At 37.7% G+C, this 72089-nt stretch overlaps 2 protein-coding genes across 4 annotated transcripts; one reads left to right on the forward strand and one right to left on the reverse strand.

The window, feature by feature from the left end:
- The first annotated feature begins 4850 nt into the window (after positions 1-4850).
- LOC115413437 (programmed cell death protein 10) lies at positions 4851-30123 on the forward strand. 3 transcript variants are annotated; one of them, XM_030126286.1, is made up of 8 exons: positions 4851-4974; positions 8296-8515; positions 12620-12673; positions 15086-15203; positions 18213-18339; positions 18658-18736; positions 23498-23580; positions 29288-29369. In XM_030126286.1, the coding sequence occupies exons 2-8, from the start codon at positions 8426-8428 to the stop codon at positions 29367-29369; spliced, it is 633 nt and encodes a 210-aa protein (XP_029982146.1). In that variant the 5' UTR covers positions 4851-4974; positions 8296-8425. The 3 variants fall into 3 exon arrangements, with proteins under 3 accessions (XP_029982146.1, XP_029982147.1, XP_029982145.1); XM_030126287.1 differs by having other exon boundaries at positions 4855-4984; XM_030126285.1 differs by lacking the exon at positions 4851-4974 and having other exon boundaries at positions 8426-8515; positions 29288-30123.
- Positions 30124-40371: 10248 nt separating this feature from the next.
- Positions 40372-55531, reverse strand: LOC115413848 (glycosyltransferase family 92 protein F13G3.3-like). Its single transcript, XM_030126966.1, is given in 7 exon segments — positions 40372-40642; positions 43132-43307; positions 43409-43739; positions 45063-45689; positions 52763-52872; positions 52957-54363; positions 55196-55531. Coding segments are annotated over 4 exon segments (1380 nt in total). The 5' UTR covers positions 45665-45689; positions 52763-52872; positions 52957-54363; positions 55196-55531.
- Between the last annotated feature and the right edge of the window lie 16558 nt (positions 55532-72089).

Here is a 72089-nt window from a genome sequence, read left to right on the forward strand (position 1 = left end):
TGTAAATCAAGGTCAGCTCTAATCATACAGATCAAATGAAAGAAATAGTGCGTTTTAAGCACACTTGGGAGACAGATGCTAGTCCGTAATTTTCTTTTGTTTACAATGTGCAAATTTTAGTTGGTGGCCAGAATTTTAAAGATCATGCAAAAATGAACAACTTTTGAATTCTAGCCTTATTTAAATTGTGAAAAATAAATATGAAGTTTTTTTTAAGCAAAGTGTGCTAAAAGGCGCACCCAGATACCGGAGGGTTAAGACGGATTATAACTTTGTTTAAATAAAAAAGTAAAGTACCAATAAAAATAGTTAAAGTTTGCTGAGTAACGTAAAAAATAAATAAAAATAAAAATTTAAATATTACATGTACAAGTGGGTTGATTATACTTAGTAGTTAGACCAGGGTTAGCCACATTTTTCTGACTTGTGAGCTACTGTTAAATGACCAGTCAAAATGATCTACCTATGCTAAAAATTGCTAAAATATATATTTATTTGTATATATGCTGAGTATAATTTATATATACAGTGTAATGTATCTAGCATAACTGCATGAACCCTTATGGCTCAATACATTTCAATACATTTCTAGTCAGTAAGCTTACATTACTCTGATGAATGCATTAGTTTTTGTTTTTTGACAGAAACCTCTGCTAAATAGCAGCTAAATAGATTACATTAACAACACTGTAGATGACTTTGTTGTGCAATGCTTAATGGAGTTGCAAAGCTAATGCACTTAGCACTAGCTTACATTCTGACCCCTTGTGCTTTTTTATCTCATATGATGGAATGGTTTAGACCCTTTCGCTGAAATATGGCTCCTCACTCCCCTGTCATTGTTGTACACTTCATAGAATTTATATCCTTCAAATTGGTGCATCATGATTAAAGTTAAAGTAAACATCCCACTAGTTTTCATACTCATACATCTAAGCATGTGAATTTGTTCTCCTATCTATTCTTACCAAAAGTAAAGCAGGTTCTGCATTAACATATAAAGGTGTCTATTTATCTATTAATCATATCTCCAGGTTTACATGGTTGATTAATGTCAAACAAAACCTTATCCCTGGAGGGATAAAGATCAGAGTTCAAGTGTTTCTCTAGGAGTCCACCACAAACCATCAATTTAGAACAGGGATGGGTAACTCTGGTCTTCAAGGGCTGGTATCCTGCATGTTTTAGATAGTTCCCTGTTCAAACACACCTGGTTCATTTAATGATCAGCTCTCATCCAGCTCTGCAGAAGCCTGATAACGATGTAATGTCGTCCAGGTGTAATTGAAGAGGGAAAAATCTAAAACATGCTGGATACCGGCCCTCAAGGACCAGAGTGGCCCACCCCTGATTTAGAAAGTGTACATTTAGTGTTTAAAGTGTAAACTGGTGAACTAGGAAGTAGTTAATGCTACTGTAATAGTAGTAAAACCTCTTCCAAAATTTAACAAAAACTGTGTCCTTACATGACACTGTTGGTAAAATGTTCTGTGGTGTAAGCTCTCACAGGTTGGAATACATCATTAAGGTTTAGGTCATTTGGAGATACGTTAGACAGAAACAGATTGAAAAACTGTAATCTGAAAAGTAACTTTGAAAAGTACAATGTCTGACTAAGAAGTACAGTAACAGAGTAAGTAAAGTTATATACAATGGAATTACTCAACTCAAAACACCATGATATATGATATGTTAGTTATGTTAGTTTTGGATGATAATTCAGTTTGTTCTATTTCACTACTGATGGTTTTACACAGAAAACTTGACTAATTTGTGAAGGAACCAAACTGAAAAAACTTAACTGAGTTATTCCAAGAGATATTTGTTTTTAGTTGTGCTAAACTTTCAACAGAAGTTCACTGAAATTCAAAAAAATTGTGAACCAAAGAAAATAAATATCTGTGAAAAAGCCATGAATGACAAATAAGACAACTTCAAATGTCTTAATATATATGTCATAATGAAACTGAATATACTGACATATACTGTCATAATATTGTTACTAAATGTTTTGTACCTTTGTAGATCCACTGTGATCTGGAGTTGGAGTTGTCATTATGTCTAGGCAATTGTTTTAATTGTCTGGCCAGTTTGAGAGCAACTTGAGTTGAATTTGGCCCCCAAACTAAAATGAGTTTGACTCCCCTATAACTATAAACCATACAATAAACCCACCATGAGGAGAATGAGGTCATTTTCCTTCTAAAAAACAAGCTAGGCCTATTTCACTGTCATTGTCACATAATTATGCTCCTTCACAGAAGAACCCAAATTCCCTATGCACTCATTATCAGGAGTGATCATTGGTGGTGATGTGAGTCTTAGGACACATCTGTGTGATTCTGTTGCATGTACAAGGCCTATCCTGCTCATTAAGCTAAACTTTCAAGTTAAAAATGGATCAAAACAATGGGATTCACTTCATCTGACATTGGTTTTGCTCAGGCCAACCTTCTGCATGTGTCATGAACATTATGGAATGAAATCATGTTTTGGGAGCAGAAAAGGTCAGTATTTTCAGATCAGCTTGAATCATGTTGGCCACCTCTGTACACATGACTTTGATATTAGTTTTGTCAGCCACAACTGTTCTTGGTTTACAAAGCACCTTACATGACTTGATGGTGTTTATTATTAATTGTGTGATGGGATGTAGTTGGTGTTTTCAGTATATTTTGGTTTCATTCCTGGCTCTTTAATTTGTTTCCATGGTGATGTCATGCATATTCACTCTACTGTATTGCAGTTCACAATCCATAGGTCATGTCACAGAGCACTCAGAGCTCCAAAAACTCAGAAACCTCTGCATTACATAAGTACAGACATTTACACCTCAAAGAAAAAGGGGGAAAAAAAACTACACCTACTGCACCTCTCTGCAAAGGTACACAGAAGAAACTATTCTTCACTTGACTACTTCATTTTTATGATACATCACCTCCTTTGCACTTTATTTTCTGTTACATTTATTGGACAGCTTTAATCACAGCTAAGGACTGAGGAGTCAAGGAAGTAAAAAAAAAAATAGGGAGGAGCCTATACAATTATACAGTCTACTTTAATTCAGAACAATCTGAAACAAGGTTTTTATTCACCTGACCAACTGCTTGTCTCACATCCTCCGTATGAACCTTACTTCCTTAGCTAGGTTGTTCTTATACATACAAATAGAAAAAGTGGTTAAGTGTAAAACCATTCACTACTCATTATCACCTTCTATACAGTGAATTTGCCATATTATAGTGCTGTCTGAATGCACAGCAAAAATTATTATACCCTAGGGGTATTCAAATCCGGTCCTCGAGGGCTGGTATCCTGCATGTTTTAGGTATTTCCCTTTTCCATCACACCTGGAAGCCATTACATCATTATCAGGCTTCTGCAGAGCTTGACAATGAGCTGATCATTAATTGAACTGTGCGTGGTGAATGAGGGAAATGTCTAAAACATGCAGGATACCGGCCCTCGAGGACCAGATTTGAATACCCCTGCGTAGTCAACTCAAATTTAATGCAATGAAACAAAAAATGTGTACACTAGCGTCTGATATAATCCTTTGATGCACTGGATTGAAATTTTAGTTTAAAAATTTCAGTTATTGTGATCCCACAGTTGTCAGTTATGGCCAGTTATGATGCAAATTGGTGACTGAGAGATTTCCATTTATTGCTCACTGCTGAGTGAACTACTGTGCCTTTACTAGAAGTGGTGTAGTATTGAAGGAGTGAATAAAGGATTCATTTTGTACAACAACAATAAACAAATAACATCAGCATCCACAGTTTGACTTTTTTTTTTTTTTTTGCTAAAATCAAACAATAGTAATCAAAACTATTACTGATGTTTTACACACACCACAAGCAGCTCCTCGTGATTCACCATCGCAGGCTTGAACTATTGTACAGTTTGTTCAATGTGGAAAAAAGTAGGGAATGAATTTGATTTTGTAAGATTGCAATTGTTGGTTTTATTCCTGGATTCATAGATTCCTTGTCTAAAGGCTGCAGTGTTGTATCAGGTTTTACCTTCAAGTCCAGGAGGAGAGAGTATTCTGGACAGAGAGTGATGTCACATCTAAATGTATTCAAATTGTAATTTGAGATGTATCAAATCCTTATAACATGGTTAAGTGACTGTTGGAACTGTCACTCATTCATTTTTGGTAACTGTGTAATTTTACATATTAGTTACATCAGCCATATAAATTAGACTGAATTATTATTTTTTTTAATTAATCAAAAAAAAAAAAAAAAAAAAATGTTTTCAATTATCATGATCCCTCCCACAGCCGTCTATTAGGTCGTTCTTGTTATCAATATCATATTAACGTCATAAATGAAATGGAATTTTTTTTCTTATTATTAGGAATGATAAATTAAATAGGAAAATTGTGTTACTTCCCGCTCAGTATTCCCCAGGTAAATGAATATGATACATAAAGCCTAACATAGGCTCTATCAATAAAAAGATGTGTAAAATACAAACCATTATTTTTAGTGTATATCATCTCTGTTTAAGTGATGAAGACATCGTAGAAATATTTGGCTTTATTTATGGAAAACAGGAGCAAAAAGTCAGTATACAATAAACTGCATCATCCTTAAAGTGACTACGATGTCAGACTTGAAACATTTTCCAAAATACAAGCTACCGACATAGTACGAAAAAACTACGCAGGCCCTAAAAATAAGTTACAGTGTTCTTTCCCCCAGAGGACTGGTACATTTGGACAAAGTAGCAGACATGCTTCACAGAAACAAAGCTGAGCCAGTGAAGACTGGCTTTTCTTCTATGACGCCGCAGTAGCTCGGTCCATCTGCTTTCTGATTGGACGCCGTATGTTTACGTAGCATCAGTCCGGAAGATGTCGCTCAGGCCAGTCCTAAAAAACTTCCGCCTTAAGTTGTAAAGAAAACACCGAAGCTAAAAGGCAAACGACGGCATAACCAACTCGTTTAAGAAGTCAGACCAAAGGTAGATATAAGTACATATTTGACATGCTTATACTAGTTTATATGTGTGTCATAACGCTGTGTGTTGACTTGTTTTAGCTCATCAGTTAATCCAAGTCTATAATTTACTGGGACTAGCACGCGAGCTATCCTGTTAACTGCTAGCAGTTCGCCTCCATCGATTGGGTCGGCCATAGGCCTCAATTAAATATCTTTACCCATTGGTCGCGGTTAATTTTCCACTTAACAGAGCCAATGGTCGTTTTGGCAGTAGAGCTGTTTTTCCTTTGCCGTACATGGTAAAGAAACCCCAATTTCATGAGCTACTTTGTTAGCTATCCGCAGTTAGCCAAGTAGCTGTTACCTGGGGCTGTCTGTATTCAGTTTGCTAGTCCTTTTAGCCTGCCAGCTAGCCAACCATCGCGTCAGGCTCAAACGTAGTCAAACAGTCGTTTTACTGTAAGCCTCATACAATCTTCCGACAACTAAGCAGGTCATAGAGACCAGAGTTGGTGGCTAAAGCAAATCGTAATGTCTAAATTCTTCTCTTTTTATCGGTGTAACACTTGACCTGCACTGCACTAGCATGAGTTTCCTACCAGTGTCTTCTTGGTCATTATAAGCTGTTGCAATACTGTTGATAAAAGTAAGCAACCAGAACATGAGAAGGGAACTGATACGACTTATGTCATACTGCTTGTTTTTTGCATAAAACTATCACAGAAGCGTGGGATTTAGTTTAGTGATACATAGCTTGCTCATATTCAGTGTATGTATAACTGTGAAGCTTCTTTTATTTAAGTTTAATAAACCAAGCACTTATCTACAACAGCTTGATTAATACAGTAGCGCTAACATGCCTGTTATGGGTTGCAATAGAAAATACCGCAAGTAGAGCTATGTTGTAAAGAATTTGTGTCACGTTTTGTATTTCAAAAAGTCACTGATTTTATTTCTTAGAATCATCTGTTATTTCTCACGGGAAGGCACTGAACTTTAGACTAGGAAATGTATGTATAATCATATGAACTGTGTGTAGGTATGTGGGTGAGATTAGTATCAACACCAGAGATCCATGTAGCCATATTAAAAGCTAAATTACAAGTACTTGTAAATTGGGTTTTAATGTGTACTAGAGATGGATTAATTGACCAGCACCAATATGATATTTTACAAAGTGTCATATAGCTATTGGCCAATTGTAAATGTTAAACTTCAAAAAATACTGACTCAGCTTTGTTTGTGGGTCATTCAATTCCATGTTTTTCTTTTTTATTAATTACAATAGAGTTTAATGTCAGTGCTATTTTGGAATTTACTCCTTTGACTTATGCTCTGTGCAAGAACTATACAGTTTCTAATAGATGGAAAGCTTTTGTGGTACTGAATGAACTGTTTTGATATTACTGAGTAGAGCTGCACAGTCCATCAAATGTCAACATAATTGCAGTATCAGTCTGTGTAATTGCTATAAGCTGCATTTCAAAGGACCAAACTGAATATATTGTCACAATATTGGCAGCAAGAATTCTTCACCAAAGTGTGCAAGCCCTACTAAAAAGTACCTCAAAATACCTTGTGATTTGTGCCAAATTTCAGTAGTCAATAGATAGTTATTAGTAGTCAATATTCCAGCTTTTATTCATAAAAAACAAACAAAACAATATTAACAGCAACCCTCAAGTTCTGATAAATAGTTTTATTTTCCCTGACTGGAACAAAATACCAGAGTGTTAAAAGAAAATTGCTGAATCAACTATTTAGGTAAATTTTATGTTATGAAACTGGTCTGTCAATATATAAAATGTCAGGCAGCTGAAAAATAAAACAAAGTGTTTTTACCATAATGTGTCAGTTAGGTCTGGGTGATCTCACAATCTGAGATCGTGATCATCTTTATTTGTCATATAATTTATCTTAACGTGGGATTGTACACATCAGGTTAACAAAAAAACAATAACAGTGCTGTCAGAATTTTCCTGTTCAGTAAACATTTTTTTTTAAATGGCCCATTTATCAGTGTATCAGTAGACTATTTTACAGACGGTCTTTCACTAACCTATAGATTTGTAGTATTAATGTCACTAGTACAGTTCAGTAGGCTTGTGACCTTGTATTTTTGGGATGTACCTACATAAAACTATTTTTGTTTAGTCTCCATTACCTTGTTGAGTTTCTCCAACTTGGTATTTTGCTGCTGGAGAAACAATTGACAAAGAATTACAATTTGTCCATCAGTTGCTGGTAGGACAAAATATTCAACAATATTCCAGTCAGTCAACACTGCAGCTGTGTGCACAGGAAAATGTGAATAGTGTTTACTCTATCTAGATACTGTCTATATTGTATTAATTTTGGTCCAAAATACTTCTTGTCAGATGACTACAAAAAGCCATCACACACCCACACCAAGAAAGTAGAGGAAAGCGTACACTTTGATTACAGGGTTCCCGTGGGGTCTTAGAAAGTCTTAAAAGTCTTGAATTTAAAAATCTGCATTTAATACCTTAAAAAAGTATTTAAAAGGTATTAAATTTGATATGATAGGTCTTAAGTTATGTTGCCATAAACTTGTTCGCTGTATTGTGTTTAAATGTCAGAGCTGCAAAGTAAGTAACAGTCTACTTAGTTCCACCTTTTCCAACCCAACCATTTATATTGAAATTAGGAACCAATTATCGGTAACTTTGCAGCCCCCGGTGAGAAATGACTCATGGTGTTGGAGTAAATAAGTACATTTTCCTGAATTCTGTGAGTCTCAAATTTTTGCCAGTATGGCTGTGAAATAGGCTGTGAAATGGGCATTAAATTCTGTTGTAAGTAGTCTCAAAAAGGTCTTAAGAAGTCTTAAACTGAACTTGTAGCAACCTGTAGGAACCCTGGATTATAACTCACCTGTATTTCATAAGAGTTTAGAGAATTGTGATTCCAATCGTTGATTACAGCCAGATTAACCAGACTGAGTGTAATGTGAGTTAATTTTTTTTAAAGTGTCAAATTGGTAGAGGGCAACTGATATTGAATTTTTAAAGGCTGATATTATAATGACAGTCTGGAGTAGGACAAAGGCAATACCATATTTCTATTTAAGTTACATATCCCCCAGAACTTCATCATTGTAAATGTCTGATCTAAAAATTAGGAGGGGAGTGATTATAATTTGAGTTGTTCTATCTGGTTTTTACTGGTACTGAACATTTTTGCCCAGTCCTATTATTAGTCAAAAGACTTATTTAGAGGAAAACATTTACTACTATTACGTCTTTACTTGTCTAATTTACTAACCTAACTTTATCATAATATTGAAACTAATTTTCCATTTTTCCGTGGATATTTCTTTCAGACTCAGTCAGTGTGGAGCCCGTGTGGTTTCCAGAGAGTGTGTGAGTGTGAGTGGGGGAGTGTATGTGTGAGTGTGTGTGAGCTGCAGTGTCCTCCTCACCTTTTCCACAAGAGCTGCCCCTCTCTGGAGGATGACAATGGAGGAGATGAAGAATGAAGCGGAGACAAACTCCATGGTATCCATGACGCTGTACGCTGTGATGTATCCAGTTTTCAATGAGGTAAGACTTCTATTAATGCTAGCATTTGATTTGAAGGACACTAGGCAAGGCAGGTTTATTTATATAGCACATTTCATGTACAAGACAATTCAAAGTGCTTTACATAAAACATTAAAAGCATTACAGCAGAAGGCATGAGAAAAACAAACAAACAAAAATCAGATAAATAGATAAAACAGACAAGCAGATAAAACAGATAAAAACTTTTAGCTAAAAAGGAACAGTGCAGATCTGAACTGATGAATACAAACTATATTCAAATGCAGCTGAGAACAGGTGGGTCTTTAACCTGGATTTAAATAAATTGAGTGTTTCAGCTGATCTGAGGTTTTCTGGGAGTTTGTTCCAGACATGTGGAGCATAGAAGCTGAACACAGCTTCTCCGTGTCTGGTTCTGACTCTGGGAACTGACAACAGACTGGCTCCAGATGACCTGAGGGGTCTCGTAGGTTCATACTGAGTCAGGAGGTCACTGATGTATTTTGGTCCTAAACCATTCAAAGCTTTATAGACCAGCAACAGAACTTTAAAGTCTATCCTCTGACGGACAGGCAGCCAGTGTAAGGACCTCAGAGTTGAACTAATGTGGTCCAGTGTAAGGACCTCAGAGTTGGACTAATGTGGTCCACTTTTCTGGTCTTAGTGAGGACTCTAGCAGCAGAGTTCTGAATGAGCTGCAGTTATCTAATGGAATTTTTAGGTTGACCTGTAAAGACACTGTTACAATAATCAAGCCGACTGAAGATGAATGCATGGACTAGTTTTTCCAGGTCCTGCTGAGACATCAGATCTTTTATCCTTGAGATGTTCTTAAGGTGATAGTAGGCTGGTTTTGTGACTGCCTTGATGTGTTTTTCAAAATTTAGGTCTGAGTCCATCACTACACCCAGATTTCTGGCGTGGTTGGTGGTTTTTAGGTCTATAGACTGAAGCTCTGTGGTGACCTGCAGTCGTTTCTCTTTGGCTCCAAAGACAATTACCTCAGTTTTGTTTTTGTTCAGCTGAAGAAGGTTGTGGCACGTCCAGTCATTAATCTCTTCACTGCATTTACCCGGAGCCTGTACAGGGCCTTGGTCTCCAGGTGACATTGTGATATAGATCTGTGTGTCATCTGCATAGCTATGGTAGCTAATATTGTTGTTCTTTATAACCTGCGCTAGTGGGAGCATGTAGATGTTAAACAGAAGAGGCCCCGGGATGGAGCCTCGGGGAACCCCACATGTAATTCTTGTCTGCTCAGATGTAAAGTTACCTAATGACACAAAGTACTTCCTGTTCTCTAAGTATGTCTTGAACCAGTTTAGTACAGGTCCAGACAGACCCACCCAGTTCTCCAGTTGTTTCAGTAATATAATGTGGTCGACTGTATCGAACGCAGCACTGAGGTCCAGTAAAACTAACACTGACATATTTCCATTGTTTGTATTCAAACAGATGTCATTCATCACTTTGGTCAGAGCAGTCTCAGTGCTGTGGTGCTGTCTAAAACCTGACTGGAAGACATCATAGCAGTTGTGTTGTGTTAAAAAGTCATTTAGCTGGTGAAAGACAGCTTTTTCAATTATCTTACTTAAAAATGGGAGATTGGAGATCGGCCTGTAGTTGTTCATTCACTAGCTGTCTGTGTGTGTCGTTGAGTATTTTTTAATCATTATTAGGGCTGCAACTAATGACTATTTCAATAATCAACTAGTCATCGACCAATGTAATGACTAGTCAGATTATGAACTGCAAAAAAAAAACAATGGCTCTTTGGCTCTTATTTATATTGCAGCAATAAAATACAGTTTCTTTCCTTTAACAAGATCATTTGATGCATAACAATTAGAATGCATAACAAAGTTTTTAAACAAATATTCAATTCAATATTCAGTATTCAACAAATATTGCAGATGCTTTTTTTCCCTCAAACAAAAGTGCATGTTGTGCATAACAATTCCAATGTCTAACAAAGTTTGTTAAACAACTAAATACTCAAGAGCTGCAATAGAATAAAACATTTTCGTCAAACTAAAGTGCATGAAGTCCCTAACGACCTGTCGACAAATAAATAAGTCTTCGACTAATTTTGCCGTCGACTAGTCACTGTAGCCCTAATTGCTATTCTGTAAAAATCACACTGGAGGAGATTATCTTTCCAATTGCTGAAAGATAATTGCATTTTAGCTCATTAGGACTGAAGGCATCCCGAAAAACATTGTTCGAAACCAGTTTTAAAGTAGTGTGATAGCATTTCCAAAAAAGTTTGCAGAATTGTGGGTGTACTATTGTGCCATCATTCAGGTACGAGGATAACAACACACAAACATCACAGAAACTCCTAGTCTTAAAGGTAAAAGCACATAAAATGGTGCTCAGTTCTAAATGTGAAAATGCAAATGTTACATCTTAGAGGTGAAAACAGATGTGACAGCTGGCCTTTAAAGTGAAAGTATGCAGCAGCTGTTCTTAACATACAATTCTATTTGTTTCAGAAACATTTAAAGAATAATACGTATTCCTGGCATACGTTTGGTTCTTTGTATTAGAGAATGACTGAGAGCACATAATAAGTGACTGAAGACAGATATGTCCTCAGAAGTTCTAATTAATACTGTACATGTGGTTCAGTCTAAACTGTCGTTCATCTTTAGGAATCAACCGAATCCCAACAAATTTAACCAGCTTCACTGGGCTATTAAATATTAAATGCGTCATATACTGGACCTGCTTGTTGAGTGAGTGTAATTAGGACAAACAGTTGAACAAAACATTAAGCAAATGGTGATAATGAACATATAAAATTAAATCAACAGGTTTTTACTGTACAATCCCTAGTTTTTACAACTTGTTTTTTAAGGATGGAAGTTTATTTATGTATTTCACCTTTATGTTACCAGGTAGGTCAATGGAGAGCCAGTTTTCATTTACAATGATGACCTGGCCAAAAGGCAGCATAGTAGGCAGATAAAACTGGAAAAAAACAAAACACAGAAACTAGTTACAAAGTCACACAATAAGCCATAATAGCACTAAAAGAGAGTATTACTTACGGTATTTACAGTGTTTTTGCAGTTTTCTACAGGAAGTACAGGCAGCATTTATGGCGTGTAGTTGATAAACTAAAACATGCTCAAAACACTGCAGATTTTATAGAGAGAAGCTTAAAACAATCTATGAACTCCAACTGTCCAGACAGGACGGAGAAGACCCAGATATAAATTTACTGGTAGTTAAGTGAATGAATGTAATTAGTTAGATCAACATAACCCTCTCGTCAGCTGGATGTTGACACACATCTCTGCCTCTTGTGTGTATTATTTCACATTTAAAAAACCTTTCCACAGTTATATAATATGACCTCATGATACAGCATTTTCTTTTTGTATTGGGCAGTCGTTGTTACTTCAATGTATGTGGATGAAACCATGTAGTTTTTTCATCCTGTTTCGGCTGGGAGGTTTTCTGTGGTGTGAAAAACTAGATGTATTTGTTAGTGTATGGACTCTAATGCATGTTCTTCTAAAGCAGGTGTGTCAAACATATGGCCCACAGGCCAAAACTGGCCCACCAAAGGTTCCAGTCTGGCCCATGGGATGGATTTGCTAAATGCAAAAATTACACTGAAGACATTAAAAGTCAAGGGTGTCAAACTCATTTAACCCAATCTGATGTCAAGTGGGTCGGACCAGTAAAATTATAGCATATCCTATAAATAATGACAACTCCAAATTCCAAACTCTAAAATTTTAACAATATAATGCCTATCACTAAATGTTTAGTGCCTTTGTAGATCCACTGCAGTCTGCAATGCACATGTAGAAATGATAAACTGAAGCATAATATTGTTGAAATTGCGTTTGTTTTTCTGAAGAAATTTCAGATTGGTCATGGTTGTTCATGTTATTCACTTTTTTGTGAAATGATAGTTTGTAAATGTAATCATTTTCATTATTTAATTTCAGTTTTGTTTTTTTGTTGTTTTTTTTTAAATCAAGCTATTATTTTTTATGGGTCCAGCCCACTTGAGATCACATTGAGCTGTATGTGGCCCCTGAACTAAAATGAGTGTGACATCCCTGTTCTAAAGTGTTTGAAATGTGTTTTATTTATTTTAAATTTCAGCTGGAGAGGATCAACCTATCAGCAGCTCAGACGCTCAGAGCAGCCTTCATAAAGGTATGACAGCACATGACCCTGAAAAAGAAATGTGAAATGTCACTACATGATTGTCTTCACTTGTTTTTCTAATATATTTGGAAGGTTGTTTCCATAATTATTGAATCTGATTCACTGAAGACAGGTGTGCACACTGTCTGTAGCTGGGTTTCCATGACAATTTTCCAAAAAATAAAAGCGATATTTCGACTAAGTCCAATTTCTACTTGTAGGTGTTTCCATTGAAGAGTGTTTTGTTCTGATGTGTGATTCTAGTAAAGTCCCGTCTGTCCACATGTGTTAGTTCTGGTCCAGTCCTGTCTAGTTGTGTTTTGGTTCTGGTTTAAGGCAGATGTTTGCCTCAGTTGGATCCAAACCTCCTCGATGTTGCCACTGTAGTGTGGGTTCATCTCCAGGTATTGCACTGACTGTCTTCAACTACAGAAGAAGGGAACGGAGAATCGACCCAAGGAAAAGTCCGCATTTATGGACACACACTATGGATTTATGGGACACAATTGGACAGCAGGAATTCACAAACCAGTAGTGGATCCAGAATTTCCCAGTAACCCGGGTACCATTTACTGAACTGCGTGGTGTTCTTGAACCTCTGGTGTCCCCAGACTTGTCCTGCCCTGGGGAAGCAGTTCCTTTACTAAAGCCAGTGTCTATTGGACAGAACCAGCTAGAAGCACCTGTTCTGAGTACAGGGTCATAGGGGAGACGTTTGGACTGAGCAGAACCACCAGGACCACATGGGTCCAGATCAACTAAATGGGTTTACATAACACTTTTGCGCAATACTTCTATATTGAAACATCTCAAAAACCCCCTCATGAGAGCGTAAAAACTTTTTTGCGATCTTAGTTTTTGCTATATTTCGGTGTTTCCATTATCAGTTTTCTATCTTCGGAATTTTGTCGCAATGTGCATTGTGGGAAAGGGAGGTTCGCACAGCCACCTGACAGCAGCAGCTGCTACAGACACGACACAGAAACTGCAGTAGCTCCCTTTCCTCTATGCATATTCCTCCAGCCTTTTCTATGTTTCAGCGTCGTGTTTGTTTCATCCATATAATATCATATGGTTGTACTACCGTTGCTGCTGTCAGGTGGCTGTGCAAACCTCCCTTTCCCACAATGCACGTCACGACAAAATTCTGAATATTCCTGAGTTACCTCCCGGCTCTGTTTGTAAACACACAGTTTGTTTCTGGTGGATGGCACTAAGAAATTGTTGACCGTAATACAAGAGATTCAGGTGAGTAATCACAGAAAGACTTACAGATTCATGATGCTGAGGATATGACTAAGGTTTTACAGATTTGATGAAAAATTGGTCACGAAAGTCTCCCGCACCTTTAAGAGTTTAGTGCACACACAGCACAGCTGTAGCATGAAGAGGCATGAGAACCCAGAGAGTGCACCAAACATACTCCTTCCCAGTCAGGGGACGTGATATGGGCAAAAATTTGATCATGATAAATATGTTATCTCTTGGTGTTTGCAATTATTATAAGTAATGTTAAAGAATTCTTTAAAGTTTAAAGGCTGAGTTATCCTGAGTGAAAGTTGAAGAATCCAGGTGGTAATTGTGGCTTTAACCCTATGTAAGAGATGTAACAACAAAGACATAAACAACATAACAGACACAACAAGAAAAAACGAGATGAAAATGACTGAAAAGATGAAAATTGTCATAGTAATATATACATAAAAATGAAAATGCTCTGTGATATAACAGGGTTTCCTACTGTTCTCAGGCCTTGATGCAGCACCTAAGTCTAATGAATGTAAAACAGTTTGGAGACCACAAAAGTAAATTACCCAGATTTGAAGGCCTTGACCTCATCCATTGCCACTGAAGAGTATTCAGTATAAGCTTTTGGGGATAGAAACAGTCGGATCAGTGAATCCCTAAATCAGAGTAAAGAATAAAATGCAAATGAATCTACTATTGTCTCAGATATCAAATCCCTTTTAACTCCCTGTGGGCCCGCTTCTTGCTCTCCTCCTGTTTGTAGGTGAGACGCATTTGATCAGAGCAAGCCATATATATAAAGACTAGTATACATCAGTTCACATGTTCATTATGAACTTCCATTTCCATGATTGACATTCAAGTCAATGAGCTCAGGTAGGATAGTGAACCTTACAGGTGTCGTTGGATGTGATGTCTGACAGCAGTCATCACACAAACACTATTAACCCATAAAGACCCAAACAGGCACTGGCAACCAAAAGCATCTACTCAACTAAAATGTTTAATACCTGTTGATCCACTAATCCTACCCTGTCTGATCGAAATAATTGACAAATTTACCTCCTTTACCTCCTACCTGTCATTTTCAATTAATCTGCATTCAGGAGGAATGATAGTTGATAGGGCTTCTGAAGTAAAATATCCATTAATGCCATGTTCTCGTTCTACCAGGCTGAGAGAGAGAACCCTGGTCTGACTCAGGACATTATCATGAAGATCTTGGAGAAAAAGAACGTCCAAATCAACTTCACCGAATCCCTACTGCGCATGGCAGCCGATGACGTGGAAGGTGGGTTCTATGTACATGGAGGTTTCCAGTGGATTTGTAAGAAGTCTTCAAAAGTTTTAAATTAAGCATTGAATTGTTTTGAAAGGGTTAAACTGGGGTATAATGACTCAACACGTCCATGTTTTGGTAAGATTTGTTTTATTTTGTTCTATTCGGTGTAGGGCTGCACGATTAATCAATTTTAAATCGAAATCAGATTTTTAAATTAGGACGATTTTTAAAAAAGGGAAATCGTGAAATCGACTTCATCTTTCTCGTGCCTCCGGGCCACCCACCTGCGGGCTACCGTAGGCTCCTCCTCCTATCTGTGACAGCGGTCTTTCACAGAAGTCTGTGTAATGACCACGGATGTTAAATCTGTTAATGAGCCTGCAGTTGTGATACCAATGTAAGCCGTGGCTTCACGCACAGATCCCACAATTGAAATATAGCTGCATGGGGATCACTCATCTTACGTTGTCCCGGGTCCGTACCGGACTGTCTTCTTATGATCCGAGTCTGGGTCGCAGGGTCAGCAGCCTCAGCAGCCTCAGCAGAGGAGCCCAGAAAGCCCTCTGCCCAGACACATCCACCAGCTCCACAGATAGAATCCCTCCAGTGTGTCCTGGGTCGGTCTGTTCCACACACGGATCCCCCAGTTTAAATAGAACTGCATGGGAATCACTCATCTTATGTGGTCCACACATGCACGACTGATGCCTGTCACTGATTTACATTGGTATCACTTCTGGGCCCAGATACCCCAAAAAGGAAAAAAAAAAACTTTTTTTGTATAATTAATTTAGTTCTCTTACTTGCTAAATTTTTCAATCACAAATGTAAGTTCTGTAACACAAAACCAAATATTACTTATTTTTTGAAAGAACTTTTTTTAAAGCTGTTAGATAAATCTGGAAACAAAAAGGCTATAAAAACCAGTGTTTCCTCTGATTTGGACATTGTATTGTAGTGTATTCCCCCTGGCAAACTTATTATGTTATTTTCTTGTATGCATTGTTTGTATACTCTACTTCATTCAATAAAGATTTAATGAAGTAAAAAAAAACTTTTGCTGGTTCATCATGTGATACCATCACAGATTTGAGGTAGGGAGCAGTGGCTTGCATTGTGGGCTGCTCACGAAAACAACATGCTGACTTCTGTAGTCTTTTGTAGTTTTACCCAAAAATCGAAATCGAAAATCGAGTTTTTAGAGGAAAAGCTCTGGATTTTATTTTTTGCCAAAATCATGCAGCCCTAATTTGGTGCATTCAGGTGTACTTTGTAAACTCAGAAATGTGTGCTAGTTTACATATCTCTTATTTTTTTCTCTCTTTGGGTACATTCATTGAAGACAAAATGATTTCAAATATTCTCTTAAAGACTGTATGCTGTATATCAACCAACAATAATAAAAAAGGCACCATTTGGGTGTATTTGTATATTTCACTCTAGGATATGTTTAAATAATATGACTTGAAATAATCCACCACTCTTACACTTCTTCTTTTCCTTTGGGCTGTTCCCTTCAGCGGTCACCTCAGCCAGTCATCTTCCTCCATTTAACTCTATCCTCTGCATCCTCTTCTCTCACACCATCTACCTTCATGTCCTCTCACTCCATCCATAAACCTGGTGTTGGTCTTCCTCTACACCTCCTGCCTGGCAGTTCCAACCTCATCATCCTTCTACCAATATATCCACCATCCCTCCTCTGTACATGTCTAAACCATCTCAGTCTGAGCTCTCGGACTTTTTCTCCAAAACATCTACCATGTGCTGTTCCTCTGATGTCCTCATTCCTGATCTGATCCATCCTGGTCCCTCCCAAAGACAACCTGATCATCTGAACCTCTGCTCCCTCCAGCTCAGCTCAGATCTACAAATATATGAACTCAAAAGAGTATTTTTACAGTTGGCTCATGATTTTTTTTTTTTTTTTTTTGCCCATTCATTTTTCTTTATGTCTCCGTGGTTACAGCCAGCAGTAACCAATACTGTTCTTCCAATAAAGTGACCAGTGTGGAATAAACTCTCATCTATTCCTTCTGACATCCAGTCTGGCCCTACAGTATTTTATTGCTGCAAGGAAATGGAATAAGAGCCATTGTTTTTGGGGGGCTTTTGTTTCGATTTTTCAGTTTGTAATCCAACTAGTCGACTATTCAGATAGTCATTAGTTGCAGCCCTATTGAAGACTGCAGTGCACATATTGTTTGTAGATGTATTGGACTTGTTTGTTGTTTCTAGATACATATATATATATATATATATATATATATATATATATATATTTGTTTATTTATTTTATTTTATTTTATTTTTTTGCTGCTGTTATTGCTATATAGGTATTTTTATTTATCTTTTTACTTTTATACTTTTTGTGGTTTTTTTGTCATTTTCAGACATACATTTGTCACATTTTTGATTTTTTTTTTTACCTATTTAAATAATAGTTTTATTGAATCAAATAAAATAATCAATAGATTAATCAACTTTAAGAATAATTTATAGCTTCAGCTCTAGAGAAATCTGACCTTAAGTGGCCATGTAACCGCCACCACATCGGCCTGTAGGTTTTAGAATTAATTTTAATGCTTTATCTTTGACTTTTAAGGCCTTATGGTACGTTGTTTGGAGTTTTTCTAACCTTATACACCAGCCCGTTGTCAAAGGACCTCCAACCAGGCTATTTTTATCTTTTAACCATTCCACAAAACTCGTGAATCGTTTCTCAAAACATACTTTTATTATCCGGTGTTGTTCTTTTGGTCTTAGTCAAACAGCAATTTCACATTATTTCTTATTTAATGTGTTTCATTTATCTGTTGTTGTACCTTTCTTTTGCTGTTTTAATGTGTCTTTTATGTCATGGATAATGATGTGTTTCTTAAGCATAATGCCTTCCCCGATCTCTCTCTTTTACTATAAAACACCAGTGTTGCATTCTTAGTCGTTACCGTCAGTCGTGAAGCGTTCATCATCAGATTTCTGTGCGACTCTGCTGATCATCCTTTTCTTTCTCTGCAGAGTTCATGATTGACCGGCCTGAGCAGGAATTCCAGGACCTAAATGAGAAGGCCAGAGCTCTGAAACACATCCTCAGCAAAATCCCAGATGAGATCAATGACAGAGTACGCTTCCTACAGACTATCAAGTGAGTACCAACGTACACCGAGGCGTCACAAAACACTAAATGTGCACTAATTTACCAATCAACAAACGGTAGTAAGCTTCACATTAAAACAAACGGTGCAGAGTGTACTTTGTTCAGTTCCTCTAACTTCTTTAATAATGTACCTTCTCCTCAGTGATTTCTCGTGTGTATAATCGATATTATTCTACTGTCACTGTGATATGATACATTTTAAAGTCGATACAAAGCCAACATTAACAAGTCAGTGTGATCAACACGATGCTGTTGTCTAATCTGTGTTCTCTTCTCATTTTTTTGTTCCTTGCTTGTTTCCTTCAGAGACATAGCCAGTGCCATAAAAGAGCTACTGGACACAGTCAACAACGTCATTAAAAAATATCAGTACCAGAATCGCAGAGTGAGTAACACACATCCACACTCTTATTTTAGAGGCATGATATGACTGACTATGAATACGATGGCATTAGACTTACCTTTACTTTGACATAAATATCAACACTTTCACTATTGACATTTTCAAGTCTTGTTACTTTTGTTTGAATGTATCAGAGGAGAATTATCCATTACTTATATTTTGTATCATTGTGCACATTAGCAAAATCAAGTCTGATTTCAACTTAAATTAATGTAACAATCAGGCCCAATCCCAATTCACTCCTTGGCCCCTCCCCCTTACCCCTCCTCCTTGGCCCTTGCACTTGACACTACCCCTTGAAATGGAGCTGCAAGGGGTAGGGGTTGAAACATTCTGCTATGAAATGGTCCAACCCTTCCAGACCTGTTACGCCAGGGGTGTCAAACTCAGATCCTCAAGGGCCGGTATCCTGCATGTTTTAGATGTTTCCCTCTTCCAACACACCTGATTCAAATGATAAGCCTATCATCCAACTCTGCAGAAGCCTGATAACAACCGTCAGGTGTGCTGGAAGAGGGCAACATCTAAAACATGCTGGATACCGGCCCTCGAGGACCGGAGTTTGACATCTGTGTGTTACACCATCAGCAGTCATGGATGCCGCTATAAACAGATATGACAACTTTGTTTCCGACAGAATTCCCCCATGCCGTCAGTAACTGTAACCGTCTCTGTTCCATGGGCTTTGGTCGTCTTTTTGCGGCTATCAACCACAAAAATGCAGTCTATAACATATTGAAATGGCATTAAACGGATGATCAAATGATTAAGCTGAAAATCTATACATTTGTGTGTTTCTTTCATCACTGCTGCACTTTTTTTCTTCTCCATCTAATTGAGAATTGGGAAAACACTACCCCTTCATGTGTACATGCAAAATGGAGGGGGAGGGGTAAGGGGGAGGGGTCAAGGTGTGAATTGGGATTCAGTCTTACACATTGATTGATCATCTTTCCAATGGATGGAACAAGACAAACATGATTTAAAACACAACATAAAAGATGTAGCAATGAAAGCTATGTGAAAGACATAAGGAGACAACAATTATGATGGTTTAGACCAGGGGTAGGTAGCCTGTGGCTCTGGGGCCACATTCGGCTCTTGGGCCCTTTTACAGTGGCTCAATGTGGCTATGTCAAAAACCATAAGGAAATGAATAGCACTTTTATTTATACATAAATATATATATATATATATATATATATATATATATATATATATATATATATATATATATATATACAGTTGAGGACAAAATTATTCGCCCCCTACAAAAATGTCATTGTTTTAAAGGTATTTCCCGAGTGCTTTTACACAGAGCAACACATTTTTAACACAGCTTTTTTAGATATCCTAGTTTTATTTTGGATGCTTACATGATTTTAGTTTGCACACAGAAATTAAAATATTCCACAAAAAACAAAAAGTACCAGGGTCAAAATTATTAGCCCCCCTGATCCTAATAGTCAATTGTGTATCCTTTTTGCTGGATAACAGCCTGCAGTCATAGTATTTTTTTTTATTACAAGTCTCTGACACTTTTTTTGAGGAATCCCAGCCCATTCTTCTTTGGCATATCTTTCTAGCTCCTCCAGATTTGGTGGCCTTCTGGCATGGATGTTCTTTTTTAGGTCACCCCGAATATTTTCAGTGGGATTTAAGTCGGGGCTCTGTGCAGGCCACTCAGTTACATTCACTTTGGTCTTCTGAAGATAGCTCTTCACCAAGAGAGATGTATGTTTTGGATTGTTGTCATATTGGAAGATGAAGCAATGACCCAGACCCAGTGTTACTGCTGACTGCTTAAGGTTTTCTTTCAAAATCTCCACATCTTTCTTTGTTCATGATTCCTTCCACCTTGACCAGATTTCTAGTTCCAGATGCACTATAGCATCCCCACAACACAATACTCCGACCACCATGTTTCACTGTAGGGACGGTGTTCTTTGGGTTCTATGCCTCTCCCTTTTTTCTCCAAACATAAACGCTGCCTCTATGGCCAAAGAGCTCTAGTTTAGTCTCATCAGACCATAGGACACACTTCCAGTATGCAGAATGTTTCTCCAGGTTGTCCTGAGCATGTTTAAGTCTGGCTTAAAGGTGTCTCTTCTTCAAAAGTGGAGTTTTTCTTGGTCTGCATCCTCTCAGTCCATTCCAGTTCAGAGCTATAGTGACTGTCTTCTTAGAGACTATGATTCCTGATGTGGCCAAGTCATTCACCAGTGTCTTGGCAGTTGTTCTGGGGTCTTTAGACCCATCTCTCACTAGTTTTCTTTCCAGGGTCTTTGAAATCTTTCACTTCCTATCTCTGCAAGGCTTGTTCTGTACTGTGTGGCTGTTTTTGAATTTCTGGATTCTACTTCTCACTCCAGTTCTTGACACTTGGAAATGCTTGGATTGCTTTGTGCATCCCTCTCCTGCTTTGTCTACATCAATAATCATTTTTCTCGGGTCCAAACAGATTTCTCTAGTTTTGGGCATGGTGCTTTCTCAACTGACAGCTCAATGAGCCATACTGAGGCTTTTGTACCATGTTAACTTAAATGTTAAGTGAAATCACTTGATTCACCTGATCACTTTTAAACACATCACCTGTGAAGTTACAGCACATCATTGCACAAAAGTGGTTTGTGCCATGACTTAATAAATGGTCATTTCTTAAAGGGGGCTAATAATAATGTCCCTGGTTATTTTAGTTTTTTTCTAAATAATGCTGTTTTGGTGTGCAAATATAAATAATTTGTGCCTTCTAAAGAAAACTAGTATGTTCAGAAATTCTATGTTGAAAATTCATTGCTCTGGTAAAAAAGTACTTAGGAAAATCTTGAAGAAACTTAAAATTTCATAGGGGGGCTAATAATTTTGTCCTCAACTGTGTGTGTGTGTGTGTGTGTGTGTGTGTGTGTGTATATATATATATATATATATATATATATATATATATATATATTTTTTTTTTTTTTTTAAACACATTTTTCTATTATAGTGATTTCATGATGTGATATTATAGTAAAGTGATTCTGATGTTATGTAGTTATAAAAATGTAGACTATACTCCAAATGAATTGTTTAAAAAAGTAGTAGTAGTAGTAGTAGTAGTAGAAGATTACTTTTTAATTTTATGATGACACTGAAGGTATTCATCTGTATTCTTCATTGCAAAGAAAGCCTTCACATACCAGTTGATTTGTGAATGAAAGTAATGACAAAAATATCACAGTTTTCTTTAGTTCTGTAATTTCTTTGTAATTTCTTCTGTAAATGCACTCAAACTTTGATTTGTTCTCCACATATTCTGTCCAAACTATTTCTAACGAGTTTCTTGAACAGTTACCAATTTGAGGAAAGATATTAGGGTATCTTTTGGCTCCAGACAGTTTTGTTTTTCTATTTCTGTCCTAAAATGGCTCTTTAGATTGCAAAGGTTGCCGACCCATGGTTTAGACTTTTACACTCTGAATATTTCAGAGGCTGCACTTTTAATGCAATAAAGAGGCTGAACTGATTTTTATAGTATCTGTACTTCTGTTGAATGTGCACTTTTGTCACACCTGTATTTTTTAGTTTTAAAAGTTTATTCCATAAAGACCCACTGCTACTTTTGCGGCAGTTCCCAAATACATTTTTCCCCTGATTTATCACCATTTCTAATATGCTTTTTTGTGTGAAAATCAGGTATTTTCTTACATTAAATTCACTGATCATGTAGATGTTCATTAAAGCTCAGTGTAAATTCAGAGGTTATTATATCAAAACAGAGAAAAGGGAAGAAAAAGTGACTTTTTCAGTCGAATCTCTCACTAACTGAACATAAACCCAGTGTGTCCATCCACTGTCAGTGATCCAACTCCATGGGTTTTACTGGGGAATAGATGTGTAGACCAGGGGTTCCCAAATTTTTAAACTCACGACCCCCTAAATAACGGTGCCAGAGACTGACGACCCCGCTATTCCCGAAGTGACTAAAAACATAAAAAAAAAAAAAAAAAAAAAAAAAAAAAAAAGAAAGAAAGAAAACGTGCCCACAGGACTCACAAAGATACTGTGGCATATTTGCAGCATTGCATTGTGGGTCCTGGACATTTCACTCATTGTTTTCTGTTTTATGTGCAGAGGTTAAAGGGGGGTTTATGTTAATGTTTATTTAGGTTAATGTGTCTGTTTTTTACAATGTTTATCGGCCTTTTTATGTTTATTTTTATTAATGTGACACCTGTAGGCAGAACAATGCCTTACCTGTTTGTCACTGACAAGGTAATGTTCATGTGCCATTGTTCTGAGTTTGGTTCTTCTAAAATAAAAGCACTTCCCATGCTTCTGATGATTTGTAGAGCAAACTTCCTACTTTCAGTGGAAATATGTCACAATGCTGTTGATAATCCATTACATTCACCTTAGGTGGCACATTAAGAGAATTTAGAAAATCATCTCACGACCCCCCCTGTTGGCGTCCCTCGACCCCCACTTTGGGAACCCCTATTATAGAAGATGATGGCGTTTCCATGATAACTATGGAGCCTCTGAATGTCCAAATGGGTCTTATCTGATGACCATGACAAGATGAAGAACTGTATTTTACACCAATTATTGACATGTATTGAAAGGATTAATGGATCAGCAGGTAATAAACAGTTTAGATCAGTAGATGCTTTAGGTCGGTGGGGGATGTTTGGGTCTTTGAGGGTTATAAAAAAGATTAAATCAATCACATGTAAATAATGTTCCTGTGTTTATGTTTTTAAGGCTCTGGAGCACCAGAAAAAGGAGTTCGTGAAATACTCCAAAAGTTTCAGCGACACCCTCAAAACATACTTCAAAGATGGAAAGTAAGTATCAACTTGACACTAAAAGTGTTGAATGTGTCAGCTTACTGCTTTTTGAGCTGGTCTGGGTTTTCCAAACAAAAGCACTGTTTGTCTTAATCAACATGAGGCTTGTTTTAATCCTAAACTGAACATGTGAGGTCTAACAGGTAGAAATAGCAACTGGTCACAGTTCGTGAGGATTCATTATTGTCATCGTAGATGCATTTCTTTTGCCTCAGCATAACTGCCTAAGTCATATTTTTGGCCATATTGTGAAATCTGCATAACTTTACTCTCCTCACACTGCTGCTTCAATTTTGCAATATTTGCTATATCCTTAAAAAAATGTGACTTAGGCAGGTATGTTACGAGGCTAACGATTTATTTGGCTGTTGTTGGCGATGTGAGGACATGACTTTGGACTCTGTTGACTGTCTTCAAGTATGTGTGAGGTACATTCACTAACTTTGTTTCTAAACATGTTATTCATGATGGCAAATAGTCACTGACAATGTGAACAAGCTGCTCTGTTTAACAGTGAAATGTGGAGATATAGTGTTGTTTTATGTCCCCTAGGGCTGCACGATTTTGGCAAAAAATAAAATCTTGATTTTTTTTTTTTTTTCCTTGAAAAACTCGATTTTTGATTTCGATTTTTGAGTAAAACTACAAAAGACAACAGAAGTCAGCATGTCGTTTTCGTGAGCAGCCCATAATGCAAGCCACTGGTCCCTACGTCAAATCTGTGATGGTATCATGTGATGAACACACAGAAGTTTTTTTTTCTTCATTAAATCTTTTTTGAACTAAGTAGAGTACAATGTATACAACAAGAAAATAAAATAAGTTTGCCAGAGGGAATACACTACAATACAATTTCCAAATCAGAGTAAATACTGATGGTTTTAGAGCCTTTTTGTTTCCAGATTTATCTTAACAGCTTTAAATAAAGTTCAACATCTTTCAAAAAATAAATAATATTTGGTTTTATGTTACAGAACTTACATTTGGGAATGAAAAATTTAGCAAGTAAGAGAACTAAATTAATTATTTAAAAAAAAAAATTATATATATATATATATATATATATATATATATATATATATATATATATATATGTATATGTGTTATTATTATTATTATTTTTTTCTTTTTGGGATATCTGGACCCAGAAGGGATACCAATGTAAGTCGGTGACAGGTATCCGTCGCGCGTGGACCACGTAATATGAGTGATCCCCATGTGGTTCTATTTAAATTGGGGGATCCTTGCGTGGAAGAGACCAACCCAGGACACGCTGGAGGGATTATATCTGTGGAGCTGGTGGATGTGTGTGGGCACAGGGCTGTCTGGGCTCCTCTGCTGAGGCTGATGACCCACGACCCGGACCCAGATCGAAAGAAGACAGTACGGTACAGATCCGGGACAACGGGAGATGAATGATCCCCATGCAGCTATATTTCACTTGCGGGATCCATGCGTGAAGCCACGTCTTACATTGGTATCACAACTGTGGGTTCATTCACAGATTTAACATCTGTGGTCATTACACAGACTTCTGTGAAAGACCGCTGTCACAGATAGGAGGAAAAGCCTACGGTATCCTGGAGGCGTGAGAAAGATGAAATCGATTTGACGATTTGTCTTTTTTAAAAATTGTCCTAATTTAAAAATCCGATTTCGATTTAAAATCGATTAATCGTGCAGCCCTAATGTCCCCCCCAAAGGGGAGGCAAGGGGTACTGTTTTTGGGTCGGTTTGTTTAACACTTTACCAGCAAAACTATTGGTTGAATTCATACCAGATTGGGTTTATAGATTACCAGTGACCCAGAATAGATGTGATTACATTTTGGTAAAAGTAGGTCAAAGTTAAAATTTTTCATGATTCTTTTAAAATCTTTTTTTTTCTTCCAATTTATTTACAATGGACGAAATGTGTCTATGCTGTGTGTTTATGCTGACATCAGCACACGCATAGACATGATGACATCAGCTGGATCAATGCCAAAATAAACTACAATACTTTCGAGGGGTGGGGTTTGTTGTGCTTGGAACCACTTGTTTTCATAGTTTTCGGTTGGTGTTGGTTTTGGATATTTTAGACAGAGAACTGAAACAGAAATACACCAGCAAGCACCATATTCTGTCTTTAAACAGTCATTCAGTTTTCACTCATAGCACACGACAATAGTTTTTAATGAAACACTTTGATTGCAGAAATAATTTTATGTTCAGTTAAACAGATGAATGAAATGTGTTCTTTATTGCTCTCTCTTTTGCGACTATTTAACACTTTCAGTGCCATGGGCCGATTAAATCGGCTTTACGAAAACAACCTGTAAAGTGCCACGGGCCGATCAGATCGGCTTTGGAGAACACGCCACATTTGTGTACAAACAAACCATCCACCCCCATTTCTTGCTCACATTTCGATGACGTTCTTTCTGTGTCCCCCTTTTGAGACCAAGCAGACGGGAATTTGAGGTCACGCGACCGAATAATATTTTTATATCTTTTTAATGTTTCTTATTCTCCGGTGTTTCATCAGAGGGAGCCCTCCATGCCGGGGGGCGGCTGTGGACTCCGGGGGCTGTGGCGCCTTCTCTCACTGGGGTCCGCTCCTTTCTGGTGGGTGGGGGTCCCAGTTGGCCCTCTCCCACTAGTTGGGATGTGGGGCTGTGTTGCTGGTGCCTGGTCACCGGGGTCGGCGGCTGCCTCCTGGTGCAGATGGCTCCCTGAGACAGCGCCTCCTAAACTGATGTTTTACTTTTACTTGTACATTTTTGTTCTGGTCTACCCGTGCTCAGTCAGTCTTCTTAAGTATGCGTGAGCTTGTGGGTTTGCATGTATATGTGTGTGTGAGTGGGTGGATGTGGGTGGGTGTGGGTGGGGGGCGGTACTGATTTTTAAACTGATATGTAAAGCACTTTGTGCTACAGTTTTTAATGTATGAAAAGTGCTATATAAATATAGGTTATTATTATTATTATTATTATTATAATAAATTATGCAAATTACGATCAATAATGAATCGGCTGCGTCCGGTGCGTTTTGGATCTAATCAGCAATCGGTCGGATGTTACCGAGCGGTTTCCTGCAGGATTCTTCAAATATTATAAAAACGACGCGAAATACTGAAAAACGGCCGAATTCTGTGGCACTTTTAAGGCTTATTAGCCCCTTAACTGTCTGGCACTTAGAGTTAAAAACATTCTGAATTCAGTTCATCTGTTACTAAAGAAAAAGTGAAATTAGAGAATACTTAAACCAAACCACAAACAACCAGTAAATAATGCACATATTTAATAACAGGAATAAGCTTTTACTGCACAATCTATAGTTTTGTCATATGTACTCTTATTTTGAAGGACAGGATAAAGGGACAGCATCTGTCAACAACTAAAATATGAGAAAACAAGCTAAAAATGTGCACATTTTACAGCGAGAAGTGAAAAATAATAAAAAGACAAGGCTGAAGAGATCTAATGCACTCATAAAACATCAGCAATAGTTTTTTTTCCCCAACAAGTTGTTGTATCCAGGTGTTCTAATTCAAACCCTCTGCAGAGTCATGCAATGAGACCATTTCATGAAATTCCGAATCAACAACCACAATCTGTGCACAGGGTTTCTGCAACATCTTAAAAAGTCTTTAAAGTCTTGAATTTAAAAAGTAGCATTTAGTACCTTTAAAAAATCTCTAAAAGGTTTTAAATTTGATGTTGGGTCTTAAGTTATGTTACCATAAACTTGTTGTGTTTAAATGTGTCCAAGCTGCAAAGTAAGTAATGTTAGTTTATTCTGTTCCAAACTGAAAATGTATATTGAAATTAGGAACAGATTATAGCTAACTTTGCAGCGCCCTGTGAGACATTACTCAGGGCGAATCAAGGCAATGGAGTAAATAAATAATGTTCCAAATCTAGGAGTCATACATTTTTGCCACTATGGTCGAGAAATAGGAATTAAATTCTGTCTTAGTCTTAAAAAGGTCTTAAAAAGTCTTAAATGTAACTTGCAGAAGCTTGTAGAAACTCTGTGAAAAATGTAAAAGGAAAACCTGTATTTGTTTGAAGGGCGTCAGGTGGGTTTGACCATTTGTTCAACTAAACACCAGCTTCTATGCTCCACTCTTATTCTACCAGTCATTTCCTTTAACAAAGCTGAAGTTCATGTGTTAAAGGGGACAGAGACAGTACTGAGGGTGATATATAACTCATGGTTTTTAAAATAAATAAATAAATAAATAAATAAGTGTGTGTGTGTCTATATATATATATATATATATATATATATATATGTGTGTATTTAAATATATATATATATATATATATATATATATATATATATATATATATATGTGTGTATTTAAATGAAACGATTTTACACCATTAAGTTACCATTTTTCAATACTAATAATTATATTTTATCTACAGCCGGTGTGCTGGGGGGGGGGGGGGGGGGGGTATGTATGTGGGTTTGTTCTTTGTAAATGTCGAAAAATTCAATAAGAACAATTTAATATGTTGCGGACACGCCCCAACATCACTACCTATTGGACTGAAACTTTAGACAATTTGTCTAATATTTTCACAGACAGATCCCTCCAGACCCAATAACAATAATGTTGGGTGTGGAACCAACAGGAGTGGCCCTTAGTATGAAACCGAGGAGTGTTCTGAGTTTGTGACTACACCAGATGCCTTATTCTGTTAAACTGGAATAACAAAACTCCAACTCATCAGGTTCCGTTCAAACACATTATGCAACACTTACTTTTGGAGAAAATTGAATTTTCACTAAAAGATAATGTAAAGTTGTTTTACTCAATTTGGCAGCCCTTTATAGATTATTTCAGTGGTTTCCAACCTTTTTTGCCTCGTGACCCCATTTTAACATCACAAATTTCTGGCAACCCCAGACATTCAAAATGGAGACTTTTTGTTTTTTGCTAAAATTTGTTTGTGATCATGTAATAGTTTGCTATACTATGTTGCAAATAAACATTAATTTTAGGTGACATTTAGTCTATATAATGTATATTATTGTGGACAGAGACAGTAAATCCAGGTGTAGATTACTGCACAAAGGGAGAATTTTATTTTCCTTGGTCAGGATCTGTCCAGTCAGTCCAGCTGTGATTCACAAGGAGGACAATTAATACTGAACAAACAAGAACTGAAACTATGAATTGTGAAAGAGCTGCAGCATCTGAAACTGACCACAATGAACATTTGACACAGATCAGAACCACAGTGCTGCAGTTTCACACTCACATTTTGTCATGTCTTTTATGGATTGGGATTGTCTGTCAACTCACCATATAAGTTTTATTAGTAAGTTTTTTTTTTATCCATTACTAGAAATTTCAGGTGACCCCATTTGAATTCCAGGTGACCCCATGTGGGGTCCCGACCCCAAGGTTGAGAGAAACTGGATTACTTTAATACTAAGTAAATAGGAGCAGACCCCCCCCCCCCCCTTTTTTTATTTATTTATTTTTATTTTATTTTATTTTTTTTTATTGTTGGGTTTTTTGTTGTTTTTTGTGTGTACATGTGGGTGTAGGTGTAGTGTTCTTTTTCTGACATCACATATTGGATACTGTCTATGACTTTTATGTTGTCATCATTGTTCTAATTTCAATAAAGAAAGTTGAAAAAAACAAACAATATTATAGTATTTTACCAGCCGTTCAATTTTCAATGTGTGTGCTTTATTCGCAGGGCGATAAATGTGTTCATCAGCGCAAACCGACTCATCCACCAAACCAACCTCATACTGCAGACCTTCAAAACTGTTGCCTAGCCCTCAGAGACCACCAACGTGTCCACAGTCCTCGAAACGGTGGAAGCTTGAAGAGACGCCTGACCCATATATGTAAATTAGAAAGAGTTGATTTTTAGGGTTGGGATCGATTCCATTGGAGTCGAGATTCTAGATTCCAGTTCAAGAGACTGAAAAGTGCCATTTGTTATTTCAATGAGGATTTTCCAGTCTTGAAATGGAACTGAACGGGCTCAAAGGTTGATTTTATTTGGACAGTTTTAATTTATAATCCTGGTCTTGTTGGGAGTAGGTGAGGCGAGGTGTTTATTAACGACAAATTGCCATTTTTCTAATATATTCATGTTTATCATTTTACTTTTAGCTTTTGAATCATGGTTTTACACCTGATGTTGCGTTCATTAGAGGTGTGTTTCAGTCGTCTACAGGTTTTCTCTTCTCGCCTCTTATTTGTGTTATTTTGCCATGGTCTGTACAGGAAAACATGGGGGGGGGGGTTGAACACTTGACCGCAGGTGAAATAGCTGCGAGGGGAGGAGAGGAAGCAGAGTTGGACTTTTGACAAAGATTGCATTTCTCTTTATTATCAGAAGACAGAAAGCCAAATGACTTCCAGCACAGTGTGCGCCTTACCAAGTCCTGTAACATTCCCTCCTTTCAGAGTGTAATGAAGTGAAGCCAGTCCCCGCTGCCGGGGAATGTAGAGAGACTCATGAAAGTTCTGTATTTAACTGATATCTGGTTGCAAATGTTCAATAAATAGTTTCCAAATGATCCTGCTTTCTTAAATGTGTCCAAATGTAATGCATGGAATAGAGCAAGGTTCTAATAGTTTTAGATTTTTCATTATAGTTTAGTTTTATTTAGTTTTGACTTTTTTTCTCTAATTCACTTAGTTTTAATTAGTTTTTACAGCAGGTTTGCTGGTTTTTATTAGTTTTCATTATTTTCTAAATGCTTAGTTTTAGTTTAGTTTTAGTTTCTTTATATCTTTTCTTCTCCGTCGTATTCACATAAATCCCAGACAGGACTCTGCTGCTTTCTCCCAACTTTAGTCTCCATGTTTCCAGGTAGAGTGGGGACCAGAAGACGGCTGGAAACCACAAGTGAGGAGAAGTGACAGACTGTTAAATATCATATGGTGCCAGCAGCTAAAATTGCTTGAGGGAAATAAATCTATTTTGTATCAATCCGACATTGACGATGAAAACTAAGGGAATTTTATCCGTAATTTTTATTCGTTTTAGTTAGTTTTGTAAGCACACAATACAGTTTCAGTTGTTTTTGTTTTTTTTTATAGTTTTTATGTATTTCAGTTAATGAAAATGTTTTTACAATTCTAGTTTTTGTCATTTCGTTAGTTTTCGTAAATGATAACCTTGGAATAGAGCTGGAAGTATTGGTTATTTTCTTCAGTTTGATTAAATGATTCCGTTGGTCTGCACAGTTTTGGAAATTGTCTGCTTCAGAGATGAAATTGTCTAAATCTTACATACTTTGATGAGATGAACTGGAAAATATGATAAAACTGATGATCAGCTAATGTTTCCAAGATACACTATATTACCAACAGTATTCTCTCACCTGCTTTGACTCATGTGAATGTCAGGTCCATCCCATTCCTAGTCTATGGGTTCAGTCTGACGTGGCTCCACCCTTTGCAGCTCTAACAGCTTCAACTCTTCTGGGAAGGCTGTCCACAAGGTTTAGGAGTGTGTTCATGGGAATTTTGGACCATTCTTCCAGAAGCGCATTTGTGAGGTCCCACACTGATGTTGGACAGAAGGCCTGGCTCTCAGTCTGCGCTCTAATTCATCCAAAGGTGTTCTATGGGGTTGAGGTCAGGACTGTGTGCAGGCCAGTCCAGTTCATCCACACCAGACTCTGTCCTCCATGTCCAAATGGACCTTGCTTTGTGCACTGGTGCACAGTCATGTTGGAAGAGGAAGGGGCCGGCTCCAAACTGTTCCCACAAAGTTGGGAGCATGGAATTGTCCCAAATGTCTTGGTGTGCTGAAGCATTCCCAGTTCCTTTCACTGGAACTAAGGGGCCCAGCCCAGCTCCTGAAAAACAACCCCACACCATAACCCCCCCTCCACCAAACTTTACACTCGGCACAATGCGCTCCCACAAGTATCGTTCTCCTGGCGACCGCCAAACCCAGACCCGTCCATCAGATTGTCAGATGGAGAAGTGCGATTGGTCACTCCAGAGAAGGCTCCTCCCCTGCTCTACAGTCCAGTGGTGGCGTGCTTTACACCACTGCATCCACCGCTTTGCATTGCACTTGCTGATGTATGGCTCGGATGCAGCTGCTCGGCCACGGAAACCCATTCCATGAAGCTCTGTGCGCACTGTTCTGGAGCTAATCTGAAGGACACATGAAGTTTGGAGGTCTGTACCAGTGACTCTGCAGACAGTCGTCCACCTCTTCGCAATATGAGCCTCAGCATCAGCTGACCCCGCTCCGTCAGTTTCCGTGGCCTACCACTGCGTGGCTGAGTTGCTGTCGTTCCCAAACACTTCCACTTCCTTATAATCCAGCTGACAGTTGACTGTGGAATATTTAGGAGCCAGGAAATGTCACCACTGGATTTGTGTCACAGGTGGCATCCTATCACAGTTCCACACTGGAATTCACTGAGCTCCTGAGAGAGACCCATTCTGTCCCAAATGTTTGTAAAAGCAGTCTGCATGCCTAGGGCTGGATTTAATCCACCTGTGGACATGGAAGGGACTGGAACAGCTGAGTCTGAGGATTGGGATGGGGAGACAAGACTTTTGGCAATATAGTGTATTTAATGACACAGTTTTTTTCTTTATGTACATGAACATAGATCTTGTGTTTGACAGAATCCTTCTATCTGAAGTGTCCAGTTCTAAACTAAAGAAATGTCATGACTGATTGGAACTAAATACATTAGATAATTACAAACCAAGGTTATTATCGTTAACAAAAACTAACAAAATGATGAAAACTAGAAATGTAAAAAATATTTTCGTTAACTGAAATGAATAAAATTTATAATTAAAAGAAAAAAAAAACATGACTAACTGAAACTGTGTTCTGTGTTTTCAAAACTAACTTAAATGTATAAAAATTCTGGATAAAATTCCCTTCGTTTTCATCTTTGTCAATGTCGGATTGATACAAAATCAATTTATTTCCCTCAAGCAATTTTAGCTGCTGGCACCATATGATATTTAACGGTCTGTCACTTCGTCACTTGTTGTTTAGGCGTCTTCTCATCCCCACTCTACCTGGAAACATGGAGACTAAAGTTGGGAGAAAGCAGCAGAGTCCTGTCTGGGATTTGTGTGAATACAACGGAAAAAAGAGAAAAGATATAAAGAAACTCAAACTAAACTAAAACTAAGCATTTAGAAAGTAATGAAAACTAATAAAAACCAGCAAACCTGCTGTAAAAACTAATTAAAACTAAGTGAATTAGAGAAAAAAAGTCAAAATTAAATAAAACTATAATGAAAAATCCAAAACTATTATAACCTTGATACAAACTGAAACATGAGTTCAAACCACAGTTGTTCACTGACATGGGGCTGTTTGGTTTGTCTCTGGTGTCTTATCTGTTGTTTCCACTGTTTGGTTCCATCTCTGGTTCCTTGGGTCAAAAATATGAGACAGTTTGATCAAAGTATCACACACTGACAATTCTAAAAGCTGCTCCATATGACTTAGACCAGGGGTTCCTAAAGTTCCCCCAATTTTTTTTTTTTTTTTTGAAAAATACATTAGTCATCATGTACTGAATACAAAATAAGTAATATGAATTAAAAATGAAATATGAAACACAATAAATACATTCATATAATAGTTTTATTGTTAATTATCTTCTTGAAGCTTTGGTAACATTTGAAGAACATTTATATTTTATGACTCAAAATGAGTTTATTTGAGTAGACAAGGAATTATTTTTTTGTTGGTGAAAGATTCATTTATTAATTAATGACCAATTTATTTATTTTTCTTATCAATGAAAAGGGGCACTTTTCAGTTTATATTTTCACACAAAATTTGCTTTAAAAATTTACATTTTTTATATATTACAGCTAAACATGTGGTTTGTTTCTATAGTTTTGTAAATATAAACAGATACCTTTGACACAAGAACTAATTTTGCCGAATGTTTTTCTATCAAAAATGCTGGAGCGACAGTTGGGGGTACTTAGATTAAAAAAACAAAAAAGTCTATTTCAGGGGGTGCTCCACTGTAAAAAGTGCTGGTCATGGTTTACGAAATGGAACAGAGAGTATAATATGTCACAGGGCATATTCTATCCAAACATTAGGACAGATGAATCTGTTCTACGGTACACAAATGTTTGGAGTCAGAACTTGTTGCTCAGACACATTCATATCCTTTCAGGTCCTAATCACTCTGTCATTACTTCATATAGAATTTCAATATTTAACTTATTACGGTATCTTGATAACTAGACCAACCATCACTTTGGACTTATTTGGTCTTTTTTAGTAAGTGAAAGTAGGAAAAGTTGATCTACTTTTATTCTGGAAGCATTTTGCTCATAGACCAGTGTTATTTGAATGGGTGAAAACAAATAGTAAAAATGTGAAACAACTCCTTTATTCCAGAAACAGCTGAAACAACTACCACAGTTGGTTGGGATTGGGCCATTTTCTGTCTTTCGGTCCTCGTCTCTTCTGTTGTTTGTGTTCATCCTGGCATCATGTGCATCACAATAAGTGTCCGTGTGAAACACAACAGTGGAACCAGTGTTTAACAGCAGAGAACTTAACCCTTTAAATCTGAAACCTAAAATGATCCGCCTGGACTTTTTTTTTTCTTATTTTGACATAAAAAGGTTAGAAAATATGCTGAGTGAGTCCGTTTGCCCGTTTTTCCCCAGATCTTTCCAAATCTAGCAATTATTTACAATTTAGTACACGTTATAATTCTGCTACAACAGCTTCTTCTTTAGCTTCTAGTACAGGTGTGATTGACATGACCATAATGACTCAGTAAAGCCAATAAAGCACAACATCTCAGTTTACAGAAACCATTGGAACTGTTCCAATTACACAAACAGTGAAAGTTTCCCATCCATCCAGACTGCATATGCACAGGGTGTGTCAGCGATGACACGTCAAGTTTTAAAGGGTTAAAGAAATAAAGCTTTGTTTCAGAAAAATTGTAATTGAATAATTGTTTTTAATCAATTGGAGGCAATTAATCATCTTAGCTCTACACTGTAAAAAAAAACAAAAAACGGAAATATTCCGGCAGCAGGGGTGCTGAAAAAGTACTGTTAAATAACAGAAAATAACATCTCATAAAAATACAGTAATTTTCCATAAGTAAATTACACTTTTTTGCCCTAACTTTACATGAGATTTTGCATATTTTTTAAATGTTTAATTAAGAATATTTACATGTATTAAAACAATGAAATTACATATATATGTATATATATATATATATATATATATATATATATATATATATATATATATATATATATATATATATATATATACACACACACACAGGGTGGGGAAGCAAAATTTACAATGAGCATTTAGTTGTTTTTTCTCAGCAGACACTACGTCAATTGTTTTGAAACCAAACATATACTGATGTCATAATCATACCTAACACTATTATCCATACCTTTTCACAAACTTTTGCCCATATGAGTAATCAGGAAAGCAAACGTCAAAGAGTGTGTGATTTGCTGAATGCACTCGTCACACCAAAGGAGATTTCCAAAATAGTTGGAGTGTCCATAAAGACTGTTTATAATGGAAAGAAGAGAATGACTATGAGCAAAACTATTACCAGAAAGTCTGGAAGATACTATTAAAGAAGAATGGGAGAAGCTGTCACCCCAATATTTGAGGAACACTTGCACAAGTTTCAGGAAGTGTGTGAAGACAGTTATTGAGAAAGAAGGAGGACACATAGGATAAAAACATTTTCTATTATGGACATTTTCTTGTGGCAAATAAATTCTCATGACTTTCAATAAACTAATTGGTCATACACTGTCTTTCAATCCCTGCCTCAAAATATTGTACATTTTGCTTCCCCACCCTGTATATACATATATATATATATATATATAATTTTCAATGACAGTAAGTTGTCCAATCCACTGATAAAAACTGTATTTGGACAGTTTATCAGTGCTTATACATGTTATACATTCACGAAAATACATTTATTCAACATTTTTGTTGTGAAACCTCCTGTAATTACATTAGAATCATTAATTATTATTAATTACTTTCTGCTAAATCTGGTGCAGGCATCTTGTTCTTTGAAACCAATGCCAATACTAACTGTTCTGTAAATAAATAAATAAATAAAATAAAATACTTGTATTTGTACCCTGTGAAAGGATAGGGAAGTTGTCTCCAAAAAGAGAAACCATTTTAGCCCATCTGCTGTGGAACAATTAATCTTGAATAAAAACACCTGAGTTACACAAGCGCACATTTTCAGTAGACCAAGCACAAGCCCGAAGAAAATATAAATGACAAACCAAAACCACTCCAAAACAACATTTTTACCTCCGCCAGGAGGTATTGTGATCACTTTGCTTTGTGTGTTTGTTTGTTTGCATGTTTGTTTGTTAGCAAGTTTACGGGAACACTATTCCAACCATCTTTCCCAAATCTTCGTCACAGATAGGCCTAGGCCCTGGGACCAACCCATTAAATTTTGGTCCCAGTAGGCCAAAGTTGAAGGTCACAGCAAGGTCACAACATGTACAATTTTCTTATCTGTCATCACTGAGCAATTTTTGAAAATTCATAAAAAATTCAAAATGACTCCCATTAGCCTCCAATTTGATCCACCCATAGCTTATAACAATCTGGCAGAAAACTGTCCACATCCACTGTGGAATGTGGACTCTGTGGACATTTCAGTTTAACATTGAAAATCCCATTTATGACATATTTTTCATTATAACTCAACAAATATTGTTTGGAATTTAATATAATCTGACAGACACATGACTGGTACCAAGCTTCAACTTTTTCTGCTGTATGGAACAACCTGGAAACTGTTGAATTTAAAAAGAAATAGTCGCTCCACACACGCACACCGTTTGGGGTGCTTGGCGGAGGTTTGCGTTCTCTGAACACTTGTTATTATTGTTGTTTCATGGGTGGAATTACTCAGAATTTTTTATTATGGAATACCAACCACAAATTCATAAAACACAGTTGCTTTGCCAAATCATTTGAGAAATTGTCTCGTTATATGTATTCTTTCGGCACACGAGGTGCATCACATTTGCAGGGCTTCATTTGGCTGCAACCATCACCACTGCCAGTAGATGTCACCCAAGGGAACTGAATGAAGCTTCAGGTGGTGGACCACTTCATGACACATGAATGGTTCAAAAAGCCTCGTTTGCATCTCCACATGTTGACACTGTTGATGTGTCGCTTAGTGGTAACATTTGGTGGATTTGAAATCATTCCAGGCTGCCTGGGTTCAGACAGTACAGTGGGTTGCTTCAGAGGACAGACTGGACAAATGATGAAAGTGCTTACTGAACGAAAGAGAGGTGGATGTATTCCATTTAATCTGAATATAATCTAAATAATATGACTAATACAGTGTGTCAAATGCAGAATTAGCAAAAAATATTTTATGGCAAGGAAGTATAAGTGAAAATGTGAAATTAAAGTGAGAGTTTTGTATAAATCATTGAGAACATTGGACTGCTTGTGGACTTGTTCATGAGGAGACAAGGCAAGGGTTTCACATTTTTATTGAGGAGGAGAAGTTTGCAGTAAGTTGGATGGAAGGTTATTTTTGTCTCTTTGATACCAGTTCTCCTGCTTTGGAGAACACGTTTTCACATGGAACAGAAGAGGAGGAGTGCATACAAATTTCACTGCAAGTTTGTAGAGGTGCCAAGAGGTATGGTTCTGATTCTTCCAATATTCCAGTGCACAGGATAATTAGCCCACACACAAAGGGAAAAAAACTAAAATAGAATTCTTCAGATTACATATGAACACAAAAGGGGATTGAGGACCGGCATGGAGGAGAAGAACTTCACTGATGCTAGTGTGACCGGTGGTATCGTCTCTGCGTTGTGTTTCTTTGTGGTCCGATGCAGAATGGACCTGCAGGACACAACGTTGCAATTGGAGGAGGAAACAGCACTCGCACTCTGTTTATTCTGGCTGGCAACATGCAAATCAAAACACAACCAGTCCTGACTACGGTCCAGCCCCAAACTAGAATGAAAAAGACAGCGGTTAGCACGCACCTCGTCCACCCATCAAACACATGCACAATCAGTTACTGTCGACACCCAATCCACTGGACCACCATGCAGACAACAATACAGATAAAATTAGATGTCAAAAAGAAACATAAAATCACTTAATAATACACAATGACAATGGATAACAATGGATAATCTACTTCTTCCCATTACAAAACATTTGAAAAGGGAAGAGGAAGGGGAGGAACCCGACTTTATTTTGGGGTAGCCCTGGAAATACACGAAGAAGAACGGACATAAACCAACGAGGAAGAGGGCAGAGGACCAAACAAAACACAGGACTACAACTAAAACAATGCCAGGTAAGAATAATGACAAAAATAACATTATTATTTGAATCAATGAACTTATAGTTTGCAAACATCCTGCACCACAAGGGGGCACTACTTCCAAATTTATCAGGATTTAAAACTACTATAATAATTATGTTACACTCGCAACAGTTCAACTCTCACCTGAAAGGTAGGCACGAATGAATGAATGAATGAATGAATGAATGGATGAATGAATAGATGAATGAATAGATGGGGAGAAAGTGAGGGGGGTTCAGAGGATAAAGAGGAGGGAGGACAGGAGCTGAGAAAGTGTATAGGGTACATGGGAGTATTATAGGGACATTATATACTCATAGATAGATTAAAAAGTCTAAATCATACTAAATACAATTAACTATTGACAGCAGTACTACGTTGATATACTAGTGGAAAATCTTTAGTAAGTTTTACATTATTGTCTGATCCAAAAACAAAACAAAAAAATTCAAAAACATGCTCTTCTTGTTCCATGAATCATAAAATGGAAACCTGTCATTGTTTAGTTGGTCTTTATTTTATTTGACTGACTCATACACTGATCACCATTTGCTCCTGTCACTTCTCATCCTGCTCTCTGAACATTTGCATTTGAAAAAGTGTGGTCGGTCACAGTGTCAAAAGAACTAAATCCCTCAAATCAAAACCCTTTAAAAGACTTTCATAAAACTTGTCATTTTCAAGACCTTTGTTCTTTTACATAGAAAACTATGTTCAAAACAGTAACGCACAGATAGGGATAGAGCACAAGTGTCAAACATGCGGCCCGGGGGTCAGATCTGGCCCTCCAAAGGTTCCATTCAGGCCTGTGGGATGAAAGAGCAAAAATGAACCTGAACAGTCCAGGCTGTCCAAATCATTTTGGTTCAGGTTCCACATACAGACCAATGTGATCTACAGTAAAAATAACAACACAATAACCCATAAATAATGACAACTATAAATTTTCTTTGTGAAAAATTATGTGGAAAAAATTTAAGTGAAAAAAATAACATTACACTGTGAAAATATTTACATTTACAAAACTATTTTTTCACAATAAAATGCAAATAAATACATAAATACAAACAAAGATGAACAACCTGAAATGTGTAATCTGAACAATATTCTGCCTGTTATTAATGTTTTGTGTATTTACGGATCCACTGTGATCTGTAGTTGTGTTAATAATAAGAGATGGAATATTGTAGAAATTGTTCAAATTTTAGTTCCAAACTCCAAAATTTTAACAATATTCTGCCTGTTACCAAATGTTTCTGGAACATGCTGTGTAATGTACTTGTATAAATAATAAGTCGAGGCATAATATTGTTAAAATTGCACTAATTTTTCAAATTAAGTTTCTGTTTTTTGAGGTTATTCACATCTTTTTTTGTAAAATGTCAATATTTTCATAATTCAATTGGGTTTTTTTGTACTAAAACAAAAAGAAAAACTTGGATTTGTCACTATTTATAGGTTATTAAGTCATTATTTTACTGGTCTGCCCACTTGAGATCAAACTGGGCTAAATATGGAACTGAACCAAAATGAGTTTGACACCTTTGGGACAGATGATAGAGTACATCCTGGGAGCCACACTAACATTTATCCCATAAAGACCCAGAGCTACCATTGTGGCAATTACAAAAATGAATATTTATCTCCATTTAAACTTAAGTGTTTTTCACCGTTTATTATAATATTATACTCTGCATTTTTAAGTGAAAATCAGGTATTTTCCAAATATGTAATTTAGTGATGTAGATGTTCCTAAAAATTCAGATTAAAGTTTAGGGTTATTATATCAGAAACAGAAAACTGATGAAAAAGTGACTTTTTCAGCAACTGTATCATGAACTGAACATAAACCCAGTGTGTCCATCCACTGTCGTTGATCCAACTCCATGGGTTTTACTGGGGAATCGATGTTGTAGAAGATGATGGTGTTTCCACGGTAATCGCGGAGCCTCTGAATGTCCAAATGGGTCATATCTGATGATAAACTGCATTTTACACCAATTATTTCAATGTATTAATAGGATTAGTGGATCAACAGGTATTAAACAGTTACATCAGTAGATGGTTTTGGTTGATGGTGGATATTTGGGTCTTTATGTGTTAAAGGAAATTTTAACATTTCATTCACATAAAGTAAAAATAGAACTAAAGCCAACAAAGCATGTCTGTTGAACAGTCAGTATGTTTGAAAGTATATACACATAAAATAGTACATGATGTGGGAATACAACTGTAAAGTGTAAATTTGTTATTTTTGTATTCTTGATTTCAGTAGTAACTTTGGTCATGTTTTGGACAGTATTGTTATGTTGTCAGTACAGTTATCCAGGTCTAAATGGTCTGTACCAGTGGCATATAATCAACTACTCACAATATACACAGTGCAAATGTGGTTGAAACACCAGATATATTGGTGACTTTAAAGGTTTAATGTACAAGTGTTCATCTGCTCCTTCATCTGTCAGCTGTGCTCCTCCAACCTCAACATCCCCACATTCTTCAGGACTCGGTCAACATTGGGAATGAGCTGTTCGTGGAAGTCCCACAGTCGTTTGTCCTCGTGGAGCTGCTCCAGCGGTAACCCCCGCTTAGAAAAACGAACGTGAATAATATGACAGAAATCTGGTGGAACGTTGTAACGTTGTCCAGAAAAGCTGAGCACATCATGCACTGAAGTTTGCACCACCATCCTGTAATGCACAGAGTCATTTACAGATTTGTATTAGTACTTAAATCTGTGCAGATGTGTGCAGATCAGGTCGTCTGATTCACAGGAAGTATGTGAATGAGGCCTGGCATTGAAAAGCAGTTTCATTACATGGCAGAAAACAACTTCCACGAACCTTAAAACAGTTAAAAACATTCATTTTAAGTCACAAGAACAAGAACCTCCATCATTTTTGACCAGGAAACAGGCAGAAAAAAATGTGTGGATGCATCTAAAATGTAAATTACACAGATGTCAACTGGAACAGGACTAAAACTATCATAGATCAGGGCTGGATTAGGACAAAAATTGGGCCTGGATTTTTTGGTCCAGACCGGCCCACCACAACCTGCACGCAGCAGCTGTACTGACTCACCTTATTAATGAACATACACACAAGCAGCTAATACCACCACTTTTACTGAACAATATCCCTTTGTACTCTGAAGCCTTCAATAAAACAACTCCACAGTTAGTGTGTTGTTCCTGCTCTTAATGATACAAAAGTGTTATTACTCACTAATTATAGTCTATACCTGGGCTGTTTGGGGTCTCTAGTGAGAAAATCTCCACTAGAGGTGTTGTCCTGGGCCTATCCCACATGTGGACATGATAAGTAGAGAAATATTATGGAATGGGTTAATGCTGCGGGAGACTTTGTCACCAATGTTTCATCAAATCTGTCAAACCTCAGTCATATCCTCAGTATCATGAATCTGTAAGTCTGTCTGTCATTACTCACCTGAATCTCTTCCCTCACGGTGAACGGTTTCTTAGTTGCATCCACCATAAACAAACCATATGTTTACAAACAGAGTCGGGAGGGAATTTTATTGTGACGTGCATTGTGGGAAACGGAGGCTTGCATTACTAACTGGCGGTGGCAGTGGCAGCGCATCCATATGATATTGTATGGATGAAACAAACACGACGCGGAAACGGCTGAAACGCAGGAATGGCTGGAGGGAAGCGGAGCAAGCAGAGCAAGCGGAGCTCCGCCTGGCAGCAGCAGCTGCAAGAAACACAACGGCTGGAGCTCCACTTCCTTTCAGCCGTTTCCACGTCATGTTTGTTTCATCCATATAATATCATATGAATACACTGCCGCTGCCAGGTGGCTGCACGAGCCTCCGCTTCCCACAATGCACATTGCAACAAAATTCCGATGATGCCCGAGTTACCTACTGGCTCTGTTAGTAAACACATGGATTGTTTACGGTGGATGACACTAAGAAATTGTTCACCGTGGGGGAAGAGATTGAGTAATCACAGAAAGATTAACTTATTCCTGATACTGAGGATATGACTGGGGTTTTAAAGATTTGATGAAAAATTGGTGACGAAAGTCTCCCGCACCTTTAAGTATCAACAAGATAACATGCAAAGAATTAGTCTGTATGCAATTACAACTTTGGCTAGTTGGATAAAGTATGGACAGAAATAGTATAAGGAAGAATCTTCTTCTCTGAAACCGTCAGTCAGAATTACTTGATATTTGTTGTGGAACATCTTTGGGGTGAGGTCTACCAAGTTTGTTCAAAGAATTAGGAAATACTGATTTTTACATTTTTGATGAATTTTTGAAATAAAAAAAAATCCCATTGGTTTATAATGGGACACATTTCAAAGTGCTATAACCTGAAAACAGTTGATGATATTGATATAATTACTATCTGCAAAAGATATGAAGTCACATATGGGCTTTCATTTGGTGACATGACCTGTGACCTTGAAAAGTCTAACCCAAGTTCATCTATGTCCAGATTTCTACAAACTTCCTCTCCTCCAGAATCAGCCAGAAGCAACTGAAATTCACTGCAGAGGTTCTTTAGGGCAAGCTCTACCAAGTTTGTTCAAAGAATTGAGAAATATAGATTTTTGAATTTTTGACAAAAGATAGGACATCACATATGGGCTTTCATTTGGTGCCATGACCTTTAACCTTAAGTGATCTTGAAAGGTCAAAATGAATGTCAGTTAATGTCTTTAAATATGCCGTTGGACTACAGGACCCTTGCTCCCATTTTTAACAGTTCTCGTTCAGTTTGCTGTGCACCCATATGTCTCTCCCTAGTCCCCCCCCCCCCTTCCCTTATCCCTCTCTTTAACCCTTTAACTGGTCATGTCAGTGGTCAATCCTCCAGAGTCGGGGTCTTCTCCAGGTTTCTAACTGTTAAAGGTAGTTTTTCCTTCCACTGTCACCAAGTGTTTACTCCTGGAGGATTCTGTTGGTGTCTGTGAACTGGTTTAAGAGTCTGGTTTAGACCAGCTCTAAATGGAAAGTGTCATGACACAACTTTTGTTACGACGTGGCATTATATGAATAAAATTTGATTGATTGATTGATAAATTGGAACACAGTAAGTTTTGAAGCATGTTAAAGCCTCCAGAAACAAAGGTCTGACCTAATTCTAATTCATCTGTGCATGTATGTGTGTTATTCCTCATATTTAGTATATAGAGGGGTCTTACTTTGGCTGAAGTATCATTTTGCCGGGGTGGTAAATGTTTTTATCAGGCTCTTCTTTGTAGATGTACTCCAAAATATTCATTCCTGGCACCCCGTTCCAGTGAGGCAGGTCAAACTTCTTGCTTGGCTCAGAGTAGATCTTGGGAAAGACATGACTCTCAATGCGGAACACAGCAGTCTGCAGGGAGTGGATATAAGACAAAACAGAAAGAGAGTGTACATTTAAAAAGCTCACAACCAAAGAGCAGTTTGAATCTTGTCTTTGACCATAGACTCTACATTTGGATGTTGATGCTGAAGCGTTTTCATCATAGACATCAGGTCAGGGTGTTGGTATGGGATGATGATCTCATCTATGTCATTCAGCAGGACATAGCGTGAGCGCGCCATGGATCTGTAAATGCAGTCATTGAGCGTGGTCATCTGGCCGTAGTAGTGCACGTCTCCTCCATGTTTGGAGAAGAGCCAGCCGGTAGAGGGCTTCAGATACCGATGGATTGGCCACGGAACAATCTCCACAAAACCCTCCTTCTAGTAGCTCTGCAGCAAACGGCCAAGGTCTCGACCACAGCTGGTGTTATAGATCACCACCCTGTCCACACCCAGCAGTCTGTGAAAAGATGAGGCCGAGGTTTAAAAAGGTCTAGAACATCAGAATAACTGTAATCAGCAGGAGAAAAGGGAGACGGAGGAGATATACGCAGTATTTCTACTTTAACCCTTAAAGATCCACAACTACTTTTTTTTTACAACATCCAAATTGTTTTGTTTGTCTTTCCCAAGTGATTTATCACCATTTATTAGAATATTATCCTTTAAATTTATATTTATCAGTGAAAATCAAGTATTTTACTGTATTTAGTTCACTGATTATGTAGATATTCATTAAAGCTGAGAGTAAATTCATAGTTTATTATATCAGAAACAGAGAAAACTGAAGATAGTGACTTCTTCAGTCAAATCTATCATTAACTGAACATAAACTCAGTGTGTCCATCCACTGTCATTGATCCAACTCCATGGGTTTTACTGGGGAATTGATGTTGTAGAAGATGACTGTTTCCGTGGTAACTACGGAGCCTTTGAACGTCCAAATGGGTCATATCTGATGACCATGAAATAATGACAGACTGCATTTTACACCAATTATTTACATGTATTGATAGGATTAGTGGATCAACTGTCATATCTCTGTCTGTTTTCTCTGCTTTTTTCTCTCTCTCTGACCCTTTAACCCTGACACACCTCCTAATTATCCTGATTCCACTCACCTGATGAGCGCACCTGCGTCTCATTAGGGGTGGGCTATATATTCACTGCTCTGATGTCTGTCGTTGCCAGATTGTTTTCTACCCCGTGTGAAACACTCCAGTGTTGTTCTTGCCTGATTCTCCGTGTCTGCTCCTGTTCGTCCCTGACCTGCCCTGCCAACCCGCCGCCTGATCCCCTGCCTGACTCGTCTGCCCGGTTCTGCCTTCTTCGTCCGTGCCCTGGTACTCGACCCGCCCTTTGCCCCTGACCACGTCTCTTCGTCCGCTGCCTGGTATCGACCTGTTTCTGCCTTAGACCCTGTCTTCTGTCACTGCCCCTCTGGATTCTACGGTCTCTCTGGTTACTGGATTATCTGCCTGTCCCCGACGTCCCCCTTCGCCTTACCACTTGTCAGCTTTCTGAGACTGTGTTTGAGACTGTGAGCTGTAACATTGAACACCTGTTACTTCTGCTAAGCTTCAGTAAAGGCTTTTCAAACTCATACCTCTGTGTTGGTCTGCGTCTGGGTTCCGGTTGTACCCGTTACATCAACAGGTTTTAAACATTTTAGATCAGTAGATGGTTTTGGTCTATGGTCGATGTTTGGGTCTTTAAGGGTCATGTGTTTTTAATCAGGGTTAGTTTTAAGGTAAAAAATGCCTTGCATGTGTTGTGTCCTGACCTGTACATCTCCAGGGTTTGAGTAAACTGAAGCACATTGTTGTAGTCTTCAAACAAGTTGGAGATGCAGACGGTGAAGTTAAACTGCAGTTTCATGTCTTCCTTCCCATCAGTCCGCTGGTTTCTTATTGGAAGCCACATAAATTTTGATTCATCCACATTAGAAGTTTGAGGAATTAGAGAAACATGTGTAGTGCTGCAGTTTGTAGGGATTTGACACATGACATCTGTGGTGACAAATGGAAAACCAAAATATTCTGGGTGCTGCAAAATCTTTGCTGGAGTGGCAGAAGTGAACAGTCTTCCACAGCAGAAAAGACAGCGAAGGGGCTGGATGGAGTCTACTCTGAATATACCAATGATGCGAACATCGTAACCTCTCTCTCTCTGGTCTTTGTAGGCTGAAACCATCAAGTGTTTGGTGTCACTGAGGGGGGTGATGGTCTGGGTAGTGACAGGTATGGAGCAAATGTCCAAAGTCTTGGAACGGACCAGGTTTGGGATGGACTGCTTCCATTTGTCAAGAAACATCAGGGTCAAGATAAAAATAGGAATGAAGATGATGATGATGAATCTTCGTCTGAAGATTTTCCCTTTGCCCATTCTGCTTCAGAGGGTGGACTCCAACCTGAGGCAGAGTTACAGACGTAGGATAATTCATTAACATCTGAAATCATTACAATAACTTTCATAAAAGTACCTCAGTGTATTGGTAGCATTTTCGCAAATCTGTCCAACTGTTTCTGAGATCAAAGATAATGAGGACCAGACAGAAGTGGAGACGTGAGGTTCACCTCATCTCTTCAATGTACAATTCTGAGCCAGATATCAATCTCATTGTGACATCTGTAGGGATGTCACAATGAGAAGAGTACACACCGTTTGAAAAAAAAAAAAAAGCTACACTGGAAAAAAAAAAAAAAAAGTTTGACCTGATTATTCCTGATTATTTGTTTTTGAGAAGCAGAAAGGCTAGAAGCTTAGGAGCGGGGTTCAAGTTGTTCTACCATGGTGTAGATGGGAAGAGAAATAGAGTAGGAATTATCTTGAGGGAGGATTTTGTGAGGAATGTTCTGAAGATGAAAAGAATGTCAGAGTAATGAACCTGAAGCTGGAAATCGAAGGCGTGATGTTCAGTGCTGATGATATAGAAAGGGTGAATCAAAACAAGTTTTTTGGAGTGATAATTGATGATAAAATTTGCTGGAAACCTCACATAAAAAATGTAGAAAACAAACTATCCAGAAGCATCTCAGTCCTGGCCAGAGCAAAGGGGATATTAGATTAAAAATCACTTCAGATTCTGTGTAATTCATTGATCTTACCTCATTTAAGTTTCTGTTTAGAGGTATGGGGAAATACATATGTGGTGGCGCTCTAGTTGTACTCTGTACTAGGAGCAGCGGCCTGATGTCCCTAATCATCGAACTTAATTTCGTTTGATATACTTTGTACTGTCAAATGACAATAAAGGCAATCAATCAAATCAATCAATCAATCAATCAATATAGAAGTTCATTACAAAGACTTTTTATATCGCAAAAAAGAGCAGTAAGAATTGTTCACAATGTTGGTTTTCCTGAACACACAAATCCACTATTTTTTCCAATCTAAAACTTTAAAACTCATTGACCTTGTGGAGTTCAAAACTATTCAAATAAAGCAAAGAATAACTGACTGCCTGGCAATATTCAACAAATGTTTTGTGAAAGAGGGGGAGTCTATGATTTATGAGGAAATTTCATTTAAAGATTCATAAAGTACACACTATATTAAAAAGTTTCTGTATTACTATCTGTGGAGTAAAATTGTGGAACAAATTGTTGTGTGGAGATAAAACAAATATCAAACAAAATTCAATTTAAAAAAGATAAAAAGAATTGATTCTTGAGACGTACAGTATTTAATAATGATGATGAGGCCTGTTTGTTTATGGATGATGTTGTACTGATAAATCTGCCGTAATTATTGAAGAAAATGGTTGAATTGTTGAGTCTGTTTATATGACTGAACTACCATGATCATTTTGTTGTGTATAATTCAGTTACTGCATTATGTATTTGTTGTGGTTTGATGCTAAAATTAGGAAAATAGTATTGTTTGATTCTTGTATTAAGTTAGGGATAAAGGTGTAAAAGCACTGAGGGGTAGGATTAAATAAATTCATACTTCTTCCTACTCCTTTTTGACCATGCAGTATTCAGACTTGTATGTTCTGAAGATAGATTCTGTCCATTTAAATGTTTTATTTTGTTTTATTTTGTTTCTTTGCATGTTCTAAATAAATAAATAAATAAATAAATAAATAAAACCAAAAATCGAATCAATGTTGTTAGTGGTTACACCCCGAAGGTAGGATGTGAGTTAGAGGAGAAGAAATTTCGGGGTGAGTTGGATGAAGTGATGCAGAACATCCTCAGAACTGAGAGCAGTGATTGGCGCAGACTTAAATGGACACGTTGGGGCAGAAAACAGAGGTGATGAGGAAGTGATGGGCAGGTTTGGTATCCAGGATAGAAAGCAGAAGGACAGATGGGAGTCGACTTTGCAAAAAGGATGGAAATGGCTGTAGTGAACACTTTCTTCCAGAAGAGGTGGGAACATAGGGTGACTTATAAGAGTGGAGGTAGGAGCACACAGGTGGACCAAATCTGGTGTAGACCATATGACCTGAAGGAGATCAGTGACTGTAAAGTCGTGGCAGGTGAGAGTGTAGCTAGACAGCACAGTGCAGTGGTGTGGAGGATGACTGGTGGTGAGGAAGATGAAGAGGACAAAGACAGAAGCAGAAGACAAAATGGTGGAAGCTCAAAAAGGAAGGATGTGGTGAGTTCTTCAGGGAGGAGTTGAGACAGGTTCTGGGTGGTCAGGAGGTGTTCCCACATGACTGGACAACTACAGATGACGTGTTCAGGGAGACAGGTAGGAGAGCACTTGGTGTGTCATTTGGAAGGAAACTAGATATGGACACTTGGTGGTGGAATGAGGAAGTGCAAGAGTGCAAACAGAGAAAGAGGTTAGCAAAGAAGAAGTGGGACAGTGAGAGGACTGAAGAGATTAGATGGGAGTACAGGGAGATGCAGCGTAATGCTGCGTTTCCACTAAATGGAACCGGCTCGGCTCAGCTCGGCTCAGCTTGGCTCGACTCGGGTACCAGATCCTATTCCTGGAGACCGTTTCCATTACAGGATACTACCAACTTTTCAGTACCTGGATGTCATAGTGATGCGGCACGTTACTTCTGTGTCGTCTGCTCTGAGAGTTGCTGATAAACTCGCTCGTTGCGTGTTGTCTCGTCAAATCCATGCTGAATTTTTACATCGGCCACCAAAGACTGAATGGTGTAGCTTTACAGGCTGTCATCATGTGGATTAACCTACAGCTACATTTACTGTAAACCTCCGCATCTGTTTTTTGTAAAACGGCGGGTCACAGAGACAACTCTCTGACCAATCAGTGGTCTGCAGTGTTTATACAGTGTTATAGTATCTGGTCCCCAGTCCTGGAACCTCGGCGGAGGTGATACCAAAACACTAGTACCGGGTACCAGATTCCAGGTCCTTTTTCGCAATGGAAATGCAAAAGGGCTGAGTCGAGTCGAGTAGAGCCAAGCAGGTACCATGCAGTGGAAACGCAGTGTAAGATGAAGGCAGAGGTGGCAAAGGCTGAGCAAAGGGTGTATGATGATTTGTATGCTAGGTTGTACGCTAAGGAGGGAGAGAATGATCTGTTAAGGATGGAGAGGCAGAGAGATAGAGATGGAAGGGATGTACAGTAGGTTAAGGTCATTAAAGATAGAGACGGAAATGTGTTGACACATGCCAGAAGAGTGATGGGAAGATGGAAGGAATACTTTGAAGAGCTGATGAATGAGGAAAATGAAAAAGAAGAAGAAAGCGTAGAAGAGGTGTTGGTTGTAGTAAGGTTGAAGTGAGGAGGGCATTGAAGAGGATGAAGAGTGGAAAGGCAGTTGGAGCTGATGATGTACCTGTGGACGTTTGGAAGTGTCTAGGAGAAGATTATTCAGTAAGATTTTAGAAAGTGAGAGGATGTCTGAGGAATGGAGGAGAAGTGTGATGGTGCCCATCTTTAAGAACAAAGGAGACATGCCGAGTTGTGGTAACTACAGGGGAATAAAGTTGATGAACCATATGATGAAGCAATGGGAAAGAGTAGTGGAAGCTAGGCTAAGGGCAGAAGTGAGCGTTTGGGAACAGCAGTATGGGTTCAAGCTGAGAGAGAGTCCAACAGATGCAGTATTTGCATTGAGGATGCTGATAGAGAAGTACAGAGAAGGTCAGAAGGAGTTGCATTGTGTCTTTGTAGATCTAGAGAAAGCATATGACAGGGTGTCCAGAGAGGAGGTGTGGTTTAGGATGGGGAAGTCTGGTAGAAGTATGTTAGAGTAGCACAGGACATGTACCAGAGCTGTAAGACAACAGTGAGGTGGACTGTAGGTAGGGATGGGAATCGATAAGAATTTAACAATTCTGACTCCATTATCGATTTTGCTTAACGATCCAATTCCTTATCGATTCTCTTATTGATTCTCATTGGGTGAGGGAGTAAAAGAGTACAAATAATAATAACAGATGATGCCAGGCCAGGTCTGGGGGGCGGGGGGGGCATACAGTGAAAATTAAACTAAAGACACTTTACTAATTCCGCTATTGCCACATTTCCACTATGTGGAACCGGTTCGACTCTGCCTGTCTCCCATTGTTGTGCACCTCATTTCATTTCCCCTACCTTCAGAAACTTGTATTTGAGGGGGTACGACATTTGTTGCCTGCACCGGAGCCAAAACTGGACCTGGATGATGGCCTGGTGTTCACTCTGCCACTAGATTCACAGGCGCCGCTAAGTAACGAATCAAATGAATCACATGCTGTGGACAAATGTTTGAGCAGATTGGAGGGATTCCACCCTTTAGAAGAAATGGAAGCTTTGATAGTGTTCCAGTAAATCTGGTGTCATCTTTTTAGACCGTTTCTGCCTTAACGCCATGTTGGCTACGTTCTGACCAAAACAATGCAACGTACATGTGACATCATCACGCGTGCGCAACTAAGGCAGAATCGATTAGCAGAATCGTTAAGCAGGCAGGCAAATGATTCAAAGGAATCGAGCTACTGGGATCCGGTTCTCAAAAAGAACCGCTTCTCGATTCCCATCCCTAACTGTAGGTGTGACATAATAGTTGAAGGTGGAGGTGGGAGTGCATCAGGGGTCAGCTCTGAGCCCCTTCTTGTTTGCTGTGGTGATGGACAGACTGACAGACTGGACTATGATGTTTGCAGATGACATTATGATCTGTGGCGAGAGCAGGGAACAGGTGGTGGAAAACCTATAGAGATGGAAGTTTGGTCTGGAAAGGAGAGGGATGAAGATCAGTCACAGCAAGACAGAATGTGTGTGAAGGAGAGGAACCAAAGTGGAACAGTGAAGTTACAGGGAGCAGAGATAAAGAAGGTGGAGGGTTGTAGGGGCTAGGGTCAACAGTCCAGAGCAACAGTGAATTTGGAGGAGGTGAAGAAGTGTGTGGAAGCAGGTTGGAATGGGTGGAGAAAAGTGTCAGGTGTGTTGTGTAATGAAAGAGTGTCAACAAGAATGAAAGGAAAAGTGGAGAAGACAGAGGTGAGAGCAGCCATGTTGGACGGGTTAAAGACAGTGGACCTGACAGGAGGCAGAGCTGGAGGGAGCAGAGGTTCAGAAGATCAGGTTGTCTTTGGAGGGACCAGGATGGATCAGATCAGGAATGAGGACATCAGAGGAACAGCACATGGTAGATGTTTTGGAGAAAAAGTCCGAGAGCTCAGACTGAGATGGTTTGGACATGTACAGAGGAGGGATGGTGGATATATTGGTAGAAGGATGATGAGGTTGGAACTGCCAGGCAGGAGGTGTAGAGGAAGACCAAGACCAGGTTTATGGATGGAGTGAAAGACATGAAGGTAGTTGGTGTGAGAGAAGAGGATGCAGAGGATAGAGTTAAATGGAGGAAGATGATTGGCTGAGGCGACCACTGAAGGGAACAGCCCAAAGGAAAAGAAGAAGATTATTTCTTTTTGACTGTGTTCATCTCAGGGGAGGGTCTGTGGGGGTTTAATGGACCTCCTTGTGGTGTTCTTGCAGTTTTTCTTGGTACACTTGTAAAAATCACAGCAGGAGTAAGTTTAGGGGTCCCCACCGTACCATACATCCATAAGGACAAAATTATTTGACACTGAATTATGGCACGTTGTACACAACTAGTGTATATTTCTTAATATATTACACACACCAAAGCTACATTTGAACACAGTGACAGTAAAATAACAAAGACTGGAAAAATATGAACTAACTTTGGTGCGGGAGGCTGGGGTTTGTGTCCTGGTCAAGGTGTTCCCAGTTACCGATGGGCTTACCACCTGTCAGAACAGCCATAAGGGCAGTGGTTCCCAACCTTTTTTGGCTCATGACCCCATTTTAACATCACAAATTTCTGGCGACCCCAGACATTCAACACAGAGACCTTTTTTTTTTGCTTTAATAGTTTGCTATACTATGTTGCAAACAGATATTATTTTTAGGTGACATTTAGGCAGTATAATGTATATTATTATGGACGGAGGCAGAAAAACCAGGTGTAGATTACTGCACAAAGTGAGAATGTGATTTTCCTTGGTCAGGATCTGTCCAGTCAGTCCAGCTGTGGTTTACAAGGCTGACAATTAATACTGAACAAACAAGAGCTCAAACTATGAATTATGAAAGAGCTGCAGCATCTGAAACTGACCACAATGAACATTTGACAGATAAACAGTACCACAGTGCTTCAGGTTTCAGCTTCAGAGTTTGGCATGTCTGTCATGTATTGGGATTGTCTCTGTCAACTCACCATATATTTTGTATAAGTATGTTTTTTGTTTTGTTTTGATCAATTACTAGAAATTTCAGGCGACCCAATTTGAATTCCAGACGACCCCACGTGGGGTCCCGACCCCAAGGATGACAAACACTACATAAAAGGCTGGTGCACTGTAGCCAGGTGGAGGTGGACACATCCTCGCTTCAGCTGCTTCCCATGACCCAGTTTCAGATAAGCAGTAGAACATGACATGACAAATTTTGCATTTTGTTTTATTTTATTATTTTTTTTAATAAAGGGCAGACAACAGTAAAATAAAACAGAAACAGTACACAAACAGGTGATAAAGTGCACTCATTAAAATAAAATATTATCTATGAAATAAATATAAAAAAGTTTACAAGCAAGAAGGTTTTAACAATTAACATTCAAATAAACGTAATTACAGTTTTTTTTCAACCTTGCTTGTACTCCTCACCTCTATTCCATCTTTTCTGCTCGACTTGTTAAAGAATTTTCAGTTGAACTTTGAAATTCTCCAATAACATTACATGTTTTTCTGTGGTCTGGACTTGTCTCATGTGATTTATTATAGATCCAGTTTTGACCCAAACATTTTGACCCTTTGTTATGAGTCTTGAGGATTATTTAGAAAAGAGTTTACAGCAGAAGCAGTCGACTGCATCTGTCTGCATTGAGTAGAAGAACCAGGAGCACGTTCTTATTTTTTTCTCCATTAGCAAGTTTCGTAAATGTATAATGGTAACGGAAATTTCTGTGTGAATGGGATTTGGGAAACGTAAAGTCTCCACCTGCTTGAAGGGACCTCTGTTCCCCAAATCAGTGCTCACTTGGTCTGACAGGTCAGGTGGACCCAGTTCAGGATCAAGTGGATCTGGCCCAGACTGAGTGGTTTTTCCTGAGCTTGAAGGCTGCTCTTCTTATTACGTCTTCATTGTAGCTGTTAAAGAAAATATGTCAATACATTTACAGATGCAATACACAGTTTTAATTGAGACACAATTTGTAGCAAAATAAAAAGTACCAGGTGTGTCACCAGGACCAGCCAGTGGTAAAAGCTCCAGGATGAAACTGCCTTCAGCCGTCATGATCATGAGCTAGGCCAATCAGCTGACCAGGCTCACCAGAGCCCGCAGACGTTAAAACAAAAGAACCCAGTAAGAGAATTGTTTTGCCTGGTACATGGAGGATTGTCAAAATAAAACCTAGTTCATTCATTATATTATGCAATTAATTCAAGAAAGAAAATCAGAAAGTAAGTACAGGACAAGGTACTAAATAGGGGGGGTCATGCAAAAAACAAAAACATATCCATAAAATCTATAACATTTTAAAGTTTTCAATGTTGCACTTCATTATTTCTTAGACATTGTAAGCAATGTTTCAATATAAGATACAATTTCCTTTGAAAATTGCTGCATGTGTGTTATTTCTGGATAGTTTTTCAGACCTTGTATTTGTACATCACTAGCCTCCTTAAACTGAAATCTAAAAGGTAGAATTTCTCAATACTTAGTTCAAACTTTAAATCTTTTCATTCAAATCACAATCTCCTTCACACCAAGATACCGATGTAAGATTTATGAGTGAACTGAAATGTTCACAATGTAGTGTAAATGTGTTCTTTTATTGGAAGCTCTAAGGACGAGTCTGGATTCAGATCGGTCTCACAAAGTTGACAAAATTTATTCAGATCACAAATAAGGTGGACACTCAGCGCTGAGGACTCAAACACAATGAGCCCCGAACATAACATGAAATGTACATTTATTGACCCTGTGGGCGGGCTCACCCATACAAATGGGTTGGTCTTTAACTTAGCGTTATCTAAAAAGATGAAACAGATGTGGGGCCTTAACTCTACGTCAGCTTATGCTAACAGTAAGTTTACCCTTATCACCTATATTTGACAACACTATGTGTGTGAATGTGTGTGTTGAGATGTGTATCTAGAAGAACAGAACCTACTTAACTCTTGTGCAGACAGATGGTTCCTATTTTAACAAGCTTAACCTAGTGATAACATACTTAAACTACAGCAGAGTACGACATAAATCCTGGTCATGAAGAACTCACTATTAACGTTTTTGAAGTAAAATGGATTAAACAAAAGAATCCTATGTTAAAACAATAACTAATTAATACTAAAACAATTCATCCTAAAACTTCAATATCTAAAGTAAAATATATTTCAGTAGCAATGATGATTGTTCTTTAGTTGATTTCGTGCTCTTTCACTAACTTAGCTCCAGGGTGAGCGGTTGTCTCAGTTACCTTTAGTTGTCCATTCCTATATTTTTTAAGGACTGTGGGCTCTGGTGAGCCTGGTCAGCTGATTGGCTTGGCTCCAGCTCCTCATCTGGTTGGCTGAGGGCAATGCAGCCTCCCAGGCTGCGCTGCCTGGAAGTCGACGGCTGAAGGCAGTTTCACCCTGAAGTGTGGTAAAGCAGTGGAAAGGCAAGCCTCAGCCTCAGAGTGAGATGGGCGTTGAATAAAATAAACCAACTATTGTAAATGTGTTTATTTATGTTAAATCTTAAAGGTGCGGGAGAGTTTTGTGACCAGTTTTTCATCAGATCTGTCAAACCTCAGTCATATCCTAAGTATCACAAATCTGTAAATCTGTCTGTCATTACTCACCTGAATCTCTTCCCTCACGGTGAACAGTTTCTTAGCGCCATCCACCAAAAACAAACCATGTGTTTACAAACAGAGCTGGGAGGTAGCTCGGGCATCTTCGGAATTTTGTCACGACGTGCATTGTGGGAAACAGAGGTTGGCACAGCCGCCTGACAGCGGCAGCCCTGGCAGCAGCTGCTACAGACACAAGGCAGAAACGGCAGGAGCTCCCTTCCCTCTATGCATATTCCTCCAGCCGTTTCCGCGTTTCAGCCGTTTCCGCATCGTGTTTGTTTCATCCATATAATATCATATGGTTGCATGGTCGCTGCTGCTGCAAGCGGCTGTGTAAACCTCCGTTTCCCACAATGCACGTCGCGACAAAATTCTGAAGATGCCCGAGTTCCCTCCTGGCTCTGTTTAAACACAGTTTGTTTCTGGTGGATGGAACTAAGAAAGTGTTCACCGTAATGCAAGAGATTCTGGTGAGTAATCACAGAAAGACTTACAGATTCGTGATCCTGAGGATATGACTGAGGTTTGACAGATTTGATGAAAAACTGGTCACGAAAGTCTCCAGCACCTTTAAAGACAGTCAAGGTTGTTTTTGTAAACAAAAATCTGCCAACATATTGTCAACTTACCAGTAACAATGCCAATCTTCTCTTCACCATAAGCAGTGGGGGTGCCTCCAGATGTTGTGGGAATGGATTAAAAAAAAAAGGGAAAAATAATGGAAATTAATATGGACAGCAACTTTGTGATGAAATGACCAATTGCAGCCAGCTTACACATGGAAAAAAAATAGAAACTAAAAAAAAAATAGTAATTTAGGAAGTTTTATCTTACCCGTTCACCTTACCAGGCTCCTTACATCAAATTTAAAAATACAATTAATCAATAGTATCATGGAGTTGATGTTAAAAAAAAAAACAAAAAAACCCCCAAAACATTGTGGAAGTTGTTTCAGAGTAAAGCTGTTCATTATAGTATAAGATGGTACAAACAATATAAATACTGAGTTTATGACTGACACAGATAAAAGGGTATGAGGAGTATGAGACCAGCATTAACCACAACATTTGAAAAAAGTCGAGTCCCACTAGTTTTCATACTCACATCTAAGTGTGTGAAATTTCTTCTGTCTTTTTTAACTAAATGTATTCACTGGACTGAGAAAATGCATTTGGCATGTATGCACTTAACATTATCTGGAGGTGAAAGTGGTGTTTATTTACTATGAGTCAGGACGTTGTGGCGGCGCTGCAGTTGGCCACTAAAAGGACAATGTACAGAAACTCCACCCAGACCAGCATACAGTATTAACCATTAAACAACTGCTGTCATTATGTGTTCATAGCCAAATGTATTTTACTTTACCTTGACTGTGTTGTTCCTCTTCTTCAAGTTCTTTCTTTTTCTGTTTTTCTGCACCAGGTACAGTCGTTTAGACACCATACTGACTGAGGCCTCATCCAAGTTTCCATTCCTAATACAGGTTTCACTGTTGATGGTAAACGCCTGCAGCAGCTCCTATACACAGTCTGAGGTTGTAGCTCGTCATCAAATGCAACCAAATGACACTTAATGTGGCTGCGGGGATGTTTTCGCATTGTTCTGTGGTGTTTGGCATTCTATGTTTTGTTCTGTGTTCTGTTCTATGTTCTGTTCTATGTTTCTATTCTATGGTCTATTCTATGTTCTGTTCTATGTTCTGTTCTATGTTTCTATTCTATGTTCTGTTCTATGTTCTGTTCTATGTTTTTATTCTATGTTCTGTTCTGTGTTCTGTTCTATGTTCTGTTCTGTGTTCTGTTCTATGTTCTGTTCTATGTTTCTATTCTATGGTCTATTCTATGTTCTGTTCTATGTTTCTATTCTATGTTCTGTTCTATGTTTTTATTCTACGTTCTGTTCTATGTTTCTATTCTATGTTCTGTTCTATGTTTTTATTCTATGTTCTGTTCTGTGTTCTGTTCTATGTTCTAATCTATGTTCTGTTCTGTGTTCTGTTCTATGTTCTATTCTATGTTCTGTTCTGTGTTCTATTCTATGGTCTATTCTATGTTCTGTTCTATGTTTCTATTCTATGGTCTATTCTATGGTCTATTCTATGTTCTGTTCTATGTTCTGTTCTATGTTTCTATTCTATGGTCTATTCTATGTTCTGTTCTATGTTTCTATTCTATGGTCTATTCTATGTTCTGTTCTATGTTTCTATTCTATGTTCTGTTCTATGTTCTATTCTATGTTCTGTTCTGTGTTCTATTCTATGGTCTATTCTATGTTCTGTTCTATGGTCTATTCTATGTTCTGTTCTGTGTTCTGGTCTATGTTCTATTCTATGTTCTATTCTATGGTCTATTCTATGTTCTGTTCTATGGTCTATTCTATGTTCTGTTCTGTGTTCTGGTCTATGTTTCTATTCTATGGTCTATTCTATGTTCTGTTCTATGTTCTGTTCTATGTTTCTATTCTATGTTCTGTTCTATGTTTCTATTCTATGTTCTGTTCTATGTTCTGTTCTATGTTTTTATTCTATGTTCTATTCTATGTTCTGTTCTATGTTCTGTTCTATGTTTCTATTCTATGTTCTGTTCTATGTTCTGTTCTATGTTTCTATTCTATGTTCTGTTCTATGTTCTGTTCTATGTTTTTATTCTATGTTCTGTTCTGTGTTCTGTTCTATGTTCTGTTCTGTGTTCTGTTCTATGTTCTGTTCTATGTTTCTATTCTATGGTCTATTCTATGTTCTGTTCTATGTTTCTATTCTATGTTCTGTTCTATGTTTTTATTCTATGTTCTGTTCTATGTTTCTATTCTATGTTCTGTTCTATGTTCTGTTCTATGTTTTTATTCTATGTTCTGTTCTGTGTTCTGTTCTATGTTCTAATCTATGTTCTGTTCTGTGTTCTGTTCTATGTTCTATTCTATGTTCTGTTCTGTGTTCTATTCTATGGTCTGTTCTATGTTTCTATTCTATGGTCTATTCTATGTTCTGTTCTATGTTCTGTTCTATGTTTCTATTCTATGGTCTATTCTATGTTCTGTTCTATGTTTCTATTCTATGGTCTATTCTATGTTCTGTTCTATGTTTCTATTCTATGTTCTGTTCTATGTTCTATTCTATGTTCTGTTCTGTGTTCTATTCTATGGTCTATTCTATGTTCTGTTCTATGGTCTATTCTATGTTCTGTTCTGTGTTCTGGTCTATGTTCTATTCTATGTTCTATTCTATGTTCTGTTCTATGGTCTATTCTATGTTCTGTTCTGTGTTCTGTTCTATGTTCTATTCTATGGTCTATTCTATGTTCTGTTCTATGGTCTATTCTATGTTTTATTCTATGTTCTGTTCTATGGTCTATTCCATGTTCTGTTCTGTGTTCTATTCTATGGTCTATTCTATGTTCTGTTCTATGTTCTATTCTATGTTCTATTCTATGTTCTGTTCTATGTTTTATTCTATGTTCTGTTCTATGGTCTATTCTATGTTCTATTCTATGTTCTGTTCTGTGTTCTGTTCTATGTTCTATTCTATGTTCTATTCTATGTTCTGTTCTATGTTCTGCTCTGTGTTCTGTGCTTGGACTCATGGGGTCACTTGGTGTATTGGAGTGTAGGTGAGTGTGTGGGTGTGGCTATAGTTTATCTGGAATTGTCCATTCATGTTTGCTTCAGCAGGTTGTGGTGTTAGTGTGAGTTTGGGGTTCATATGTGTGTTCGGTAATGTTTAATGAGCTTCTTGTGATTGTTTTTTATTTTTGTTGAGTGAAAGTGAAAGCTGTAGGCTGAACCATGCTGAATGACTGTCAATTTACTTAATTCAAACACTCTGTGCGTTTACATGACAAATTATATTCCTGGTTTAATCTGATTAAACGTTAGATCCTATTTCAGATGCCCATGTAAACACCTTATTCCAGTTGAAAAAGAGAAGTCTGGATTAAATTTAAACCCGAATAAAGTCACTGGTTTAATCCCCTTTTAATTGCGGTCTAAATTCTTCCTGGACATGTAAACCCTTTATTCCGTTTGGACTTTATTCCTTCCATTCTGCACATGCTCAGTGTCTTGTCCTGTCGCGATGACGCACACATTCTGCGCTGGCAGAAGAATATGCACTACAGTCTAGTCTTCCCAAAGCGTTCCAGTGGGCTATTCTGATGGGATCTACCAGCCTGGAAAACCCTGAAGGAACAGTTCAACACTTGTTTTTTTATTCATTCATTTGTCATGAACTAATGAGTTCGATAAGTGGGTAAATCAGTTTGCGCTGCAGTGCACCGATTGCCTTGTTCTGGCAGCCCTTCTGTTAGCTTAGCTTAGCCTAGTTTAGCATAATGGCTTTATTCCTCTGGTCAGACGTAGCCAGGCTTTTAGAGGTGATTTGTAGTATTTTATGAGGGATTTTGTGAAATTCAATTCTCCCTAATCATGGGGTCAATATGATCACAAACTGAGGCTCAAATCATGGTCATGTGACTTACTACAGTAATAAAATCTTGGGAAATAAAAACTAATGCAAAGCTAAAACGGTAAAGCAAAGCTAATTTAGCGCATGCATCCCTTCCAACAAAAAGATTTTCCAACTTCCATCAACACAACAATCCACAGATTGTATGAGTGCAGTAAGTCGCAGATCTAAAGAAATAATTTGGGAGATTCGGATTTAAAAAAATCACATACAAAAGACAACAAATCACCTTTAAAAAACTGGCTACGTGTGACCATGGAAATCCAGTGACTATGCTAAGCTAAGCTAACAGAAGGGCTAAGCTAAGCTAACAGAAGGGCTGCCAGAACAAGGCAACATGAGCACAAACCCTTCTGCTCACTGATCTACCTCATTAATACCTCATATAAACCTTTATTTGGGTTTAACATTTCCATGTAAACAGAAGAGAAAATACTTTAGTTCCGAATTAATTTCTTCTGGAAGAATAAATCGGATTTAAAAAACATCATGTAACCGTACCCAGTGAATCTAAATGATTTCACTGCTTTCAAATGTACTCAGTGGTTTGAAGTGTTAAAATGTTTCATTGAGTAAACTGAATGGAGCAGAGTTAGATTTCTGAGAGTGAAGTTACTCCTAAGAAAGAAGGATAATTAGGTCAAATTCATTGCATTGATTGAATTTAAATCAATGCACTGATCAATGTCGATGATTATTACTCAATTAAATATCACTGAAATGTAGAAGAAGTTTGTCTTTTTCATATCAAGTCAATATTTTTGTTTAGGTTTTAATTAATTTCGTTTTGTTTTGCAGTTGAATCTACTCATATTATGTGGATAACTCTTGAGGGCTTCATTTAATTACCTTTTGTATTGTTTTGTTAGTGTAAGTATTTGTGTTATGGTTTTCTCAAAAACAAAAATAAAAATAAAATTTAAAAAAAACAGCAAAAAGTGCACATTTGTCATAAAAGTGTCTTGTAAGGATACATTTATGCAAATTCGAGACACAAATTTGGCAAAATACATATTAAATATTTGTGTTACAAATTAATAAGGATATAAGTTGAGACAAAAACACAATTTTCTTAAGAAGCAATTAAGAATTAAGAACATCTGTTTTTCCAATAAAGGCAATCTGAAGGACAATTATTCTGCATTTCTATAGAAAATCATTTCTAATCAATTATATTTTCCAAGGTTGTGCACATCAATAAACTAGAAGCACTCGGAGAGCGCAGACCTCCACCAAGGCTGATCAGTGGCCCCCCCTGTGGGCCCCCCCCCATGCCAAGGAGGTTATGTTTTTGCCAGGGTTTGTTTGTCTGTCTGTTTGTCTGTCCGTTAGTGTGCAACATAACTCAAAAAGTTATGGACAGATTTTGATGAAATTTGCAGGGTTTGTTGGAAATGGGCCCCCCCGTGGGCCCCCCCACCCCCGATCACCACCAAAATTTAATCATTTCTTCCTTATCCCATTTCCAACAAACCCTGAAAATTTCATCAAAATCTGTCCATAACTTTTTGAGTTATGTTGCACACTAACGGACAGACAAACAAACAAACAAACAAACAAACAAACAAACAAACAAATAAACCCTGGCAAAAACATAACCTCCTTGGCGGAGGTAATAAATAAATAAATAAATACAAATAAAAAATCCATTTTTATAAGTACTATTTACACATTAAAAAGTTTCTTTTTCATGTCAGGTCAATATTTTTGTTTAGGTTTTGATTAATTCCATTTTGTTTTGCAGTTGAATCAATTCATATTACGTGGATAACTCTTAATGGATTCATTTAATTAACTGTTACTCATTACCAATCATAGTGAAATTTAATTCATATAATTGCTTGTAATGTTTTGCCTCACTGGCGTATCTTTTTCTACACGGTAGGCACAACAGTGCCTTTATGTGTTCTGAGATATTTCTGGGGCTGGTGGACCGGTTCAGCAGACGGCGACTTGGCAAAACAAAAGCATTATTAGTACATCTGTAAACATTAGCAACTTCCTGGTCTCACCGCCACAACACTAATAGTAAATGTGGGCCCCCCTAGTAACCGTGGGGGCCATGGGGCCCTAAGCAACCACTGCTTTGTAAATGCTTGATTTTTTTTCTGCCGGTATTTAATTCCCTAAAATACTCAACAATTAGGAAGATGGTTATATATACATGTATATATATATATATATATATATATATATATATATATATGAATAATTTTCAATGGGACTAAGCTGTCCAATCCACTGATAAAAACTGTATTTGGACAGTTTACCAGTGCTTATACATGTTATACATTCACAAAAATACATTTATTCAACATTTTTGTTGTGAAACCTCCTGTAATTACACAAGATATTTGTCAATTAACAAACAAGTCTTGTTAAACTTACAGAACAAATACTTCTTTAATGGCTAATTGTCAGTAATTTTATCTGGTTTTATTTATTTATTTTACAGTATCAAACTTTAAATTAACAGTTTAATCTCATAAATAGAAAATAATATATTTGTGAAATTATGATACATTTGAAAATGTATTTAACTGTATTTCTCTGTGATGAAAAAAAGTTATTTAAAAAAATGGAAACTTTATGGTTATTCACAGTTAGTTTTTCGTGTTATTTTACATTTGATGTGTAAAATCACAGTCTATTTTTGTAATTTTTCATTGATATTTTCCTGTATCTTAAAAATAAAGGAAAAAATCTGTAAAATAAACAGTGAAAATTATGTTTAATTTCAGATTTGTTTACAGTGTAGATTGAAAATTACAAATGTTATGGTAAAAAATGTTCATATTTTACCGTGACTTGGTGTCGTCTCCGATGTTGTTAAAGATTAAAAATCAAACAGAAGAAAATGAAGAGAAAAACTATACAAACAAATCAAAAACTAACTAACCTCAGTAACTGGTCCAGAGTGTCTCTTTAGAGTCACTTTAGCCGCTCCCCAAGCTAAAGGATTAAGGAGGACACTTGGAATTTTGCCGTTTAACTCTTTGCTCTCCAGAGTGTTTTACAGATTGATGCCAGCCAGAACCAGCCTTTCTGACCATATCCACTACATTTTGAAGGCCCACTGAAAATGTTGTTTTAGGAGTATGTGAACACTGAAAACATCAGAAGAACAAACAGAACTTCAACTTTTAAACACAAAAAATTAGTTTTTGCAATTTTTTCAGCTTTAACAAAAAGTTGAGAAAATTGCATTTTTTCCCCAAAAATGTTGATTTTCAGGATAAAACTGATTTGGTATTTACATTTTTGACTCTTACTTATTTGACAGTAACACTATATTCAAAAGCACAAAATAAAATGACAGACTCACTACCTGTCAATAACACTGTATTCTTAGCTTGGTCTCTGTCTCACATTGTTTTTTTTAATCAAACCAGGGTGTGTTCGGGCTGGTTTTTCAGGTATCAAGATTAACGTGAACTTGACCAAAGTTTCATGCAGATTTTGTTTGTTTTGGAGTTCCTCCCATGTTCAGTCATCAACACCATCAAACTCAGGATTGTTCAGCTGTCATGGGATGAACAATTAGCTTTAGTGGCGATAAATAACAAGCCAGTGTGTTTTCTTTGCCAGGAAAACTCCATTCCAAAACGGTCAAGTTTGCAGCGTGGCCATGACAGTTGTCACAAAGACAGAATATGCAGTGTCATTGGAAACCTTCACAGTCAACAAACTGTTTTGAAATTCAGCTGTAAAGAGAGTGACGGAACACTGCCAAAGTAGCATGGAATGTAGGTAGGGGTCACCGGCCTGGAACTGAAGGAGAGCTGATATGCCCTGGAATGAGGAACTGGGCAAGCGCACACTTTACCAACTAGCCCAGAAATGGGATAGCGCATTTTGCGTTGTGTTGGGGTTAAGGAACTAATGTGTGAATGCATTTTGCATTGCCTTGGTTGTTAACAAACAAAGAGTGAGCCCAGAAACAGGATAGCAGAAAATGCATTAAATGGATGCATTTCACATTGCGCTGGGCTTAATGATTTAATGAGCCAGTGCAGAAACGAGCCCCTGGACTGTAGTGGTTCTGGACTGCGGTCACTCACTTTTTTCTGAGGTTAAAACAAAGCTGAGATCTGCAGCTTTCAGACACAAAACATTATGGATGATTTGTTCTTAAAATGGACAGAAGATCTTAAGAAAACACACCATTTTTGCCTGGCCATAGACGAGTCCACTGATGTGTTGGATACACCCCAACTTATGACATGGGCTCGGTTTTTTAATGGCGATAGATTCACAGAGGAAATGTTTACTCTTTAGCCACTGACAGAGGACATTTGTTTGGCACTCATGGACTTTTTCCAAGAACCAGGAAGACAGAGTGAGTTGGGGAAATTAGTGTTGATTACCATTGATGGGGTACAGTCAATGGTTGGAAAAGAAAGAGGGGATGTTACATAACTGAGAAAACAAAACGTATTTCCCAACCGTTGTATTCTTCACCAAGAACAGCTCTGCTGCAAACTCAAAGGTGGTGAACTGAAAGCAACAATGGGTAAAGTAGTGAAAGTTGTTATTTTCATTACAGGTCATGTTCTTAAGCAAACAGTTCCACACCTTGGTTGAAGAATATGATCGACAATATCAAGATCTGACGCTGCACAGCAGAAGACGATGGCTGAGCAGAGGCGTTGGATTGGAGAAGTTTGGGGTTTTGCTGCCAGTGAGTCAAGGCTTTATTACACAGAGAAACCATTCCAATCTGGAACATGTCAGTGAGGAGCAAGGTTATTATCGTTAACAAAACCTAACGAAATGACGAAAACTATTGTAAAAACATTTTCGTTAACTGAAATAAATAAACACTATAATTAAAAATGCTTACAAAACTAACTACAACGTATAAAAATTCTGGATAAAATTCCCTTTGTTTTCGTCTTTGTCAACGTCGGACTGATATGCCAAGGTTGAAACTTTGAGTATCATTATTATGACATTATTGTGAAGAAAATATTGTGGAATAAATGTATACCTTTAATGCAGTCTTGTGTTGAATTTATTGGAAAAATTGTGTAGTTTCCGAATATAACATCAAAAAAGGTGTATCCCTTGTCCTTGTGTGACTTTTTACTTGATGTTTGCTGAAAAGTGGACAAAAATGACCCTTTTTCAGTGACAAATAATTTGAAAACCCATATTAACCCTGTTGCTGCTTGCAAAAGTTCATTGAACTTGCTTCCTTTTAACCTTAGAAGAAGAGCTTATGGTCTGGCCTTTTGAATCAGTTTCAGTGATTTTAGTTCAAAGTCAATGACGTCAGATCAGACAGTTCCTCAGAAGACGTCCTGGGACAATTTGGTTTGGATTTTGTGGCTTCTAGGTAAGAACTGGACTTATAATTCTTCATGTAGAGTTGATATTATCATAAATCTGTATGTATTATACACCATTCTCTTTCTTTTCTGTTCTGAATAAAGCATTACCCAACAATTAAGTCTATTCTAATATTAGATCAGTAAAATCATTACGTTTATTAACCCTACTTCATCAGTTTTTAGTTTGTGAAAAAAATACATACCACTGTAAAAAACAAAAAAAACCAACTTGCATTCACTCAATTTTCAATATCTAGCCTCCAAAAATTTATCAATTCTGCCCACCTACATGGGCTACAATTAGTTCATATTACTTAGGCCCATTTACTTTCCTAAAGTGAGATCAAGTTTTTTTTACAACCAAATTGTCATATTCGTTTTTGAAACTGCCACCAGTTTGTTAGATTTGGACTTGCTCTGTCAATGATGAAGCCAATGTAACCAGCCACAATCACTTTAGGAAGGCTTCTATATGTCAATTTATAGTTAAAATAATAAAACAACTCTTACACATGTTATGGACTAATTGATATATTTTTTTTAAAAGTTCAGACTGACTGAATAGGGCTAAGATGCCAAGACGAAAGCCATCCAGGCGTGGAGGAAGGCTCAGTGATGTGAAAACCACAAAAGATTTTGCATAAATAATTTCAGATTCAGATTCCTGAGAAAATTTTACCCTAAACTGATATATTTTCAGTCCATAACCAAGAACTTGAATTTTTGCCCTTAATGTCACTAAAATGCAACTCAAACCTTGAGCCTTGTCATATAAAATCGATTTATTTCCCTCAAGCAATTTTATCTGCTGGCACCATATGATATTTAACGGTACGTCACTTCTTGTCACTTGTCGTTTAGTCGTCTTCTGGTTGTTAGAACTCCTTGACTTATGAAATGGAGGACTCAAATGCACGACTCACAAAAACGTAAGATTTTAACAAAAGTATTTTAATTATAAAAAAGTGATGAACAAAAAGCGCTCACAAGGAGGATATAAAAAATAGGACCAATGGCCCTTTAGCTTATCGGCCAAATTCAAAGCTTTGGGAAATGTATCCACATGCCAATTATTATCACCCACTTATGTGTGTTTATTATATTACAGAAATAGCCCATGTTTTGGTCATATTCCAATCAGATCTGTAAAAAATTCAAATTCCAACTTGAAATCATTGATACTTACTGATTTGTTGTATCAATTCACTTCCTATCTCTTATAATGGGAAATTTTTCAAAGTCGCACCAAATCCAGAATCAGATCCAGATCCAAATAATTTCACTAACTTTTGTTGACATCATCATAAAGAAGCTGTATACCAAGTTTGAAGTCAATCGGAATTGTAATTTTGGAGAAGAAGACAATGGAAAGTTTTGTAATGGACGACGACGACGACAACGGACGCCGCATGACGACAACAGCTTACGGCCTGTTGGCTGGTAAGCTAAAAACCACAAACAAATCTCTATGAAAAACTCTTTACAGAAAAACTTGAAGCACAAAACTTGACAAACATGGAAAAAACCTGGTAGGCAGCTTGACGTGAAACACAATGACGGAATCAGACAAACTGGCACAAGACAAAGGGAGACAGGATTATTTCTACATGAGGAAGGGGAACACAGGTGACAACAATCAGGGGTGGGGCTAACAATCCCACTGGCGGGAAAACACACAAAGGGAGGAAGTGAGAGTCTGAAACAAGAGGGAAGAGATGTGTACAAAATAAAACAGGAAGTGCAGACAGGACCAAATGTGAAATTCAAACTTAACATAAAGTGACTGATGAAACAAAAGGCCCTTTCCCACCAAAAGGCCCAGGAACTTTATTACCAGGAACTTTATTACCAGGAACTTTATTACCAGGAACTTTTTGGGGTAAAAGAGTTCCTGGTAACTGCGTTTCCACCGCACCCGAAAGTTCAGAGTAATTTATTCCAATCAGGTTGATGATGTATGAGGAGCAGTAACAGAACCTGTCGTCCAGTTCATGTCCATTCACAAACTGACCTCTAGTTCAATAAAATGACACAGAACTGTAAGCGGACGGGTTGGGTTTAACATTTTACTGGTTGTTGAATCACTGAGTCCATCTGGAATACATTTTAAATGAAGTTAACCATCATTACAGATCATTAATTTGTATTTAAAAATGGCAAAACATGTATTTTCAACTTCTCATTCCTTAAACTAAATCACATCTAACTTTCAGTGTGATGGATGGTTCTGTTTCATTTCTATTGTTTTACAGATTTAGTCCAGGTTCAACCTAAAGTCAGACACATTTACTCAAATGTCTACATTTAATTTGACTGCAGATTACTGATAAAAGTACTAATACTCATATTTTGATGCCTTGTAAATGAACAGACAGCATTAGGTTAGATTTTTTTTTATTAAAAATTTAAACAAAAGGTGCAAAAAAAAAAAAAAAAACAAGGTGCCTTGAGATTAAAAGGGAAATAAACATGTGTGAAAGGTTCAGGCTTTTGGACCAGGGTCTGGTCCAACTGGTCCAGGACAGCCGGTCTGGAACTCCATGGTCCTGGTCCCTTTTTCGCTTTCCTACAGGAAAAGTAATAAAAATGCATAAATGAAAAACAGAACACATGATGACAGATTCCTACCAGTGTGATGTGACATGTGACCTGTCTAACCGTTGTAAACAGCAGTAGATGTTGGACCAGGACACAAACGAGCCACAGGTTCAGAAAAAGAGGCGAGTCCGTCCGGTCCAGTTCAGGTGGAAACCACAAACATACAGAATAAACCAGTGTTCATCTCACAGCGACAACATGAATGCATCCAGTTCTGTGGTTTAGGTTTAGTGTCAGACTGTTGACCAGTTAGCATTAGCATTAGCATCAGGTTAACTGGACTTCATTGTTGTCTAAACAGCTGATGTTCTGCTGATACTGTTACAGCATGAACCAACTAAACAGGGAATATTTCTGATATTCAGACCATTGGTTTGTTCAACAGTCGGATCCACTGCGACCGTTGTACTCCTTTAGTTTCTTTTAATCCTGCAAAAGTTTCTTCTTCTTTTCTCGTATTTCTTTAGGCTTGTGTTTTATATTTGGCTCCGACAGCTTTTACTCGCTCATTTTGTGTCGGCGTTTCAAAGTCCGTCTGAATTTCCTCGTCGTCCGTCCACTTGTTGTAGCTTCTCTTTTGGTCCATTTTACGAATGATCAAAATCCAAAGCTTGTGGAAATGAAATGAGTTAAATATTGGCGGTGAACAGAATGTGTAAATGCTGTCAGTCTAGTCCACCACTCAGCCTTCTCCAGAACACAGCCCCGCCCTTAAAGTTCCTGGTCATCTGAAAAGTACTACCTCTGTACCAGGAACTTCTTCGGGGTAAATTTGGGGCCGGGGGAGGGTCAGTTACCAGGGTAATTTTCAGTGGAAATGCACCAGGAACTTTGAAAGTTCAGGGTAATACAGAAAGTTCCTGCAAAAGTTCCTGCGGTGGGAAAGGGCCTCATGACAAAACACTTAAAACCAAAGACAAGACATGAAACACCAAACATTAACAAGATTAACAAATCTGACACGACATGACACTGGTCCCCACTCTACCTGGAAACATGGAGACTAAAGTTGGGAGAAAGCAGCAGAGTCCTGTCTGGGATTTATTTGAATACGACGACAGAGTAGAAGAGAGAATATGAAAAAAAAAACTAAAACTAAACTAAAACTAAGCATTTGGAAAATAACGAAAACTAATAAAAACTAGCAAACCTGCTCTAAAAACAAATTAAAACTAACTGAATTAGAGGAAAAAAAAGTCAAAGCAAAATAAAAAAAGTAAACTATAATGAAAAATCCAAAACTGTTATAACCTTGGTGAGGACAGGTTTGCACTGGAAGTGGCTTTGCTGGCGGACATACAGTACAGGCCAAAAGTTTGGACACACCTTCTCATTCTTTGCATTTTCTTTATTTTCATGACTATTTTCATTGTAGATTCTCACTGAAGGCATCAAAACTATGAATGAACACATGTGGAATTATGTACTTAACAAAAAAGTGTGAAATAACTGAAAACATCTCTTATATTCTAGTTTCTTCAAAGTAGCCACCCTTAGCTCTGATGACTGCCTTGCACACTCTTGGCATTCTCTTGATGAGCTTCCAGAGGTAGTCACCTGAAATGGTTTCCTAACAGTCTTGAAGAAGTTCCCACAGATGCTTAGCACTTGTTGGCCCTTTTGCCTTCACTCTGCGGTCCAGCTCACCCCAAACCATCTCGATTGGGTTCAGGTCCGGTGACTGTGGAGGCCAGGTCATCTGGCGCAGCACTCCATCACTCTCCTTCTTGGTCAAATATCCCTCACACAGCCTGGAGGTGTGTTTGGGGTCATTGTCCTGTTGAAACATAAATGATGGTCCAACTAAACGCAGACCGGATGGAATGGCATGTCACTTCAGGATGCTGTGGTAGCCATGCTGATTCAGGTTGCCTTCAATCTTGAATAAATCCCCAACAGCGTCACCAGCAAAGCACCCCCACACCATCACACCTCCCCCTCCATGCTTCACGGTGGGAACCAGGCATGTAGCATCCATCCGTTCACCTTTTCTGCGTCGCACAAAGACACGGCGGTCGGATCCAAAGATCTGAAATTTGGACTCATCAGACCAAAGCACAGATTTCCACTGGTCTAATGTCCATTCCTTGGGTTTCTTGGCCCAAATAAATCTCTTGTGTTTGTTGCCTCTCCTGAGCAGTGGTTTCCTAGCAGCTGTTTGACCATGAAGGCCTGATTCACGCAGTCTCCTCTTAACAGTTGTTGTAGAGATGTGTCTGCTACTAGAGCTCTGTGTGGTATTCATCTGGTCTCTAATCTGAGCTGCTGTTAATTTGCGATTTCTGAGGCTGGTGACTCAGATGAACTTATCTTCAGCATCAGAGGTGACTCTTGGTCTTCCTTTCCTGGGGCGGTCCTCATGTGAGCCAGTTTCGTTGGAGCGCTTGATGGTTTTTGCGACTGCACTTGGGGACACATTCAAAGTTTTTGAAATTTTCTAGACTGACTGACCTTCATTTCTTAAAGTAATGATGGCCACTCGTTTGTCTTTACTTAGCTGATTGGTTCTCACCATAATATGCATTCTAACAGTTGTCCAATAGGGCTGTCAGCTGTGCATCAACCTGACTTCTGCACAACACAACTGATGGTCCCAACCCCATCAATAAGGCAAGAAATTCCACTAAGTAACCCTGACAAGGCACAGCTATGAAGTGAAAACCATTTCAGGTGACTACCTCTGGAAGCTCATCAAGAGAATGCCAAGAGTGTGCAAGGCAGTCATCAGAGCTAAGGGTGGATACTTTGAAGAAACTAGAATATAAGAGATGTTTTCAGTTATTTCACACTTTTTTGTTAAGTACATAATTCCACATGTGTTCATTCATAGTTTTGATGCCTTCAGTGAGAATCTACAATGAAAATAGTCATGAAAATAAAGAAAATGCAAAGAATGAGAAGGTGTGTCCAAACTTTTGGCCTGTACTGTACGTAACCCTGAACATAACCTGAACTCCCGAAATTTGAGGCTCCAAGGAAACTACATATTATTGCCTACCTGGGTGAATCAATCAAGTCAATGAAATTGTACTGATATAGCACCACATCATAACAAAAGGTATCTCATGACACTTTATGTATCGATTTGGTCGAAACCAGACTCTAAGCAAATTCACAGAAACCAACAGAATAACAATACTAGTACTAACAGTGGATATACTACTACTAATACAAATACTAGTACTACCAGTGGATATACTACTACTAATACAAATACTAGTACTAACAGTGGATATACTACTACTAATACAAATACTAGTACTACCAGTGGATATACTACTACTAATACAAATACTAGTACTACCAGTGGATATACTACTACTAATACAAATACTAGTACTACCAGTGGATATACTACTACTAATACAAATACTAGTACTACCAGTGGATATACTACTACTAATACAAATACTAGTACTACCAGTGGATATACTACTACTAATACAAATACTAGTACTACCAGTGGATATACTACTACTAATACAAATACTAGTACTACCAGTGGATATACTACTACTAATACAAATACTAGTTCTAACAGTGGATATACTACTACTACAAATACAAGTACTACCAGTGGATATACTACTACTACAAATACAAGTACTAACAGTGGATATACTACTACTACGACAAATACTAGTACTAACAGTGGATATACTACTACTACAAATACAAGTACTACCAGTGGATGTACTACTACTACAAATACAAGTACTAACAGTGGATATACTACTACTACAAATACAAGTACTAACAGTGGATATACTACTACTACGACAAATACTAGTACTAACAGTGGATATACTACTACTACAAATACAAGTACTACCAGTGGATATACTACTACTAATACAAATACTAGTTCTAACAGTGGATATACTACTACTACAAATACAAGTACTACCAGTGGATATACTACTACTACAAATACAAGTACTAACAGTGGATATACTACTACTACGACAAATACTAGTACTAACAGTGGATATACTACTACTACAAATACAAGTACTACCAGTGGATGTACTACTACTACAAATACAAGTACTAACAGTGAATATACTACTACTACTACTACTACTACAAATACAAGTACTACCAGTGGATATACTACTACTAATACAAATACTAGTACTACCAGTGGATATACTACTACTAATACAAATACTAGTACTACCAGTGGATATACTACTACTAATACAAATACTAGTACTACCAGTGGATATACTACTACTAATACAAATACAAGTACTACCAGTGGATATACTACTACTAATACAAATACTAGTACTACCAGTGGATATACTACTACTAATACAAATACAAGTACTACCTGTGGATATACTACTATTAATACAAATACAAGTACTACCAGTGGATATACTACTACTAAAACAAATACTAGTACTACCAGTGGATATACTACTACTAATACAAATACTAGTACTACCAATGGATATACTACTACTAATACAAATACTAGTACTACCAGTGGATATACTACTACTAATACAAATACTAGTTCTAACAGTGGATATACTACTACTACAAATACAAGTACTAACAGTGGATATACTACTACTACTACAAATACTAGTACTAACAGTGGATATACTACTACTACAAATACAAGTACTACCAGTGGATGTACTACTACTACAAATACAAGTACTAACAGTGAATATACTACTACTACTACTACTACTACTACAAATACAAGTACTACCAGTGGATATACTACTACTAATACAAATACTAGTACTAACAGTGGATATACTACTACTACAAATACAAGTACTACCAGTGGATGTACTACTACTACAAATACAAGTACTAACAGTGAATATACTACTACTACTACTACAAATACAAGTACTAACAGTGGATATACTACTACTAATACAAAAACTAGTACTAACAGTGGATATACTACTACTACAGATACAAGTACTACCAGTGGATATACTACTACTACAAATACAAGTACTACCAGTGGATGTACTACTACTACAAATACAAGTACTAACAGTGGATATACTACTACTACTACTACTACTACTACTACTACAAATACAAGTATTAACAGTGGATATACTACTACTAATACAAAAACTAGTACTAACAGTGGAT

The sequence above is a fragment of the Sphaeramia orbicularis genome, chromosome 22, assembly GCF_902148855.1.
Source record: "Sphaeramia orbicularis chromosome 22, fSphaOr1.1, whole genome shotgun sequence".
Classification (NCBI taxonomy): Eukaryota; Metazoa; Chordata; class Actinopteri; order Kurtiformes; family Apogonidae; genus Sphaeramia; species Sphaeramia orbicularis.

What these genes read in the sequence shown, in the direction of transcription:
- LOC115413437 (XM_030126286.1), top strand. Translation starts at nt 8,426, where the DNA reads ATGACAATGGAGGAGATGAAGAATGAAGCGGAGACAAACTCCATGGTA. An exon ending in TGTATCCAGTTTTCAATGAG is followed by an intron (nt 8,516 to 12,619) that starts GTAAGACTTCTA and finishes TTTAAATTTCAG; the next exon opens with CTGGAGAGGATCAACCTATC. An exon ending in GGCAGCCGATGACGTGGAAG is followed by an intron (nt 15,204 to 18,212) that starts GTGGGTTCTATG and finishes CTTTCTCTGCAG; the next exon opens with AGTTCATGATTGACCGGCCT.